The sequence below is a fragment of the Falco rusticolus genome, chromosome 3 (assembly GCF_015220075.1).
Source record: "Falco rusticolus isolate bFalRus1 chromosome 3, bFalRus1.pri, whole genome shotgun sequence".
NCBI lineage: Eukaryota > Metazoa > Chordata > Aves > Falconiformes > Falconidae > Falco > Falco rusticolus.
The window spans coordinates 76,720,345-76,790,057 of NC_051189.1; the positions used below are offsets into that span (position 1 = coordinate 76,720,345).

Below are 69,713 nucleotides of genomic sequence, written 5' to 3' on the forward strand. Positions count from 1 at the left end.
CCAAAATTGATCACTGAAAAGCTGATATGAAGCTTTCAAGTTCATATTATTTCACATACTTTAGCAGTAAATATTCCGCCTCTTCTTGCCATCTAAGTCACGAAGCATAAAACTGGAAGAATCAGCAATGATGCCACCTTCTCAGACATGAGACCAACTTTTGATACTATAAACAGGTATGAGAAGCCACTTTTTGACTGCAGCAGAGAGTACAGCCCTCAAACAGTTTAGTCCTCAGCTGACTCAATTTCTCCATAATAGCAATTCTGTTAGGCTATCTGAACATGATAGACAAAGCGTTTTATCCAAAAACACAAAACCCAACAACTGCAAAGAACTATTCCATGACACAGCTATTTATTGGAATTACCTGGTTTTTTATTCTCTCTGGTCCATTTCAAATAAAATAAAATAATAACTTAGTGGGGAAAAAGAATTATCTTAAAATAGTTGTGGGTTTTTTCCTCTCCCAGGTAATTTGGAGTCAGGAAGAATTCAAAATTACAGCAATAGTGTTGAAAATTACAGGGTAAGGTTGGAAACCTCTGGAGGTCATCTAGTCCAACCTCATGCTCAGACCAGTGCCACCTTAGAACAGGTTGCTCGGTATTAAAAGGAAAAGAAAATCATCTAAAACAAAAAAAATACAAGATTAAGACTTCCCCTATGCCCATTTGGCAACAGGAAAACAAAAAAAAAAAAAGGCAAGAAATGTTTTCCTGAAACATATAGCTCTTTTGTGTTGTTCATAAGCAAATATGATGAATGTGGAAAAAATCTACAGCTGCCTCCTTTGGTTGACCTAGTTCCCTTTCTTTCTTGATGCAGGTGACGTTTAGCACAGCATGTGGCAAACTCCGGCTCAGTTGCCAGCACTGCTTTGCCACACTCCAGGCCAAAGAAGCCTAGGAATGCTGCACGTTCAGCTCCGGTGACTGAGAAAATGTTCCGTATCATTCATTAGCAGTCCCTTCCAAGCGAAGGAGCCGACAGATGCTGAAAAGGGTTCCACCCCATCTTTCGGCTGTGAAAGCAAGGCCTCTAGGGCAGGGCCTGAACTATACAGCAAAGAACAGGGTGGGAGAACCTTAAGAGATCTGAGTGAAACCCAGATGACTCATCAGAAAGTAAAACGTTCCTTTTTTGGCAAGAGGTTTAAATATTGCTGTGCTGCAGCACAGCAATAAATGACGCTGAGCTCTTGGGACAAACTCCTGTGCACACTGATATATCTAGCAGTAGGGGCTATTTCACATCTCATTAAGCAAAGAGGTTTACATGACAATTAACACGTTAATTAGCAGTGTCTTTTTCACAGGTGGAGCTGGAGCTGCAGCTTGAGATTTAAACACTTTTAGACAACTGTTTCATAAGTGAAAATGAAGGAATAGTTTCTTGTGACTCAAAGTGACAAGGACTCATATCCAGAACTGGCATAGGAGTATTATTTGTCTTACGTATTGAAGGAAGGACACTGCAACCAGATGATGGCCTTTCCCGTAACTTCTGTGCAGGGAGGGCCTCTTTGTATATCTGCAGCCTGCCATTCAAAGCCTAGCCTATAGTGTGGGCAAGATGCCAGGCTGGCCACTTCATAAGCTGACCATAAAAAGCCCTAATGTACCACAAAGTCACAGAGGCAAAGCAAAGCCTGGACTTGAACAAGCAGTAGCTCCCATCTCTCAGCCACTGACCTGCATGGCTGCCCAGTACAAGAACCCCTTTGATTATACCTGTAGAGAGATGACCCATCTCATCATCATCACCAAGAGAGGAAACTCTTCAGCAAACACCAACAAGCAATCACGCTAATTTCACTGAAAATAGGTGTGGGCTATAAGAGAATGTTTATTGCCCTAGAGCTTCACATTTTAAATAAAGAACTAATAATTCCGACTACAGACTACTTAAAGAAGAGTTGGTACACAAGTACGTGTTTCCTTAAACTGCAAGTATGTTTCTCTCTGAGGCTTTTGTTCGATATCATCTTTAATTCATATTATCCTTTGAGAGAATGGATTTGCAGGAATACAAGAAGATCTAGTGCAGTGGAAATGGAATGAAAAGAAGAAAAAATTAGAGACTGGAACTTGTAGCTTTCAAGATCAGGGGGATTCCCTGTCAGATGGATGTTGGCAACTCATGGAAAATAGTGACATGCTTTATATATGTTATCTTTCACTTCACTCAGGTACATGCTGCAAGGAAGCTGTGTTCTAAACAGTTTATAACAGACAACTATAATATTAATCTTTTACATATTTTGGCACTCAAAGAACAGAAAAATCACTGTGCCGTAGCCTTACCTATCATACCACTTACAAAATAAATCCAGGGTCAGGAGGAATGCTAGATAAGTTTTCCTTTAATTAGCTTTTCAAAGCTGAATGCATTTTTAAATATAGGATTTATTCCTTTTATTTATCAGCTTGGCTTGTTTCAGATGGGTACTGTCTGACTGACCTCTAGATACCCTTGCACTTGCTCTGTGATATCCCCAGAATGTCAATGCTTCAGTTCTTCATCTTTCATTTCCCAAACGTTTCTTATTGGTCACTTCTGGTACCAGCTGAAGTGGAAGTTTATCCTCTGATAATCTGTACTGCTTTAATGGTTCCCAGCGTCCTGAGGATATTTTCCAAGTGTTATGGTGACACCAGCTGAGATCTTGGCAACAGAAAAGTGTTTCATATGCTTATTTCCTAACTTAGTCTCTTGTTTTAATTGTGCTTTCCCAACCCTCTGTCAGCCCCTTGATTTCTATGGCTTAACTCCTTTTGTTATTGCTGTATTCCTTCTTATCACTTCTCAGTATCTTTCTGATAATAAAGCCTTTGAAGAATCTGCGGGCATTCCCACTATGCATCCAAAATCTCTTAATATGTTTCCCCAAACCTGCAAGTCACATTTGTCCTAAAGCTTAGCAAAATCCCCTCTAAAAGGAACAATAGTCACATCTTCTTTATACATTTCTTTGTAAACTACAGTCTAGGAACTATAGCACACAAGCCTTGTGAAATAATGAGCATGTTTCAAGCAGTTCTAATATAAAATATTACACATAAAACAAGTTACCAGTTTTAGCATGTCTCCAAAATAACGTATGCTTGGAAACGCTTATCCTTGTAGCATCTCTATCTTTTTTTTTTTTCCCCACAACAAAATTAGTCTTGCACCAGCATGCCTGAAAAAGCAAAATTCTCATATAATTTCAATCACTCAGTTCGCTCACGACTTTTATACAGCTGACTGCACACCTATTATCTCACCTGAAAGAGAAACTCTGAGTTTGCTCACCTCAGTCACCTGCAGGATCTTTGAAATGCCTCCTCTTGCGTTCCTTCCAAAGAGTGCCTTTCTGCATCTCCCAGCCCATTCCCGAGTCCACTGAACATGCAGTCATCAGTAAGTTCTGGCTAAGTTATCCTATGCAACTCTGAAGAAAAAAGGAGAGACTCGCAGATGCTGCAGAAGGTCTTCTTTGCTCTCTTTGAAAATTTTGTTTTCTTGGTGGTCTGTCACAGTCAGGTCTCCAGTAGTAAACTGAACAACCTATCCTCCTGGCTCTTCTCGTCTTTTTCTTTTCTGTAAACACATAATCAGTGCTTCAAATCCTTTAGGTATCACAAACTGTATTTCTCGATTGCCCTCTACTGACTGCTAACTAACACTGCCTTCCTGGAGGATTGGCAAGCAACAGATAGACAGTACGCTTTCCTCCTCTGCCCTCCCTCAAATCAATAATGATACACGATGACCAGAAGTCAACACAAATCATTCTATTTTTTCCTTTGTTAAAAAACACCAGGCAAGATTTACAGTTTGTTGGCCAGCCATGGTAGCTACGAAACACTAAACAACAGAAGCAGGAAGCAGTTAGTAACATAGGTCCGCTAATGTGGGTGGGGTGGGGTTTTTTTGGGTGAACAAAATCCAGGAAAAAGTAGCGACAAATGCATTCTGCCTTGAAATGTGGGTGAGTTCACTCCACTGATGCCATAAATACCGTACCAGGGAGCTGGGGGTTATCTGGTTTTGACGATCTGGTCCTGTCAGTTCTGGATGCACAGAAATACTGACTTTTGATGGGAGTTCTGCAGTTAAGGGGGTGGTAGAGAACCGTGAACTAGAGGCCGTGATTTCTTGGTCATTTTCCCTGCCTCTAGAGCGTGACTTGTTTAGTACATGCAGCACCACACCTAACATGAGAAACATAGTTTCTGCCTCATGGGGGGATACTGGGACAAGACACGTGATACACTGTATATGAATGGCACTGGGAGGTGCTTTCCCCATTGCTGTTGGGACAAGGAGATCTGTAATGCAAAGAGAAACCAGTGAACTTAAAACTGTGAATGGCCCAATGCAGTTTCAGGAGTAGAAGAAAAAGAAAGTATAAGCATTTCAGACAAACTGGAAAAGACAGAAGGGAAAAAAAAGCAGGGGTAAGACGAGTGTAAGAGTAGGGTGGGGGGAAGGGAGAGAAGTAAAAATGAATCCTTTGCATTGTATTAATCACTGCTTAATTAGTACAGTACGCTGCTTGTTAACAAAATCACTCAGGCACTTGTTCTCACAAAGAAAAAATTATCCCGAGGTGTTAGTGCAAGGGCTCTGGCCCACCTGCACCGCTCCAGGGACAGGGAGGACTCAGGTCCCAGCTCCAGGCAGCAGACACCCCCCCACCCCCCAGCGTACCCCCCTTTTGCTAGGCAGAGCCTGGGAGAGAACATGGCACTATCCGGCCGCGCCATTCCTCCTCTGCCACCAGGTCCCCTCGGGGGTAAACATGGCTAAAAATCATAAAAACAGGCCCCCACACCCCCTCCCCCAAGAAGTGTTGGCATTATTTTTGCTTATTTGTGTTTAAAAAATACTTTTGGGGTTTTTCACTGCTACTAAAAAATGGGAATATCTCATTGCCAAAAATCTGTTGACTGATGGACACAGGCTGTGTTTTAAATAGGTATTATGTATCCACTCAGGAAAGGTAGAGTTCACACAAAAATTAATCATCAACAAAGCCAGCAACATGGCAACGAAAAATGTAACATTGGAAGGTCCACCGAAAAATTGATTTTTAATTCAAAAATAAAGTCAGCAGAGGCTCTAATTGTAGCTTTATGAACGTTTCATTAAAAAGCCCAGATTTATTGACTGCACTGTAAAGCTCTCCTATTAAAGGAAGCCTAGAAATTCAATTTTTCTCATGCTTTTCTACTTCTAAACCCCTCAGCTAGTCCATGTTAGAAAATAAGAAATAATTATATTTATTCAAATTCTGTGATAGAATATTGAAGCCTGCTCAGATGAATACCTCTCCTAAATGAACACCATTACCGACAGATCAAAGAAGAAGAATGTCTAGCAAATGAATGGGGCCGAGGGAATTAATAAAACACACATCAAACGTTGAAAAGCCGAGGGTTGGTGGTTTTTTTTTTTCCTTTTCCTTTTTAACAGCAGCACATTTGCAGGGTAATAAAGCAAACTGTCGTGGCCAAAATTCATTAAAAAGGCATCTAAATGGAGCGGGGGGGATCGCTGAAGTTCCGCGCTGGCGAACACCAAGCGGCATGCCGGAGCGCTGGTGGCATTTTCCAGGTGACAACTCGACCGAGAAATGTCATTTTCCCCGTAAGGTGGGAGCGTGCTGCTTTGCAGAACCACTCTTTTCGCACGGCGGCCGGTGCTCCGGGACACGGGGCCTCGGGGGCCGCCCCGAGGGGTCTGGCGGTCGGTGTCGGCGGACACGGGGCGCCGGGCGCCGGGCAGGGCCGCTGCTGCCGCCCCAACGGCGCCAGCCCCAGCGGACCCCAGGCCCGCGGAGGTCACAGCAAGGCCACCAGGCACGAGGGCTACGCCACCGGTTCCCTCCGCGCTCGCCGCCAGCGCCCTTCGCCGCGGGCCCGTCCGACCCCGGAACCATCGTGCTGCGACGGCGGGGAGCCGCCGGGCCTCGGCGAAACAGTGCACATCCTCCCTTCCCCTCCCCGCCCCCGGCCGCCGGACCTGGCTGGCAGCGGCTTCCGGCGGGGCGGGCGTTGAGGGCCATGGGGTGGCAGAGGCGGTTTCTGGAGGTGGCGGCGGAGGGGCTGCTGGGCGCCTGCCCGGGCCAGGCACGGTTCCTGCTGTAAGCGCCCCGCGGCGGGGCGGCGGCGGCCCTCGGGGCGGGGATGGGGATGGGGGCGGGGGGGGGAAGCGGAGCGGCGAGGATGGGGGGGGAGGGGAAGCGGAGCGGCGAGGGACGGCGCACGCTGGCTGGAGGAGGGGGGGGGGAAGGGAGCGAGGCGGTGACGCGCGTGGGTGGCCACGCCCCCTGCCCGCGCGCCGCCGCGTGGCCGGTGCGGGGTGTCGCGCCGTGACACCGTGCCGTGCCGCGCCGTGACACTGTGCCGTGCCACAGCCGCGCCGTGCCACCGCGCCGTGCCAGACACCGCGCCGTGACACCGTGCCGTGACACCGTGCCGTGCCACAGCCGCGCCGTGCCACTGTGCCGCGCCGAGCCGTGCCACCGCGCCGTGACACTGTGCCCTTCTCCCGCGCAGGTGGACGCTCCGCAACTCCCGAGGCGAGTGAGGGCCCGGGCGCTGCCCGCGGCAGGAGGCAGCGGCGGAGGAGGGGGCTGCCCCGCGGGGCTCCTGCGGCCGGGGAGCAGCGCGCAGCGGCGGCCTGGGCGGCTGCGGGGAGAACCCCAAGGACGCAGGCTTTCCCTTTTTCTCCATTTTCTCCAGCCCCCACAGAATAGTGCCAGGGTGGGCTTCGGGGGCTGCTGGCAGAGGTGACGCACTTGCTAAGCAGCAGCGTCCAGGTGTTTCCTCGGCGGGCTGAGATGCTCTAGCCCAGCTCTGGCTGCAGGAGGTGATAACGGCAGCTGCAGAGCATCCCTCTCTTATTAGGGCTGAAATTAAACTCAGAGCATTTCTTCATCCCATGCTGTCATTTTCTTGCACTTAAAATGGACAAAGAGCTTCACAAGGATTTGGTGTCACTGAGCTGGCACAAGAGTGTGCCTGCACGAAGCTCCTTGCAGAATTGTCGGCCTCCATCATTAAAGATTTTTAGGAAGGAATTGCATTCTTTAAGGAAAACCTACAATTGCATAGTGTGTGAATTTATGCTGTGCATAAACTTAACGTGAATTGTGCTCAGCTTCCTCTTGTGTTCTAGTTCTGTCTGAAACATGTACCTAGACGATGTTAAAATAGAAATGTATCTTTTTAATGTTTGCCTATAAAACATAATTATTTCATTTAAGTTTTACTCTTTTACCTTTATTAACCTGTAGATAAGGAATCTGGATTAGAAAGGATATGTCCTTACTGCTTCCAGTTCCTGGTTCCTGATAGCTGCCGGGTGCGTCTCAAACCAAAGATGAAAGTGACTCCACAGATAGAGAAGATTCTTAAACAGGAGGCGAAGAACCATAAACTTAGTATGAAACAGACAAAGCTTTTGAAAAAGTACAGAGAGTCAAGAAGTGTTCTGGTAAGGATGTTTGCTTGGAACTGCCAAATACCTGATAATTCCCTGAAACCTTTCAGTGGCATAAAAAAAGATACGGAAATCTTTCTTTTGGAAGAGGAGCTCACACCTACACATTTCATTTTTCATGAGCATATAGCTTTTCCTTTCTTCTGGAATAATTTCTGTTCATAACCAAAATTTTTAAATTTAAATTTAAAATCTATCCTAATCTGCTATGAGAGATCATAACTGCAATGACGAGAACGGTAAGCTTCCCCCAAAAAGAACAACGTAACGTGTCAGAGAAGCCACACAAACAGCACTGCCCTCCCTGTGATCTCTTTAGCAGCAGTCCGGGTAGACTCTGCAGATGTCTTAAGATCTTGCTGAAAATTAAATAAGTTCTTCCTGCCACAAAGCTCTGGCATTTCCGCCATCAGCTGCTGTATCATTTGCATAGCTTTGCAAAAAATGACAGGCATGATAGATTTTTGCCTGTTCCTTTTTTCCCTATGGATGTGGCTAAAGCCAGGCAACTACTCGATGCAGAGCCTTAATACAGCCAGGTAGATCCTAAAACGCATTAGAATCCTTGGAAATCCATTGCTACGAATACCGCAAAACATACCTAAGAAGCAAAACGTGGTGTTGGCTGAAGTCAGGCTGATTTTGCCAGTATGTGTAGCTTGACATTTAGTGCTCCTTTCAGCTCTGAAGAATAGCTTGAGTGATTGAGAGATTGTCAGGATTTTTCAGTTTTATCAGTTGTGTAAAAATATATTTGCTCAACTGAACAAGCTTTACTTCATTTCTCTCAGTAGACTGTCATGGCTACATCAGATTATTGTTACCTTCTGTATGAATTGGATTTTTTACATTTCTCTGAACATTACTGTTTATAGGAAGTCTTTCAAAACTAAACCACGTAGGTGATTTAAACAAGTTAATGTTGCTCTTGGGGCTTTGGTTGTTTTTCCTAAAATTACTGAGGAATGTAAGATTTAATTACTATATTTTATACTAATTACTGTTATTTGAAGAATATAGTATACATTTAATCTAGTGTTGCCAAGGCATGCATTACTATTAAAACAGGTTATGTGAATGGATGTTTTAATAAATGAGACTGCACCCTGTTGGGCCCAGCAGTTGCTAGCACACTTGGCATTTTCTCAGATGAGAGTCTGCTGCTTTGGGGAGTAAAATTTATGAAATCAAATATTAGAGTCCATAATACAAAGTTAACCTGAGGAAATACCACAGAGGTTCTCAGCTGTCAGGGCAAAATAAGGTGCTCCAGAAAGACGGCTTTGCTATTGCTCTTTCCAAACTGTACGTCATAGTTGAGCAGCAGAAAGGGCATCTGAGAAGCTGGAATCTTTGCTTTATTTTCCTGGGGTCACGAATGTTCAGTGTACAGTAAGAACTGTCTCTTGAGACAACTGAGGTACAGTGTCTTACAGAATTATGATGGTTCTTAGATTTATTGTGTAGCTGGATAGGTTTGTAGGATGCACTGTGCAGTCACGAGTAGTTTAAAAGTCAGTTTTAAATAGGTCCAGTTTAAACTCTGGGCAATATTCTAATCTTGAGATGTAATTTCAGTTTGCTGCACTTGTGTTCTGCTCAGTTCTGTTTGCATTTGTGCTGTGGATTATGATTTAAGTATTTCTGGTCTTAAGTATTTTAAGTACTGGCAGCTTTCAAAATTAACAATGTAGATCCCTGTAATCTAGTACCAGACACTTCTGAAAATGAAAATCTGAGGGTGGTTGAAAATTAAACCAAGGAACAATGTGACAGATTGTGCCTTTGATACCTTTCTTAGCAAGTAGAACTTGATTTGAGAATGCTTGTGCTATGAAGAGACATATAGGAACTATTTCAGGGCTTTTTTAAAATTTTTGGAGTTCCCTGCATGTGCAGTTCAGGGAATGGAAACTATCTGTGCAGTGCTATGATTAATCCACTAACTCCTGCATTGTGAGGCGTTCACCCCCATTTATATTCCGTGGAGTGCTAAATTGTCATGTGATGCTGTTTTTTTTTCCCCCATCTGAATTTAATTTACATAAACTAAAAATACATCAATACATGAGATGTATAAGTTAATGATCTTTCTCTTTTTTAGTTTGTTAGGCTGACAAAATAATGTCAAGAACCGTAAAAACAACTGAAAATATTTCATTTTGGCATTTCTAAATGTAATTACTTCTAAGCAATCTGAATTTAGGTAATTTTACACACTTTGAAATGAAGAATTATTTGGTATAATGTTTTCAAACCTGCTTAGACATTTTTGTGACATTCTTTGAGTATGTTTTTTTAACTTGAAACAGCATATAACTTGTGTTTTCCAGTCAGTGTAATTGTGTGCCTCAAAAAGTTGTCTCTTAATAAGCGTAGTTGCCATGGCAGTAGGGATATTAGGAATATCTGATGGTGTCTGTGACTGACGTTATTTGTTCTGATGCACCTCTGCAACTTACTGTGCTGCTGGAAGTTCCCTGCAGCCTTGAAGTAAACAGAAGAGAAAATGTGCTTTGTTTTGAACCTCCTTCATATTGTAGTGTTTTCGCACTAATGAAAGCCTTTTCTTTGTTCCCTAAGACTTGCTGTTATTAGTTATGGATGACTGTTTTTGAGAGCTTGGTGATTTAAATATTTTATTTCAAGGCTCCCTGGAAAGCGTGTAATATAACTTAATTGGGGGTAGAATATGCTAATGAATTTAGATGACACTGTATGTCATGGTTTTTAGCAAAATAGAAATACTGCTAACGTATACTCAAGAATATCATATATCCAGTTCAGGTGCTGTTTCATCTTTCTGTTTCGACAGGGTTGTTTTCTGTATTTCACTGTACAACGTTACTTTCAGTGTTACAGGTCTCCTGAAATTAGTTTCTAGGGGACTGGAGTAATTTCTAGAGAAACCCATAGGATGTGTTTGGCTTAAGAGGTCTGAGTGCAAATATTAGGTGTAAAGTATATGTTGCTTTTTAATATCTCGTATTTCTCTTCATCAAATATTTAATTTGTGTCATGGCACTTAGAGAATAATTTGGATAATTCTTATGGTGGCTTTATCACGTAAGGATGAAAAGAATGAAAGAATGGTCGGTATTTCCTTTCTTCTCTCCATAGCTGGTTACTTGCAACTCATGCAACAAAACAACAAGACATTATGGTGAAAACAGGAATTTTCTGGCTACAAAGACACGACATTTTGGCACTCCAAGTGTTAAATCTAGCCTGAGGACACCAGGTGTAAAAATTCAGTCTGCAAATAAAGTAACACCTGTAAGCTGCAGTAGGTGGGGATCGAAAGGGAACAGCCCTTCATCAATTCCCAGGTACCTGTTTCTGTCCTATTTAAAGAGGCATTTTGCTGAGTATATTATGTCTTGCTGGGCAAGGGCTTCAGGTACGGATTTCGGATCAGTCACTTAATAAACTTAAAATTGATAACTGGAGGTTTTTTCTTCAGTGGTCTGAAGGAGATCAGTGTTAACTTTGCCACCCTTAAAATCAAAAGATTCTAATGAAAAGCGACTGTGTGCAAAGAATGCCCAGTTATATTTTTGTCATTAATGTGAGATGGCTGGCTTAAAATTTGCATAACAAAGTTATACTTCTGACGGCTCACTTTCACCTGAAAATATACTGCTTTTAGAATTTTTCACTCAAATTACATTTATGTGCACTTTCATAGTTACGTCATGTTAATTCTATTCCTCACCTTTAAGACATTTGAGTCTTTTGTTTTTCAGAACACATGCATCTGGACAGGCGACAACCAACTCTGCTTCCAAGACTCCCCGAAACTCCAAATTTCACTTTTCTAAGCTAAAACGGATGCTTAACCTAGAAGAAAAAGAGAAAAGCCAGAAGGCAGATTTGAAAACCTTCTTGACTTTACTTTAGTTACACATTATTTCAAAGTAATAAAGATTGCAGCAATAAGTATTGCTTCAGTTTTAGTAAATCTACAAAGTGATTAAAGCTCAAGCTAACAGCATGTACTGTGTGAAAGCATAGACCATATTTTTTAGAAGGAATTTCTGTTTCTAAGGGGACCGACTGTCCGCAAGAGGGAGGTGAGAAAATAGCCAGTCTGATATGCTTGGGAATCGTGACATGTTTTGCAGTCTCTAGTGGCCCAAGAATTAAAAGACAGGTTCTGTCCTTTGAGGAGACTGGCAATACTGGATCCATCAGTGGGTCCCGCCGGACCCCTGAAAGCAGTTTGGGGGAGGGGAGGTTACAGTTTGTTCCATCTTACTCTCCCATATTTTTAAGGTAATGCATCACAGCAGAATTTAAAAGATTTCATCCCCACTTTGCATATTTGAGTAAAACAAAGACATTTCCACTAGCAGTTTCTGCAGGTATGGTATTTTCAAGGGTCTAATGTAGTGTCCTGTGGTGTTGCTGTCTTCTGATACGTGTGGTAATTTAAGCACAGCCTTTACAAAGATACCGAAGTAACTTTTGTACAAAGTAATAGTGCTCATGTACCAAGAGAGAGTAAACAGCGTATCACTGTTTAATCACAGATTAAGTTGCTTCATTTTCTTAAGAATGCTCTCTGTGATTTGGACTGCAGATGATACCGGTCCGAGGATAATGCAGAACCTTATACAACTGTACTCTGATGTGGGATGCCCTCAATATGGACTGACAGCTCCATGCCTGCCTGCTAATAGCACCCTGATTTGTTACTGCTATGAGTGGCAGGGTCGTAAATAGGGGATGGTTCATTTCCAGTTGCTCGGGTGCTACCAAAAGGGGTCACTTCTGTCTTGTTCAGAAATTACTAAGGAGAGAACCTCTTTATTAAATGTTTTGGTTTTATAAGGTTTCAGAGTTCCTTCCTTCCTGGACTTCAGTCTGGAAAACCAGGTTTACCCTGGACAGTAGTGAACTTGTTGCACCGATGTGTTTTGATGTGAACAGAAGATTGCAAAGGTTAAAGCAGTCTCCACTGTCAAATTTTATGTGTTCAATTCGGCACAGAGGTGAGAAAGAACAGTAGAAAGTCACCATTCAGGACTGAGTTGGTAGCCTGCCCTGCATATAGGCTGCAGTGAGTTCTGCAAATCATGCTTCAGATTTCCCCTCTGAAAAGAGAATCGGTTAAAAACATTTAAATTCTTGGATTTAAAGGTATTTCCCTTTTCTTCTGTATTCTAATGAATGGTTTCCTTTAAGTATATTCAGACTCTGAACACCGCTTAAGAAATAGAACCACCAAGTAAGCTGGCAGACTTTATAACAATCCAGGGCAGGGAAGAATAGCTTCTTGCAAATTCTACTTACAGTCTCAAAAGACTGGCATGTAACCTTTTTATATCTCCTGTACACTTGCACAATAACTTTGAAAGGTTCACTGCCATTTGTTTCTTACCTACGTGTAGGATCAAATTAACTGTCATTCTTTGATCAAAATACGGACCTCACCTTTTCCAGTACAGAACTTGGCATTACTTCAGCTGTTGTTGCTGTATTTATGATCAAGTCCTCTGGAAAAATACTTCCATCTTGTTGATGGAAGTTGTGCATTATACAGAAGTATTTGAAAAACAAGAAAAAGCAAGAAATCTTTGTATTTAAAGTACACACATTAGGTATTCACCTGCTGTGCTTCCTATGAAGCTTACATGAAACCAGCACAGGCGTCTGCTATGTTTTAAGGGGCACCAACATTAATGTGTTAGATCAAATCAAGGGTATGCTTCTGAAGCAGAGCTTCCAGCTGTCCCTGTTTACTGTGCTTCTTATGCAATGCTCGGTGAGCTCAGAGTACGAGTCACGTCCTTTTGGATAAAACTACAGCTAATGGATAAAAGACATGATCCAGGGCACAACCAGCGTGCTGCGACTGCTAATGGGCGTTCCATCCACTGGATCACAGGAGAGCGCACTGAAGTATGCATCTCCAAAAAGTATATAGGCAGGCATCGAGCTCCGGGCGTCCTGTGCTCCAGGTGTATTCCTGTTACAATGTGCAATTTGTTAAATGTAGACAGAGTCTTGTTGCGCTCCAAACAACATCTTTGTGACTACCAGAGCTGCTGGACATGTTCAGGTGTGTTGTTATAAGGGATCAGTATTGCAAGCTATCAGACTCTACTGTGGGAAGAAAGGGAAAAAATCATTCAAGTATGTGTCATTCTTTTCTTTTACAACTGTGCTTCCAAATGCTGGGCAGAAATACCGTTGGTGTCTTATATCTGAAGTGGTTTTACATTATTCTTAAGCCTCTAATACAATCTTTTTCTGTTACTGGACTTCCACAGAATCAGTATATTGAAAAACATATAGATAAACCCCCACAAGTATATACATATCTATATATAATTATGCATATAGCTATATAGGTACATATACACACAGCAGATCCATATATATATATATATGCACGTACATATATGCATGTGATGCACTCCTCCCTTCAGAATATATTACATTCCTGCACTCGATGGAACACGAACTATTGCTAAGCCTCCCTGCCAAACCTCTGCTGTGCAGCATTACTGGTTTGCGTTTGAAGAGCTGGAAGAACAACTGTACGGAGAAGAAACAGCCAGCTGATTTCAGCGAGGCCAGAATTTCACTCAGACTTCGTAAAGCCAGACCAAGAAGGTTCTCCGTTAAGCGTACACCCCTGCACACAGGCCTTGAACTACAGTGAGAGTCATTTCCCAGCTCATGCACATTCTGTTTATGCAATGGTATGTGCATCATTCACAGTAATAGCATCACACCACATACAAAGTATGTCTTAATATAACCAGCTCAACTAATGCACATTTTATTTTAAAATATCAGTTTGAGCCTGTTGTGAAATTACTCCGTTCCCCTTTAATGCAACAGAAACATTTTCCCATTTTTAAGTACTGGGAAGCTCAAGCTAGCATATTGCAACTCGTTCCCTCAGCCCTGGCCAGGCCTCTAAAGAAACGCAAACTTCGGCCAAAGCAGATGGTGTATGAACAATATTTCTTTTTAAGAAATTTACAATTCTATAGATATGACCTCAGACTTTTTAATGCACTGCTTCCTCACTTAAACTTTTCACACAAAATACAAATATGAAGAGTAATAAACTTCAAAATCAGTATTGACCGTTTCCCCAGCATTCACTATGAGATTTTGGAAGATACTGCTTCCTAAGTATAGGGAGCAGTTTACAATAAAGCCATTTCACACCACACGATTGCATAGGCAAGCAATACACAATGATTTCAAAGATGTTTTTACAACAACATTTTATTCTATTAAATATGAAAGAGCGTACATACAGGTGTTATTCTGAGGACATAAATTACACAAGGATTACACGTTCTGTCAGAAAAGCACAATAATGAAACATCTTTACATTTCAAACTTGTTAGCTTTTAATAAACGAGTCTATTTCTGTTGCAAACAAATAATGAGTGCTATTGAACTTTTGCAAATTCCCACAAAAACATCATGCTTAGTAGGATACTTTAAATATTGTAAAGATGAAATCAGATTTCTAAATAACAAGATGGAAGAGATTTACTACTTAATCAAGATAAATGACACACTGAAATAGGAGCCGAGGCAAAATTGGTCATTCATTAAAAAAAAAAATAAATTCCACTTCAGACACTATACTTAGGTCTGCTTTCTTTACTTGCAGAAATAGTCACTGTGATCATATGCATGAATGAGCAGAGCTCGCCCTAAATATTTATAAATGTAACCATCAAATTTTAGACGTGCTGGTTGTCTACTTCAGTAATTTTTCCACTGAAAACCCCCCACACTTGTGAATCTATTCGCTCACATTTGAAAAGGCTGAAATCCAGCTCTTCTCTAGAGGCCCAATCCAGCCTATCCATGTCTTCCACGGTCATCTGCACAGGGGGCTACTGCATCCTATGTATGTGTTTTGGGTCATTATTGAAGTACCAGACTGAGTAACCACTGACTTGTGAGAGCAGTATTAGTCTGTGGAAGTCCTAACACATTGTCTTTTTAAGTTTCAGGTAAACAGGAATGTAATTTTATCATAATGAAAGCTCTCAGTTTGACATTCAGACTACTCAGATAAAAATACATAATCATGTGGTTTGGGTTGTGTTACTGGGGATTAACGTGGGTAGTTTAATATATTAATACAAACATTAATGGAGTGAAACAGACAAGCTAATGTCACTGCAGGCTGTAGTTTATTTTTCAAAAGGAGTAATGAAACACAATTTCTAAGAATGGTAATTTTTGTAACTAAGGACTTCACATTTATTTTTAAGACCACAGAAGTGGGGTAATATTCCTGATATCTTTCAAAACATTCTGCAAAAACAGCCTGAGCCTGCAAATGCTAGAATATACAAGCAGTCCCAGTGACCTCCAAGGTAAGCATTCTCACATGGCAAATCTCTTTGCTTTTTTCAGAGAACGTTCAATAAAAGTGCAATATAGTGAAGCAAATAATCTAATTACTAGGCTTTTATTATGAGATAAAAAAGTTCAGATATTTTATAATTGTGCCTTTTGCAGAGTGAGTATTCTGGTTTGAGTAGAGTCAGACCACATTAGAAGAGACCAGCAGGGTACACCCACACATTTTCTTTCCCAGGGTGGTAATGCCCCAAAGCAGTTCTATTGTCTAATCCCACCTACAGCTAAAACATGGTGCTGCCCAGTTTCACACTGTTAACTTCTGTTTTGACAAAAGTTGACATTTGTTTTGCTTTTCATTTCCAGCCGGGGTTGTTCTCCTCCCTTCCAGCTCCTAGGCTCCCTTCCTACCCCCACCCAGCCCCTTTTCTTCCTGAGACATCAGAAGTACGTACGTTAAATTTTGGAACCTGAGGATTTGGAGGTATTTTTTGATACTACAGGGCTGCGTTTGTATCATACCATGTTATCTCCTGCTACACTATTACAGTTACAACATAAATCTTCTAACTAGTTGATACCTGATGCCTTTCCCATATAAATAAAAAACCAATGTACCATTGAGCCACTAATATATGACACTTGCCACAAGAGTGACCGCAAGTCCTCTTTTCTAAACAAAGTTGAGGGATCATTTCCAAAAACCCAGCTATGAAATATTCCTTGAAGTAAACAATTTCACAGTAAAATAAAGTAAAATATATCCAGAAAATAGCACTCTCTCAAAATTAAAACTTATATACATCCAGAAGAAGTTGAGATTTTTCCTCATTCTTTTATCAGTTCCACATTATCTGTAGATAAGCGACATTACCACAAAGAGTTATGTATAGAAAAACAAGTCTAGTGAAGTAAGTGTTGTGTCATTTTTGATACTCTTGAGAGATCAAGGAAATTCAGCATTCAACTTTGTTATTATAATCAATTCTAATTAAGGTAGCAAAAGACTGTTTAAGCTTAACTCCCTATGGTTCTGAGTATCCAAGACTTAGATCCTTCAATGCACTCTAAACAAGTCATGCTGCTGCACTTATAATCACCTCTGGGTACAAATTTAGTTTTCCATGGGTGGGATTCAACCATGAACTACTTATCCTTCTTGTTTTACAAATGGTTCTGTAATTCTTAATAGATTAAGCTGGTTTAATATTTATCACAAATTTGGTGCTATTCTTTAGCAAGACTGAGCTTTAACTGCAGCTGTAATGCACGTACATGTCTATAAGAATTCAGGAGCTGAATGTAACCTACTAGAACAGAAATATTTTACACATTAAAATTGTACCTGAAAATTCCTTTTCTTATCAAGAACCTACACTGAAAGGATGCCAATAAGTGTTACTGAATTTTGCATATTAGACTTTAAAGAAACACTCCTCTGGATTCATTATAGTTAGCTGTTTTTTCCTACAGAGTGGAAAATTGCCACTCAAAATGTACAAATTTTTGGACAGCTAGTGAGCTGTGATGAACTATGTTCAGCATTCCTATCTGTCAGAAATTTTTGATGAAATTAGCATTCTACATTGCATGCTATGGAACGTTATGTCAACAGCTTGTAGGGGATTTTCTCTACTTCACTGAGGTCTAATTCATGGCAACTTCCATGAAAAAAGGTAACTGGACTGAGGTGCTTATGTCCAAGTCTGTCCATTTTAATGAGAAAGGTTATTCTCCATTCACATCCAACAAGTATTCTAGTGATTAGCACTGTAGAAGTCAGTAGCTAGTGACAGATCACCATCCAACAATTTCACTCCAGAACTGTTTTGAATTGTGGTTTTTGAAAAGGAAGAACAGATTTTCCAAAAAAAAATGTGCTTTCATGTGAGGAGCATTAAACTTGTAAACTGTGTACTTAACTGATGTAAAAAAAAAACCCCAAAACTGACAAGTGCAAACCCAGGAGCAAAATGCAATCATTAAATACTCCGATGATATATCCGACTCAAACAATTGTAGCCCAGGTTTTTAAGGTCACCTAAATGCCAAAGGTACAGGTAGGTATCTTTTAAATCACTCAACAGTTACGTGCCTCATTCCAATTGACTGAAAAGCCTAAACTTCCTGGCAAACTGCTAGATGCCTGTATCTTTAAGTTTTTAGGTGAACTTAAAAGCTGGAGCATAATATGGTAAAAAGGACTTTTCTCAACTTCAGCTAGCGACCTGTAGACAAACACCACGTTTGTTCCATGCAAAGGACATTTTTATAAACAGACACTTGGCAATAATTTTCCACTGTTTGACTTATATGTAGGCCTGAACTGTCTCCTCCTGCTCTGTGAGAAAAAATGATCAAGATCTAGAAATGTTTGCCAGAGCAGGTCGAGGTGGGGGGCTGGAAGCCCATGCTCGCCTCTGGGGTTTCTCAGTGGAAGAGCATGTACAGCATGGCTGTATCATCCTGTTGCTGCATATATGGATGGTACATAGCATTGTCAAATTTTAATAAAGGGAATTTAACAATTGGGACAGTTTTGAGAATGACCTTTCAATTTAATTAAAGTTGTAAAATGGCTTCACATTTCTGGGATTAACCTTTTTAGATGGAGACAGAGGTTCCAGAAAGGGATTAGAGTACAAATGAATGGTCCCTCAATTTAGAAATTAAGCAGCTGTAACAAGAAAGTTAAATTTTTGAAACATAATTAAACTGGTCGACTGTATAGTTTCCTATGCTAACTTTTAAATGATACTGGAATATTGCAATGTTTTGAGTCATTAAAAGATCTGCTCAGTGTAACGTGGTTTATATCTTCCAATACAAAATTAATTACTAACATTTACTTCAAAAAAACCCACCTGACTTGTTTTGGGAGTGGGCAATTTAAATGTTAATGCGACAGGAAGATAATTTTTAATTTTGCATTAAATTGCATCAACCTTCTTGCAAGCATAAGCTTGTGATTTCCACATTTCACTCCCTCACTAGCAACTGAAATGTCTCGAGTTAGAAGTATGTGTTGAATATATGTTGATCTACATTTAATACAGGGTACATAAGAAAAATCTTAGCATGTTTTTTTACAGGGCACCCAACTAAAATCTTTACAAAAGATAAGATAATTATCCATTCTTCAATGTAATAGACACAGTGCCACTTTTATAAATGTACCCTTATCTTCACTCACCAATAAAATAGTAAACAAAGCAACTTTTTAAACCATTTTTTATAAATTATTAGAGTATTTTTACTGACAGTCTCCAACAATATACAAAAATAATACTACAAGAGTACCAATCAGTCTGACCTACCCCTCATTTCACAGAAAAGTAGAGGTTATGGAAGGATATTTTTGTAATCAATCATCGCTGTAGATGTCTCCTGCAAATGGTAGGTGTACGTGGCTGCCCGTGACATTGGGAAGTCGAGAGAGATCAGGCAGGTTCTGGATGCGTGACCTGAGTTCTTTCCGTACTTGGGACACTCTGGCTAGCTTGCGTTTGTACTCCTGTAATGCAGAAGAATTCAACATGAGGCTTTTTTGCTAATACCATCTCTACTACTTACTGCACTTGAGGTTTCCCAAAGAAAGTATTCCTTCTGCAAGTTAGATGACTAAACATCCTTTAACAGGTGAGAACGGGGTATTTTGGAGGCAGAGGCATCAGCTCTAGCATTTTCTCAGCATCTGGCTTCAGAAGCATACCTATGGGATTATTCTGTTTTGAATTGTATGTACATAAAAGCTAAACAAGGAAGACAATCCTAGTTAACACAGCTACACACATTTCTCCATGTGACTAGTAGAAAGGCATTATTCTTAGAAATTGAATTAAGGATAACTGATACACATACTCTGCTACCACTCACAAAGTATGGGACAATAAACTTACTGATGTCAAAGAAGATACTTTCAGCTCATGCTGATGAAAGAATAAAACCCAACCAAATACCACCTAACCAGAGCTGTTGATCAGTCCCACCAAGCTGATCAATTAAGTATTTAGCATTAACTTTTACAATAAAAAAATATTGCATCAGTACATTTATGGATCTCACCACGAATTTTCAGAAACTTTTTGAATTGCGGACTTACAATTTCACATTATATTGGAATAGAGCTCACATCTCTCATAATTCATATATTTGATGATTATGAGGCACTTTTCACATGAAACATTTTACAAAATGAAGTATTCAACACTGTAAACCAGTGCACTAGAATCTAGTTAGTGCTCACCTATTAAGAATACGAGACATAATAGAGAATACCAGCTTGTATAAAATGAAAAAAGTTACTCCAAAATGTAGGAAGATAAGGGTACAATTTACAGGAATATTAACATTTCAAAAACTTGGAAACACATTTCTTTGGAGAGCAGAAGAGACTAAGCGTTAGCAGGCAAAGCAGCACTTCATGAAATTACACTGTAATTGACATGTCAAATGCAGAGACTTTCTAGTGCAGCTGCAGGTTTTGCTGCAGCCTGGGAATGGCTGGAAATAATAAAACATAGTTAACCTACAGCTTGGATAATCAGCCCATGGATAACCAAGATCTCATGATTATAACCCTTCTAAATAATAGTGGGGAAAAAATCTACATCATCTTCTAAAAGTGCCAAATATAAACACTTGAAAGTTCCAGCGAGTATAAAACCACTGTGCAAATGTCTATAAAAGGTAACAGCTTTTTACAAGGTCTAAACATAATTTTAAACATTTTTCTGTACTGTTAATAGCAGGGAGTAAAAAGGAAGGCCAATGAAAAGAGCTTTTGGTAGTAGAACCCAACACAGAAGTACAAATGTTAAATACCTGGGGCGTGATCAAGATTATTGGACAAGGTCCAACACTCATAAAAGCAAAGTTCATGACTATTATCAGCAGCGTGGCCTTCTTCCCAAGGACGGTAAGAGAACCACAAGAAAACTTAAATTCTTAATTAGAAGGTAATCACAGAATGGTCAGCTTGGAAGGGACCTCCAGAGATCATCTAGTCCAAACCCTATTATGCATAGCTAAAAAAAGTAGTAATGAAATTTTTACATAAAAAAAGAGAAAAAAGTGTCCTTGAATTAGGATAATCAATTCCATGATATAATTTCTATTTTAAAATTAAATACTACATAAAGTTCAGAGTCTTATGAGATACTAAACACAATGAAAATACTACAGATGCCTAGTCAGCAGAACTGTAAATGCCTGGGGACAGCACACAGGGCAAAGCAGTGTTCCTTTTATGATACAGGTCACCAAAAAAGCCTTACGACTGCGGGTCCCTTGGTCCTAGGAAAACTGTCGCTTGCTCACACTTGCCCAAAATGTTCTCTCTGGTGTAAGTGACTTGAGAACATGGCTGTGGAAATGAAGGGCTGTATCCTGAATACTGTAGCCTTACAGTAAAGCCCAAAGGCCACAAATACTTTACAGCTTCATAATGAGTATTACAGCAGCATCCAGAGGCCTCAGTGAGTTGATTCTGTATGTATCATAGTCCTTTGTCAGCATGTAAAAACCCACTAAGAATACTTCTTCCCTTTTTCACTATCTATTTTAGTCTGGATTGCAGACATATACTCCTGACAATTGTTTTAGGGAACAGATTTTAATGTCAGAGGAAAAGATAGGTTTCATTGTTTAGTAAAATAAACAATTTGGCAATTAACCAGAATGACTATTCTCAGAAGCAGGATGGCTGGAGATTGAGCACTGGGCAATGAGGCCCTTGAGCAAGCTTGAAGCTGAAAGACCAGGCATCCGTCATGAAAGACGCACTGCTGGACAGAAGAGGATGAGCAGAACTGTGAGCAGAATCAAAACACTCATAAGGCCCAAAGTCAGTAAAAGAAATTAATGATAAAATCACTCCAGCAGTTAATTCTTGCAAATGGTGTTTGATTCAGCTGAATCGTGAGAAAATTCATTCTCTGTCAATGAAGAATGCGAAGCAGAAAATGGGTATCACTTTGTTAGCTCAAAGCGTGATGCTAGGCAAATGCGTGCAGATCACACTTGGCAGCTTTATTCTCTCAAGACTTTACTCCAAAACCTGAAATGTTGTCTTGCACTAGACTGCCAGTTGCTTGACTCCATTAAAATTCCCTTTAGCTGACAATAAAGCATTTCCATAATAACATCACATTTCTGACATACAGCATTTTCCATATAAATTTTGCCTGAGACTTGTTGCCTAGTGAATATCAGCTTGATCAATATTACTGACAGTAGGTTCCTTTTTCTCACTAAGGAAAATACTCTCATAAATTCAGTCTCCCATATGACACAGCCTTCTTCCTCTCACCAATACTTTAGGATAAAGCACACTCTCAGGGAGTCAACATTTGCTCCCTGCTTCTCAGAAAGGGAGACCTCTGAGAAAGTTTGCTTAAGGTTTTTACTATAGAACCAAATAAAAAATTACATAAAGTTTTATAGTTCATTATATTATTGATGCAGTAGAGGCTACAGAATGCCATTTAAATATGATTTTGGTAATCCAAAGCATATATGAGATCTGCAACTACAGGGTCAATATTCATTATAATCCTCCCCCACAAGTAGAAACATTATTCACCTATCCAGAGCACCTCATTTTCCATGACGCTCTCAAAATCATTCTAGAAATCGCTGAAAATATCTAGTTGTCATGACTGGTGAGCAAGTTCAAAAGAGGGCTGATTTTCAGGTACAGTGACTTAGCAGTTTTGAAGTACTTTCAAAGGGGCTGCTTTTCACAGTTTGGTTCTATTTAAAATCACTAGTCACTTCTGAAAGGGTTTGCTTATATATTTTTAAGTCTGCTAACACAGTCTTGGCATTACCTAAGTAGCCCTGGACTGCTGGAATACAAGTATCAAGTACTCTTTATCAACAATACTCGTATGTACACCCTTTATTATTTTAAAATAATAGCATGCACACGTACCTACAAAGTGTGACTTAAAGCCAAGAAGTGGGAATGGAGATATCTAGGTGTTATTTCTGATATTGTCACTCCATTAGAAATACTGTATATTATATAACCCAGTAACAATTTAACCATACAGTTGACACTTCTAGCTGCAGAAATCCTCATGGAGAATTTAAATTTCATTTTGTTGATTCTAACATATACTTGAAATTATCCCTGCGTAAATGAGACAAGATTCAAGCTATTTACTTCAAACAGTGAAGGACAGGCAGAAGTATCATGTTTTCTTTTGCTACACTGAGCATAATTTGCATTGCTTGCTGCCTATGGGGAACCTTACTCTTGGGATCTACAGGCAACCTGATGTATGGAATTAAAATCTCTTCAATTTCTTCAGCAGTCTAAGATAACACTACTTTCAAGCAATAATTTCTTGTAATTCCAGTCATAATAGTAGGTTTATGAGATAATTAGAAGAACTTATTTTGCGCATTAGAATCCCACTGATTACTACAGTTTCCATTACTTGACAGTGTAGAATATGGATATTTTGTGAAAAAAAAAATGCTAGTAATATATGGATTCCATGGATTCCACACCTAGATTAATAGTAATTCTCTATCAAATAAGTACCAGGCAAAAAAGCCAAATAATTTTTGATTAGACACTACGATCATAATGAATAACAAAAACGTGGGCAGGCCAAACTGGCTGTGCACTGCAGAGAATATTTTCCCTTCCAGCTGAAATAGGCTGAAATAATACAGAGTTTCTGCAATTACCCTAGAGTGGTGCTACAGCTGAAACAACTTGGTACTTCATGGATATGCTTTCCCTTTGCAATATGAATATGACTTTGAATCCTCATCTGATCACTAAGGCTATCGCATGCATCAAAATATTGATGGCTGAAAATGTATAGCCAAATGAAAGAAACAAAGTCTGATTCTGAAGCAAGAATAAAAGGTTTGCAGAAAACACAAACATTTAATCTGTACCCGTTAGCTACAGAAAGGAAGTTAAGGTGGAAATCAGTACTCTCAATACAGAAAAAACAAAACCCAAAAGGCTTAAAAGGCTTTTCAAGTGTTAAGGTCATGTGTGTACACCAACATCCATGGCCTCTATGTACATCATCGTATTTACAACTGAGATCTCTGACTTTCTAGGTCTGTGCCAACCTTCCAGTTTCAGGTGCAGATGTTCGAGCTGTGTCACAGAGCGAAGGCTTCTCATGTGCTCTGTCCAACAGCACAAGAAACCACCAGAAATCCCCAGAGGCTGAGATGAAGGTAAATAGCATGTGATACCCTGATATCTAGACTCTGAAGTTCAGAAACACCTTATTTGTTTACAGACTCCACCTTGCTGAAATCTCATGCCTCACCCAGTCTAGGTATTTTTCTGCAAGGAAGACTGACAACTAGACTTGAAGGAGTCAGATGAGCCTCACTATCACTCTGGAAAACAGGTAAGTAGGGTTAAATTTTTTACTGCCTTTAGAAATTTAGCATGGCTCATGTTCTTCACCAGTATGACTAAAGGCTCAACCTATTTACTGGTGTTAAGGATGAACAAAACCTTGAAATAACTTTTATTTAAGACACTGAACAGTCTGAACACATCTATATGCTTCACACAAGCCCACAAGGTTGAAAAATCAAGGACAGTTATGACAAGCTCAGGAAAGGACTGACTTGGCTAACATTCCATTATACCTTTTGGTTAACTAGAAACTAGATTTTTGGAAGAAAGCTTCAGCTTCTCGGTGTGTTAGAATCTATCAGTTTTCCATTAGGTCTTACGACATTTAGAGCAAAATAAATAGCACTGAAGCAATGAGCACCTACCTAGTGACTGCTTTGTTTATTCCGTATTGTTCTATGCATTGCACCGAGCATTACTTACTTTATGCATTACTCTGTACACAGATTACTAATCTTCTCATAGGTTTTCTAATGGCATACTTTACTGTTGCAAAATGCAGTTTATTCTTCAGAAAACTTCGAGCTGACAGATCAAAATGAAATGCATTCTCTTGAGTATCCCATTTTTCTTACTACTTAAAATTACCAAGAACTTAATGCTTCAAAGCAAATTTTCCAAATTAAGTTAAAAACTTAAGAGACTCCTCAGCTTGTCTGCAAATGAAGTAACAGGAACCAATGACTTCGGAAGTTTGAAATGCACAGACTAAATGAGTGATCACCTGAAAAAAGCTTGATTAAATGACTTTATCCACCACCACCTACTTTGCTGTTGCACAAACAAAAATACACTGTAGATCTTCAAATCAGCAGTAGTAAATAGGAACAAAGCATTTTACCAAGTCATTTCCCATCGGAAGGGTGATTATCAGAAATGTGAAGTCCTTCACAGTGGTCACATTTGTCCCATTCCTTGAAAACCCAATTCCTTGAAAACCCAGCTCCTTCCAGCCTAAACCTGGGTCTCAAATCCTGTTCACCCCAGTCTTGACTCCTGGTCTGCATCTTCATTCCTTGAACACTGTTCCTAGAACCCACCTTTGTCCAGCAAGGCTGTTCCATGCCTCTCAAGACTCCTGTCATGACTGCATTTGCATGTAATACAAACACTCACAACTGGTTTTTGCCTAACTGTTCAAATTTCCTTCCTTTCTGGCTCCATATGCGAATTCCTCCCTCTCTAATCCTTGTCTGCACTTACCACTTTCTCTATAGTTTTGGCTACATCTGGTTCCAGTTCCACCTATTTCTCCCTAGTCCTGTACTCAGTCTGTCCTTGTTCTCTGTCTATATAATATCTCCATCAGATCTACCACCTCATACCAGTTTTTGCTTCCATTCTTTTAGTCCAAAGGAATTCCAGTTCCTCCCATTTCAGTCCTACATGACATTATGCTTTTATGGCTGGTCACTCCCTTTCTTCTCAGCCACCTGATCTCCTATCCATTCTTCACTGTAATGTCTAGTCCTGGATCCCTTCTTAATCTCTGCAGCTTTTGGTGCCAAGTTCCAGTGGAACTTGTCCAAGTTTTGCATTCAAACCTATCAGCTTCCACCTCCCCATTAGTTAAGCCTCACTAGAGCCATGGACAACCCACCCATGGAAGTTCTCTGCTTTCATGTCAGGTGCTTGCCCCACGATGAGCTTAGAGAACAACTGCATACAGTTGCAATTGCAGAAGTTTTCTTCAGCCCATTCTGGTTATGTAATTTCAAAGAAAAGGTCATTTTTTAAGAGTGTTTTATTACAAACTTGTCCTTAGTTTTATTCTTGAAGATTTTGTGGGCAAAAAGTTGGTCAAAGCTTAGAGAAATTAAAGAAAACAGGGACTTACAAGCTTAATTACCAGGAGTATTACCAGGCTTACTTAGTTTATATTTACCTCCATTCAATCCTAAAAGGTACACAGTGATTAATATTAATTTATAAAATGAATTACTATTTAAAGACATTGATTTCATTAGAGAATCTCTCCAGGACAACGATTTAATTTAAAGCATTTCAGGATGGCAGATATTAGCAGCAGCTCCAATGAAAGATGCCTGCTTGAGGTTCCATTTGGTCTCCTTGTGTTTTATTATCTGATGCAGCATTTTTATCTGGTTGAAAATTTAGCCATTATAATAAACACACAGCTACACACTTCCAAGAGATGCTTAACTTACACTGAATGCTTAAGTTTCAAATCTTGGCTGACAGAATGAAGCTTTTGAGAGCTTCTGATGACAAGCAATCAGGCACTTCAGAACAATTCTGAGAAATTGTGCTCAAACATTCAAGTTAAGACAGACTTACAAGCAATAAAGTAGAACAATTTTGAAAATAAGACAATTAAAAAAGAAATGGCTGCAGGCTTAGGGATAGCTTCTTAAAAGTTTCACCTATTCACAAATGATCTGAAGGAAATCCAAATTAAAGCATATCAGGGTCTAATTTTAAAGGAATCTATGAATGAAAAAAATTTGATGATCTATTAGAAGTAACATGCCTTAAGCAATGCATTGAAGAACAGTTGTCTTCAGGTTCAAATATTTACTATACCTAACAGATGAACTGTAAAAATTGTTTTATTCTGACGCACATCCCTCATTTCATGCAACCCTTGCCTGCAGGTCTACAACAGTCTCAGTTCCAATTTCAGATTCCACATGTGCAACTCATCTTTCTAAAGCTAATGCTGTGGGTGTCGAACCACAAAAACATGGACTTTGATGTTCATTATTTAACAGAGACAAACAGATATCTGAGAGTATAAAAATTCTATAAACTCAAGACTACACATAACTATTTTGAAGATGAAAAGTGAATCTGAGAATGAAAGAAACACTGCAGGTAACTAGGTAGGGGATTTATTTATAGCTAGCCAAGAGACAATTGTTTCAGATCCCTTTCTTTTGTCAAAGACAGATCTAAATAAAGTAGAAACCTGAGACCCAGCTTTATTATAGCAAGGCTAAGTACTAGTGGCAGTCAAATCCAAGAAGGAGAGAGCTTAAAGCAGGCTAATGTGTATAGCTTTTGCAACCGCAGTGTAGAGCCACTGCCGTGTTCACCTGTGAGCACAAAGAAAATCAGTGAGAGGTGTTTGAATAAAATAGTGTTTTATTGACCTAAGGTTGAGTATTAGCTATATTTCAAGTGAAATAAAAGATCTCAACTTTCTGCTACAGGCTGTTGACCTTGTTAATTTAAGTAATATTTCTGTCTTTTATTTTTTCAGTTCATAAATGACTCCTATCCAACCTGAAGAAACAGCTGTGAAGGACAATCATCTTACAATTACAGAATAGTCTTACCTGAAGAGCATGTGACTATTTCTTAAAGAGATTTCTAAAGAATGGTTCTCAAATAACCCAAGAAATGCCAGGGGGTCATCCAATGTGTGTACAGTCTAATACATTTTATCAGCTAGACAGTTTCATATTACACTTGTCAACTCATTCTCACAATTTCATTAAGTAGGTTGAAATATCCATTTTAGAGACACCGATTCTAAAGAACAGGATTTAGTTACAGCTCAAAGAATAACCACTCACAAGCCTGATTTGCTTTAATCGTAGATGAAAGTGCTCAGCATCACTCGAGAATTGTAACTATAGTTTATGTGACCAATGAGAATAACTATCTGTGCAAGACAAACTGTTGATATGCTGCATGGTAATTTTGTTTTTCTCTCCTTTCATGACTGTGAAATAGAAACTTCAAATGCACTGTTCAGCGGTGGGGATGGGAGCATGAGACTGGTAAAGCTGGGAGAATTACATAGCAGTAGTAGATATTCTGACTTCGTTCTTGAAACTGCTCCTCATATGTCCTCTGGGAATATCTCCAATGAAAATACTACCATGCATGAAGCAAACAAGCAACCATACCACTTCTACAGCCAAGAAGAAAGGAGCAGAATCTTAATTTCCTAACAATGTGCATAGATAGAAGTTCTATCATTGAAAAAACATTGCTTAGCCTAAAGCTTTAGCATTAAAATATTATGATGAGGAAGCTTTGCAAAAGGGAAACAATACCAATACAGAGCACAGAGCAACTACAGAAAAATTCACAATGTGAAAGTCTTTTATCAAACAACCAATTTCAGGCAGGAGATTTGGCACACACACACATTTTTGGCATTATTTACCCAATTCTGAATTGCTCAAATAGCTAGTTTTATTTTATAATAAAAAGAGGTTGTCAGGGCAGAAATCATAAGCAACTAGAGAAGAAAAAGTCTAGAGAGAAAGCAGAACATAGAACAAGTAAACAAGATTAAAAAGAACAAGGAAAGACATTTACAGTGTTTTTCCTGAAGTTTTCATTCCCATTATGAACTATTTTCCTCCCAAAAGCCTACAGTTTGCAATAACCCCACTAATGCACATCTTTCTGTGATCTATTGATAAAAGAAAACATGTACCAGAGGTTAGTAATCATTTCTATTTATAATGTCTTAGCTTGTTAAAGCATCTTTCATCCATGCAGTCCACCTGTATTTCATTAAAAAAGGTCTTTAAAATCATTATATTGATTTATATAGAAGCTCTAAGAGCACCTGTGGGGTCTTCTGTTTTGTAGGTCTGTATTTCTATCCAGTTGTGGATGAAGTGACCTTGGAAGATCAGGTCATCAGGAAAGCATAGTAAGATAAATGTTGTTAAAGTAATTTATCGCTAAGATATTTACAAATTAAATCATGACTAACGTGGTAGATATATTACAGAGGAAAAATGCAAATAATGTAAAAAATTATTTCAATTTTCACCCAATTTTTAATAAATGTGTAATTTTGGAATGAGGGGAACACAGGGAAGAATCATTGCAAAGTACAGCATTTCAGATATTCCCAATAAAGATTCTGAGATTTCTGACTATTCAATAGGGAGTAATAAAACACCTAAACACAGTTCTTCATCCATTCTAAACTCTTCTTCATTAGTTCCTTTACCGTATTTCCTAAACTAGTTATTTGGGTTTCCAGTGTTGAAAAGAAAAGAAATTACACAAAGTAGTAAATCACTTAAATTCCCTGTTTTGCCACAGGCTTCTTGTATGTCAGTATGCAAGGCACTTAGGTACCTGTTGACCAGGTACATTACCCTTGGTTTTGTTGTATGACAGACATTCCGAATTTCTCTCTTATTTGTACAAAATCCAGTCTCACAAACTTGAGACTGTTTTAAATTTGTATCAAAGGTTCCAGGGAAAAACTCAGGCTCTACTTCCATTTATACAGGCTAAAATAGGAACCTGAGATCTTCTGAAGTGGTGTTTTTCCTTACACCACCTCAGGAAAATAGGGAAATATGTGGGGTTTTTTTCAGATTTCATGTCCAAACGGCAAAATAATTACATGTCTCATTTTGATGGTGAGCTGCTTCAAACTCCCTGAGAAAACAAGACCTGAAGTAGACATGGAGACTCTACCCTTGCTGCAGAAAAGGGCTTACCATTGTGGCAAATATTAACGGAATACAAATTTAATATATATGGCTTGTATGGTGATTTAAGAACTTTTTAGATACCTGTCCATCTCTTCCCTACTTGTTCAGTAAACCGTTAAGACTGGTCTGTCCATAAGCTCATGCTTCCAGATCTCTTGCAAACATGAAGTTTGAAAGAAAAAATAAACCAAATCTACACCTAGCATTTGACGACTGGGACTGCATTAAAGCAAAACAAAACCAGCAGGTCTGAGCCTGCAGCTGAAGGTCAGGCAAGAGCTGAATCGACTGGCTGACACAGCAAAACCAGCCTGCCAGCACGTGTGTTAAGATTTCTGGTCTGCTGGACATGATCATGTGCAGGGTAAAGAAAGTGTTTATGAAGAACAACATAAATGCCCTCTGGGTATATGTTTCCAGCCTGCTATGAGGGCTCGGCTATGCCACTTTGCTTTCACTCTGCAGTGGAACCATCATGCAAAAGGGCAACATTTCCCCCACCTAAGAGGGGAACAGCACCAAACCCAAGGTACACTTATGGTAAACGATTTATGATTTAATCGTGACTTATAATAAAACATAAAGACTTGCCAACTTCAGAGACCATCTTAAAGAGTAACTGTAGAAGTCACCATGCATTCAAATGTTTTGTTTTGTTTTTTTTATAAGGCTCACCCTGTAAAGCAAAAGGTAATTTCTCTATTGGTACCCTGTAAACCCACCTGGAGTGAAAAAAATCAAGCTAGCAAGGCACTGCAAGTTGAAGGGGCTTAGCAGCCCAAAGGAGTCCCTCAGCGACTCCCAGCCAGCTCTCGCACATCCTTGATGTTGCAACAACACGGCAAGAGAAGCCTCCACCGAGAGAGAGCAAGCACCCAATGGTGCTGAAAGAGCACAACTGTCCCCCCTTTCACAGCCGAAAACAACAAACTGCAAAACCAAGCTTTTCCCCCGTTCAGCGTAAGTGACGCTCACAGCTACATTTTCAAGAATCAAGAGAAAGGGGCCAAGTAAAAGCAGCAATAAAACCCCTCCTCACAGTCATTCATACGTAGGTTGAAACCTGCAGCTGTGCAGGGTGCATGTTTCCAGACCAACTGAAGTTTGGAGAAAGTTCACTATGCAACATGGCAAAAGCTGTATGGCATAGCATAAAAACATGCTAGGTACTCAAACACTGGAAGAAAAAGTATTGTTAAACATACATGTGCTGTCAAAAAGTGGCAACATGCTTTAACAAAAAAGTCTGTATATAGCAGAATAAGAGAAAGCTTTTCTGCCATTAAGCATTTTGCAGGCTGAATAGAACACGTCTACTGCTGAAATTGTTTTAATGCAAGTTTGGACCTCACAGAACTGTCAGATTTGTGGAGTATCGCTCCCTCCCATGACAGCACAGCAAGCCTGCCTGCTGTTCCTCACAACAGTTCATCTCTAGTTACATTTTTCACTGATAGTGTTGTTTTTACTGGAGCTCTAATGAAATTCAGTATTTTTCAGCAACTTTCTCCTACTGAAACTTGGGCACTGGCTCACATGCAGAAAATAAATTTGCTCTAAATCTTAAATCATGTAATACAATTGATTTCTTAAATTAACAAACACATATTTAAATGCTAAGCCTTTATCAATTGCATTGAAAGATGCAAACCTGGAGTTTGTGCTCAGCATTTTATAACTGAGGATAGCTAAAACCTACATTATACATCTCAGTCTTTTTTACTTCTGGTATTTTTAAAAGTAGCTTCTGCAAACTCTCTTGCTCTTTTAGTTATTACTTAACTGGATGTTAGCTATTCAGACAACAGAAGACAATGAATACTTACAGGTAACTCCAAAACTGAAGTTCAAGTAATCAAGATTATTCCACAGCCCACATATGGAATTAGCCTCAGAAGCCCAGGAATTATTGCTTACTGTTTAACAGAAGTATAAATTTAAAACTTACAGCTGCTACTGAGTTTGTACAAGTTTTCTGATCATGCTGCATGAAAAGAACATTAATTTTCCACTGACTACAGTGGCTGTTATCCAGCATGGCTTCAAGGATCTGGGGCTAGGATATTTGCCAAGTTGTGCATGAGGACACGAATGGAATAAATGAGATGTTTCCAGTCAGCACTGACAGGAAGCTTCTCTATCTTGAACCGTGAGATCTGAAAAAACCCCATGCTAGTAATCATTTTACGTTTTGCATATATATCAAAACAACAATTTTCCACTAGCTGGTTTGAAAGCAGCTGCATGATCCTTTGGAGTCCAATCTTAGTAAAACCGATTAGCCCAACAATAAAGCAGCACTCCTCTAGGACTCAAGGATTAGCACTAAGTGTAACAGCTCTCCTGGAATGTGGATTGGGAATAAAGGAAGATCTTGGTGTTCTACAAAACTGGCTTGGATTCTTCTCTCCACACAAGGCCAAAGACACCCATCAGCCAGGAGGTAAAAAAATAAAGTTTCAAGGTGCTTCTGTCTAGAAATGCTGAGAACATGAGTACAAAGCAGCTGCAGAAGAAAGAGCCTATGACATTTTTAATGGTATTAGGATAACTTTTGCTTACAGGCATTGCAGCAAGAGAGCGCGTTGACAATCCATATAAATTACAGGTGAGAAGCTAACCAGGAAACCAAAGTGGTTTAAAGACTACTTTCTGGAGGATAGCCTAGTCACATAAAATTTCTTGCTGCTGCCTGTGTTGTAAGACAGCACTATTGCACAGGAAGAAATCCAGAAATTAGGATTTATTAGTTCTTGAGAAGAATGTGTTGTCTGAAAGAGTTCACGCAGGTTCCCTAGAACCAAGCCAGCATGCAGCGACTGTACTTTCTGCTTTAGGTTTGTACCTGCATTTCTGTTTGCACTTTATTCCACCAACTTTCAGCCTTAAGATACAAAGGCTTTGAGATAACATTGCTCAACAAGAATATCTGATTTCTTCTGTAGATAAAAAAATTGTAAGTAGGGACTTTCCATTCCTGCATCTTCGGATAATACCATAGCTAAGCATGGTAATTGTGTTATGGCCAAGAGAGCAAATTAATAGGTGTACACACAGACAGAATTTAATTTTCTCTACAGAGGCTACATCTAATATCACCCTATGCCAAATAATGGGTTTCTATACTGGAAATGGCACTCAATTCACTACATGACCTGTGACAGCAAACACAAGAAATGCCTGGCTTTCAAGGTGGCACGCTAAATTATTTTGCTAAACAGTCAGTGTACATACAATACTCGTTACAGTGGTACAGCTTCTAGATCTAAGCAGTTTAAAACTAAAGGTTGTTTAATGTACCACTGATTTAAAAAATAGCAGCAGCAACAAAAATCACCACCACAAAAAAATTTTCTTAGGGCAGAAGGCAGAAAATGGAGAAAGATGAACTCAGGATTTACTGCCAGCCATGCGGTCTCTGTCGCTTCCATTGGTTATTACGGAATCACAGACGAGTGAAAGACCGAAGATATGGCTGGAAGCTACCCATCAAATAACTAAACAATTTTTCTGAATGCCAAATAATTATCAGTATCTGGGAGGCCAGATACTCCAGAATAAAAGTTGCTACAATGATGGCACACCTCGTTCCGTTTATCTATCAAATATGCTGACCTTACAAATGAGCCATCACTTTTTGACCACAGTTCAATATGGCTGATAGATGTAAATTATCTGCATCAGAAAATAAGTAACTTAAAATGGGAGATTTTACGATGTTTCCAGAATACATCTAGAGTTTGACCAGGTTTCACCTTGATACTCTGAACTTAGGCAACAAATTGCGCCAGATTCAGCTTCACCGTTAAGCCTTGATGTGTAGGATAGCAAAGATGAGGTAGAGGGGAGGAAAAGGAGATTCTATACAGTGTTTTCTTAAGGACCGCATTTTGAGGAGAAAGCAAAGTGATAACGCAGAAAGAATAAAGCAATGGGCCAGATTACCAATAGTGACTCGGGACGTGATGCAGGAAACAAGTGATTTCCTATCTACTGCCCTTGCAGAATCATTCCTCCTACTCTGGTAGTTACTAGCAACCTAGAAATAAATTACATTAAAACTCTGTGTGTTTGAAACATTGCCAAAAATAACAGTTGGGGGAGTTATACCGTCTGCTCAGTCTTCTGCCTTCTACCATCTTCATGATCAAAGGGCTCACATTTATTGAGATCAGGATAGCTATGAGGCTTGTTTTTAAAGAAGTTTTAAGGAGCTCAGCACTCCACATAAAATCCAAGAACTTGTTTACAGGCACAACTCTGGAACAAATGAATTACATTGTCCCTTTACCTCCTTTGCTGTCTGATGAATGAAGTATGTGAGCTAGAGTAAAATGAACCTTATGCGAATGCTATTGACTGAAGAGAAACAAAGGACAGAAAGAAATACATAAGTAGGAATGGAAAGGGATAATGATAACCTAACACTTGAGGAACTAGAGCAAAGTAAGTATCTACTTGACTTTTAGGACCAGTCAGATCTAAATCTTGTTTCTCAGCCTTCTTCACGGTGTTTTATTGCTATTTTTGACATGTTATTAATGTGCCATTTTCAGAAGTGACTTCACAAAAGTCTTTTGAATGGTGGAAGTCAAAGATTAAATGCTCCAACTTTCCATTCTGTGTCTTTCAAAACCTGACCCTCATCCTCTTGCAATGTAATAACTAACAAAGCAGCCACTACACATTTCCTATCCCCAAACTCTGCATGCAGCACAGCTTTAAAACGTTTCCTGTGCTGACTGCAAAACTTAATTTCCACATCTGGTTTACAGGGCCTCAAAGATGGAGCATGATACAAAAATCTGGTTTGGATGCATAGGGAAGAGAGGGAAAAAAAAACCCCCAAACATAACCCAAAACACAGAGGGAAATGTTTAACTTGCAGGAAGATCAAAGGCTTCATTTTACAGTGATTTGTATTAGTTAACACCGGCTTACACTTAAGTAATCAGACTTGCAGAATACCTTCAAATACTTCAGGACTTGTGCTAAATCACGAAATACTGATTAACATTACAGCCCTCTAGTGCGTATCTACTATAACTTCTGCAATTATTTTAGAAAGCACGTGGCATTCTTCCTACTTCATAGCACCCTCCCTCCCCCCCACTTAGAAATGACATGTATGCTATGGCAAACCAGCCCAGCTATGGAGAGAGAACTGATGTTGTTTGCACCGAGAACCAGCCTGATTCAGGGAGAGGCAGCTTGGGCCAGATAATGCCATTACCACTGATTTATCTCCTCAGAGTCCTTATTTTGTCCACTAATAACCATGTAAAATATATTTGTGCCTTACATTCACTGATTTTCTGCCTAAAGTCACAGTACATTCCTTTCCCACCTATGCACCTCAAATATACCACTCTCATTGGCCTAAAAAAACGCTAGTTTTTTTTTTTATTATTATTTTTAATTTGGTAGTGTCCAAGTGTGGAAAAACAAGGAACTAAAATTCCTTTTTGACAGTTAGGCAAGTGTTTCAAATATTCCCATTTAAATATATACTGTCCCATTTCAAATCCTGAAGCTCTTCTTCAATTTGAAGACAGCTGATTTTTTATTTTTTTTTTAATTTTCTTAGTGGAGCAGTGTACTTTATTTGGTAAGAATGCAAAAGGGTGTTTTTTGGTTTTTTGGGTTTTTTTTACATCAATTTGAATTCATAATATGCTTCTAAATTACCAAACCACTGTGAATTTAGAACCTGCTGTGAGGTCAATTTCACAGATGATGAAAATTGAACAGAAAGGTGCTTTTGTGAAAAGTAAGCATTTAAAGGTGAATCAGGCAAGAAAATAAAACAGTTGGAGAAAGCAGCTCAAAACACTGGCTCTTCAGACTAATACCTTCAGAGAAATAGTTTCAATCCTATTATCACACGGACGTATTTTACGCCCTCAATGCTACTATTTCTTCAAGATGAGGTAGCACAGTGGTACAAGGATGTTCAGTGAATGGTGATGCTATTTGATCTCTGTGAAGAAATGGCCAAACATCCCAACTCCACCCATCAGCCCAATTCTCCAGCCCACAGCAAATCCATCCAGTGTGCCCCCTCCAAGTCTCCCCATCACAGTATCCCCTGACGTCTTCTACATTGCACAGCTATTGTGGCAAAGAGCAGCGGAGGTTATGGCTGGTTCCACAGCTGACTGGATAGCAGGCTGAGGGGAGAAGAGCTACCGCAGCATCACTTTGGGCCTCCCTTCTATCCACATATTCAGAAAACTAATTTTATCAAACTTTTAAGGAACTGAATTATATTAAGAGTGTTTCCCTGTCAAATGAAAGAAGAATTGATAGACTGGCATCATGACTGCAACAGTTAAAGTCTCTCAGGAAATCAGACTAGCACCATACCTATAAGCCTTCTCTAACAGCAATTCACTCTTTCCTCTTCCACTGATCACTGCCAGCAGTAGCTGAGAAGTGTTAGAAAAATGTGTTGAAAAATGTGTTGCCCTCTCTAATCAAGTCAGCTTAATACACTTTTTATCTGATACATCTTACTATATTAGTAGAATGAAATTCCAAGGCAACAGAGTTCATTTACAGGATCTATATCACACCAAGTTGTTCCCCTGCATTCTATTTCTCCTTATTTCCATCATTTTTAGTCCAAGCATTCCAGATTTTGGTAGTAGAAAAACTTTACCAAAAATTCCAAAGCAGAGTAATCCGGTATTCTTTTAGTTTTGGCAGAACTGCACAATATCTCAATTGTTTCAGCCTGAAAGCAGAACTAAATGTAATTTGGCCATTCCTTTACTCTCAAACTAATTTTTAAGGCAAGGCTAAGGACCACTTCACACCCTTACCAGATGATGGTGAGCACTCCCGTGACAAAACTCTTTCCGTTTCTCCCCAGCAAAGAGATTAATTCTCAGCAAGCACAACACATGTGGAATACATTCTTTCCTCACTGCTGCCCAAACAGCTCTCCCAATTGCTCTCTTACAGTTCCATTACCCCACCCACAATAACTAATACACACAGCTTCAAGAGACAAGTCAATGAGACTTGGTGTTTTCACACGGTTGAGTACAATGTTTTAATTCATAGCTTCCAAGTTGTTCTTCCCCTCTGCAGAGACCTGTATCATACCACACTCAGAGAAATCTAGGTATGAAGAAAATAATAAGATGCTGGGGGTGTGTGGTGGTGGTGAGCAACAGTTCATATATACACGCGTGTGTGTAAGCATATACACAATAATAAATCTAAATTTCTAATTCCAATCAGCACAAGCATAAACGCTTCTACCAGGTAGCTGTAGCATCACATGAAAGCCCTGCAGCTCTCTCCCTTTTCTCCCTCAGCATCTGGATTCAAGAGTACACACATTGTGCGTGTGTTTCAGTATGGAGATCAGCCTTCCAGATTGGATTCTCCAGGGAACAAGGCTACTGTTATTCTTGGAGATTAATTTTCAGAATCAGGCCAGTATTAGCTAAACTACAGTTGCTACTAGCTGAAAGGAAATGTTAATTCACATCTATTTCACCTGCCTGCTTTAATAACTGTCTTTATCCTTCTGTTACAGACTAGATTTTTCACCAACAGCCCAGCTAACAGAAACATTATTTTCCTTAAGTTTTCATCCTTTCTCAGCTGGGGCTCCTGGAGCTTTTTTTAAGAACCAGGAGTACCCAATTTTATAAAATGTATGGGTTCCTTTTTTTTTTTTTAAAAAAAATTATATGTAAAACTCCCCAGGTTTACTACACTGACTTAGACATTGCTGTGATGTTTTTGATCTATAAAACTCAGTTTCACTTTAAGGCCTACTAAACAGTATTTCTTCTCTCTGCATTTAACTGAAGCTGAAAAGATAATGAAGTTACTAACTTCCATGATCTGCTTATTTGTAGAACTACTGGTCAAGTAAAAAGACCTCACTAACATGATGTGTTAAAATTCTACCTGTGGCTAACGTTTGTCTACTTACTTGTACCTTTATTAAGAACTGCAAATGGAGAATTTGTAATTAATAGAAAAGTTGAAGGTGTGTTTCAGATCATCAGTAGCTACGTGAAAGGAGCACAGAGACCACAGAAGATGTATGAAATGGTCACAGTAAATGTTGTGACTACTTTAGTAGTACCACTACATAATATCATCATGAATTTAAAGTAGGGAAACAAAATAGTTTTGGTGCCTGATTGAAGAAGCACAACCATGAACTTACTCAATTTTGATTCATATGAACTCACATCATTCTGATTCAATAGAATAATTATTAAAACTAAAAATGATCCTTATCTCAGTCATGCAAGATTTGTATGAATTCTTCAATGTTCTTATTTCCAGTGATGTTTTACCCACAACTGATGGACCTTGTAATAGATGAATTTCTGTTCAAACGGGGATTAAAAACCCAAAACAACAAAAAAACAAACCAACCACCATGGAAATTGCACCGTCCTTACAAACCACAAAATGTTGATGTGTTCTAAAAATATTTCATCAATACTTTTTTTTAAATGTAAACAGGTTTTCATATCACCTATACTTATTAGTTTGCACAAGTTAACATTTCTTCCAGCAAAACCTTTATTTTCCCCTATGCTGACATTAAAATACAACTAATAACAAAGGGTAATAAATTACTTCATTATGGGCTCTGAAAATATTTGCTGCCTCAGACTATAACGGAAGCTGAAGAATTATTTTCCTATGTGTATGTGAGGACATAGGTAAATATGAGCACTCTGTCCAAGATCTACAGTAACTACACTGGATGCAAATTTTCTTTAAATGCAGTCTCAAACAACTAGTTGTTGCCAGTTGGTAGACTTTTAACTTGCTGTGCATATTCAAATTCTTCAGAAAGGTATCAGCCCTGTCCACAAATCATCAGATTTTATGCCACTGTGTTACACTACACTGGTTTTAAGTAGAAACACTGAAAATTCATAAATGAGATAGAATGAAATTTGCTTTGTTTTGTTTCAGCAAGGCTGAGAGTAAAAGCAAGCTGATGTTCTAGCCATTTATCTTCTTTCTTCTGTCAGATTCTCGCCAGCCTTTCCAACCAACCAGCCAAATTATCATCAAAAATGCAACAAAAGTATTTAACTACCAGTATATGTCAAAGTAAAGAATAACTTGAGTGTGGTGTGACCTTCTGACTTCATATAGAAGCTTGGTGGACCAAAAATTTTATTAAGATTTCTAGACCTTAACGGTGGCAAAAAAAAAAATTCCAAGTACATTTTGAGTATCAGCCTAACAACACAGGCTGTAGTTAGGACAATTTAAAGAGAACACTAAAGAGCACAGCATTTGAGCTGAACACAATTATCTTTGAATCCACATGGGCTTATTTTCCTGTTAAATGAAACTACCAGAAGACATTAGCTAAACCAACAGATTTCTATTTGGTTTATACAATTAATCTCAAATTGTGCCACAGAGCTGATAGCTTCCTTTCCCTTCTCAAAAAAGAAACTGAACATTGCATGGAAGAGAAACTAGATTACAAATGTTTCTTTTGTAACTCTCAGAGTGAGAAAGCCCAATGTTTTAGTCTGTGTAGTTACTACCTGTCATTCCAGCGTAGCCTTACATTTCTATTTAGAATTTACAGTTGCTTCAAGAAATAATTCCAAAAGCAAGTTTCCAGTTGCAGGAGGGATACAAGCAACGTTTACAGTTCTGCTGACTTTGTATTCACAATACAGATTAAAAAAAAAAAGTTCTTAAAATTTAATAAGACTAGCAACACAAGCATCAGGATTTTAAGAAGTCTGACAGCAACAAATTTACTCTTGGAAATTAAAGGCTGTAGAAAAGGGATAGTCTTAACTTGAAAAACTACATTGCTACTACTGGCATAAATAGGCCCTACAGTTTCAGTATTTCTTACATCCAGTTCTTACATCAATTTCTTATATCCAGTTGTTTGGGGTGTTGGTTTTTTTTCTTTCAACAAACATCTGATCAAAGCAAAGGGAACATCTGCTGCAGAAAGTGTCTGATGAAGTCAACTGCCAATCTAGAGCTGTCCAAAAGCTTAAGACGTTCTAGACAGACACCTATTATTCTGCTTCCAATTTCCCACCATCTCAGATGTTTGTTTGCACAAAACCCAAATCCATTACATACCTGCAAAACTCGTTCTTCCGGGATGACACAAATAGGTCCATTTGTTTTGGTTAACAGTATGAAGTTTTTGGCTTGCAACAAGACAGAAAAATTCTGTCTAAAAGTCTCACAAACAACAGAAATCCTACCTAAACAAGACCAGTATCTTCTCTCAGTATTTTTAGAACTAGGAATTCAAAAAGGTACCCTCAAGGCTATTGGATTAAAGTACCCAGTATCTTGTTGGGTGGTTTTTTATTTCCTCTTTTCAAATAAAATGTAATGGGTAAGTTGCAGAGTGAAGGTTAAAAACCCCCACCCTTCACAGAGCAGGGTAAAAATGATAAAAAATGTATAAATACAAAAGTTGTAACATTTTTATTACCCTGTTTCAAAACCAAAGCATTTTCAGTGTGACAAATAATGCTTTAAAACATGATGAACTGAAGCAAAAGGTTATCCTTATTTTACAAGGATGAGCAAAATACAACCTACAACGTGCCCAATCTATTAGAAAAGCCAGGATTTATACTGAAATATCCAGTAATTCAATTTAGAAAGCAGTATTCAAGTGTTTCTGTTGCTCTGAATGACAACAAGAGCTCTGAAGTCTAATACTCCCAGATACAAGCTGAGAAACTGTATTGTATCTGAAGCTGCAGTTGTTAAGTCACAATATAAAAAAGGGGTATTTATTGCTCAAATAAAAAGAGCTTTTAAGCTTGTTAAAAGAAATGGGGCAAATAAGCATTATTCTCATATAAAACTGGTACGGCACAAAGGAACAAAATGCGCTGACCATCTGACTTTGCTGTCTTTGACATAAGGTCTGCTGTTCTCCACTAATTCAGCAAATGACTTCTACAAAACCTAACCTTTACAACTGTATCTCCTGTCACTGACAAAAATACTCATAGAAACAAAAGAACAACCACATTTTAAAAGATGGGTTAGCAACCTGTAAGCATGCTTAGCAAGACTACTTTATTGCAGATAAGAGAAGCAACCTGCGTCTCATTTTAAACACCCCTCCCACATTCTCTAACTTCTACCTTAATAAACCTTAAGGAAAGAGGAGTACTGCAGTGATTGCTTAATTCTCTCCAGTCCTCTTCAGGTAGATAATGCAAACTACTGAGCTTACTGAAGTTCAGTTCATTTGGCGTTTTTTTGGGGGTGGGGGCTGGTTTTGTTTGGGTTTTATTTTTTAAAAACACAAACCCGCCAGTAACTATTCACTAAAGGACTTGCACCGTGCAACTCAACCTTCAGATGAAAAGTGTATTTACACTACACAATGCATCTCAAATGGTCATTCAAAGCCAACCTATGAGCAAGAGCTTTGAACCTATGTAAAGAAATCTCTACGCTTGACAGCCCGTTTCTGAATTATATTCCATTTCGTACAGGGTAGGATGGGGAGAACTACAATGAAGAAAAATCGTTCATTAGAGATCCTTAGCCTACATTTCCCTCCCAACACTTAAAACCTAAATACATTTTTCTCAAAAACAGTGAAAGTTACTTGAAACTGGCCCACAAAAGAAAAAAAAAAATCTGGCAAAGGCTCTCCCCTCCCTTTTGAAAAGACGTACAGTCATTATTCTTTCAGCTCAAGAATATCTGGATCAATTCAAACACCTCTTTGACTAGAAGTCATATAGTCCCTGAAATGGAAGCACCATCAACCCAGCTTGAATTTCTGAAGCTGTAATCCTGAACAGAAATGAATGTGGTGGTTCATAATGTCGAGGCTGCACAACAGGGTCTGTTTGGCATCACTGCTTACAGGGAGTCTTTTGCTGCAAAGCACCTATCAGACGATCTTAAATACTTAACAGTCTTCATGAGTACAGATGAAGCTTATTGCATACTTCCTGATATTTCCCAGCTACTGGTTCTGTAATCATTACACTGTTAGTAGCAGGCAGCACAGTTCTAAGTCAAGATTAACTTGAGTTAATGTGGGGCTGCCCCATTTAGGGAGTTGTAGATAACCTACAATGCTGCAAACTCCACCCAGAACAAAAAGCAGCATAGGATTCACGCTACAAATCAACCTTCCTCAACTTCAACCAAAGCTCAGTAAAACATTTCAGCTGCTCAGCTGTAAGGTTATGAAGAAATTAATCCCAATTATTTTAAATGGACTTGAAGAAAAGTATGAGGCATGACTAAATGTATTACCTTAAGTTCATCTGGCACTGAAAGAAGCTGGCATACAAAGGTGCTAGGTAAGTATAAGGCATCTAAAGAAAAGAGAAAACCAGCAAGGAAAGCACTACACCCTGTGATAACACAAAGGGCATAGTGGAGGGAAACAGCAGACAATAGTATCAATGCAGTCTTGCATTAAGAAACAAAACCTAAACACAAGAGGCCTGTTATACCACTGTCATCCTTAAATTCTCTGCTTGACATTTTTGCCTGCATTTGAAAACATGTAAGCTGTAACTTGGAGGGGGAGGGGGGGCCCGAAGCCTTTGACTCCAGAGCCATAGACCAGGATAACTAACTGCTCGCTGTTTACCCATAAAATCCCATGACAAAACAAAACCCTTTAGGAGGACAAGTCAAGCTATATTGAGCTATAAAGCTCAATAACAAAATAAAAGTACACTGAACATACAATACTCTCGCAACATGCTAAGAAACCACAAGCAATTATAACCAGATGTCTGAGTGTAAGGATATGAATACTGTTCATAAAACTGTAGAAAATAAGGAATACAACACAGCAACATCAATAAAAGTGTCTTAATTAAATGAAAGCTGCTAAAACACAGCACACCTCCCAGAGTAACATTTCCTTCATAAAAATTTGGATTTAGTGACAAGATGTTCCCCAATCTACAGCGGTAAGTTGACAGAAACACTACGTAAGAAACTAGGCCATCTAAGTGTAGCAATGCTGTTTTTCCCTAGCATCAAAATGAAGGTGAGGAGGCCATCTTGCTTTTCTGGAAGAAGGTCATGTTCCCCTGCCCACACTCGTTAATAAGTCCTTAAGATTTCAAACTATCAAAGCTTTTATTTGAGATTCAGTAAGAGTCTGTTTACTCTGTAGTCAATGAAACTGCAGAACAGGCAAAAGCAAAGCAATATAAAAAAAAAAAACAGTAAATGAAGTATTTCTCTTGTTCATGTCATCCTTATACTTTTAAGGCCATGTTAGTTCTAGAACGTCTACAGGACAGTCTTTATCAAAAGGAGATAAGCGCAGCTGAATATAAATTTATGTATACCTGATTCTCTGTTCCTGCATAACAAAAAGCTCTTTTTATAAGCCGTCAGCGAGATCAACATTTCTGTTCCAAAACTAGGGGATGGGCAGGATGGTAGGAGGTGGACACAATGAGGAAGCAGGGAGGGAAAAGTCAGCCAAAGTAGCAGAAAACAGGAAATTATATTAGTCCTCAAAGTTCTGAGAAAAAAGGATTCCTACAATAATCTTTCTGCAAAAATTTGCATTTTCTCTACAGATAGAATAATATCTGCCTATAAAACCTATACAAGTTTCCAGATACAGCTACAGTACACTGAACCTTAACTATTTATACTACTTTAAAACTTACAAAGATTAAGGGAAAAAATTCTTTGGGATGACCCTAAATTTGAGGGGGGGCTTTAAAGGGGCATATGAGCAATTATAAGATACATTCGCTCTGTTACCTACGTAAAATGTAAAATAGATGTATATTTATTAATAAAGTTCTTTATTGTGCTTGTGAAGGACAAGTTCTACATCCATCACTTCTCATTTCTGATGTTCATGTAAACCCAATAGCTAGAGTGTAAGTTAAAAAGCAAAGTCTGTAAGTCTTGTTTGCACAGCTCTTTCCTTTTGGTAATGGCAGCTTCAATGCAAGTGACACCCAAACTTCTGCATTTGGAATTTCAAATGATTTAACCAAAAGGACTTGTGAGTTTTAGGAACAATCTTGTGAAATTTTTAATCTTCACGAAAAAGGAATGACACTGGATAAATACTTATGCATCTCAGGCATAAACTCAGTAACATTTGTGAGAATATAGATGAAAATAGCAGAGGTTTGGTATGAGTAGTTACAGAATTCCTCTTCAGTTTTCAAAAACAACAGACAATACAAGATTTTGATTCTTAAATTTATTTTTAGCAGGATGTGTGTACTAATGGATGGTGACATCATTAGAAGATAGGTCCATGTCCACCACCTGCAACAGAAGCTAGACAGATGTTAAAGAAAACAATTTAAGAGTTAAAGATGACACTACTTACCCAGAGCAGACTTATGAAAGCCACCTAATAAACAATACGTTAGCTTTTGGTGCAGACATGATAGCTCATATTTTTCTGTTGACAAAATTGTCAAGATTTAATGCGTACATTACCTTGATTTTGATGGGAATCATGCACTTCTGTTTAGAAATAACTATTAGAGAAACTCTTACTCTTAAAAACCTACTCATGGAAAGATTGGTTATTCAAAGTTACTTACCTGTAAATTTTCCTCAGAAGATAAATGATCTGCACATTTTGGTCTAAAGCTCCCATCTAAAGTTTAAAGTTAGCAAGAATTATCTGAGAATTCAAATACTAATACTATTAAACCAGGTCAACAGCAGGTAACTTTTCCAGATTCCACTAAGACTACAACTTGCTTCTTACTATATCTGGGTGTTTGACAGATCATTAATGTAGGATCTCAGCAATATACTCAGATTGATGATGCTAATTCGAGAAGAAATGAAGACTCTGTATGTTACAACACAGAGACCATGTTATACTCAAAAATGTGGATAGCCAGAAGTCTAACAAAGGCAACAAGCTTGTCTCAAACAAATTTCACCAGAAATTAAGCTTGAGCAGCAAAACCTAGGGACAGACAGTTTAGGAAATACAATCTCAAAGAACTGGGTGACAAGCTCTTTCCCAGTGCTGTTTCAAATGAGAAGTCAAGAAGCAAGGCTCAACTTGAGGTATGCTATTCCCTAAGACTGTCCCAACGGAGGATTAGCAGAGTCCTTGCTTCAGAAAAAAAATGCATCCGGCTACAGGTATTTGATATTTACATTAGAAGACAGCTGTTTGTTAAAAACAGCCAACCAACCTACCTACCTAAGTCAGCTGACCCTACAAGTATCATGAAAATGTCCTCAACTTACATGTCAAAATTTCAGAATGTTTATCAGCCTAGACCTCCCAAACCAAAAGGCACTACTGGTAGTAAGCATAAAGTCACTTCACTCATCTTAATACAACTTCAGAAACTTGGATTTAAGGTTCTTGTTCTTTACAACCTCTTGACTCATAGAACTTTTAGTACCCTGGGTTGACACCATCTTGGCTTGTAATTTCCTTTACTAGTAACCTGCATTTATACCCATACTGATCAGCCTAAAAACATTCCTAAAACCAGCATACCTCAACATCCTAGGACTTCATCTGTTTAAAACACTGCTACAGACACTGTAGACCACCTCCTGCTTTCTAAAGACCAGCCTCTGAAACTAGTCTGAAACTGGAAGCGTGCTGTATTAGAATGATATTCTTTAACAGTTTAAATAATTCAGCCAAGAAATCCAGTTTTAAGAATCATGACAGCCTGGGAATAAGCAATGCTTTCTCTTGCAGTCATGAACTCTTAAACCTAGTAATATTAGGAAATCAAAATGATTTGTATTTGTTGAAAGCAATCAACAAAGGTAGAACCTGTTCACAGATGCACTTCATTTGTAGTTTCTGAAAATTTTAGCTCTCTTGTTTGTACATAAGTATAAATCTGTCTTAAGGACTAAGTCACTGGCTTCCGAGCAACCCACTATCCCAGTGGTCTACTACACTTAAACAGGGTCTAATTGCTGGTAATGCTCAACATAAAGAAGTGTCTCAATCAGTCCTACAGTGGTAGGGAATTGTCCTTCAAACACATTACACACACACACAGAGGGAAGGTAGGACAGGTGACAAAAAGCTTAAGGCTTCCTGTTCTTTAATCTTCCAGGTTCCATTGTGCAGTTGGATCAGTTGCTACTGCACTCAGCACTACCATGCATACCATCTATCTTAATGAAGATGGCTGATATTCTTTCCACAGGATAAACACAGTGAAGCTGATAGGAAGAACCTTCATCAAATATTTTTCTGTGAGGCATAGGGCAAAAGAAGGAAGTCAGGAAATATTGCACAACTGATTTGAGTGATCACCTCAGATACATTGTGAACAGCATTTTCCAGAACAAAGACCACAAAATCTGTAACTGAAGTTACAGAAGGGTAAAGAAACAACTGAATGAAGACAATATTCTTGATAGGCCTACATGGTGAAAACCTGAAAAGCAATTAATTTATGCACCCTGTATGCATATGCTGCAGTTACAGGGCATTGCAACTGCTCAGCTATCAGTCCTTGCAAAAGGATGCAGCTTCAGTTCTATTACTGTAATACCCAAGTTATTGCTGGCACCTCTGTCTCAAAGCTGAGACAAGGGATTTGGGAAGCAATGTACATGAAATTATGGACCTATTTAGAATATATGGGATGTTCAACAGGAGACTTGACAGTATTACATGGCAGGAAGGGAAAACAGATTACTGGTAATAGCAAAGAACAGAATAACTTAGGGGATCATTTGCTCACAATGAGCTGTTTGCTCCACATCCTTCTTTTATTAATCATTTGTCCTGTCCTAATGGTGCCTGTACTGCTAACCAGCTGCGTTAAGAGGCTGTAGAAGCTAAAACTACATTGTACTGGGTTTAATGAATGCTTGATTCAGGTTAAAAACTTGTACTGAAACCAGTAATGAAATTCTTATCCTTTAAATGGCTTCACAAACCTATGAATTCCAGAAAGATCATCCTATTCACTAACAGGATTATTACTAAACCATGTAATAGGTAGCTAAGACTTACAACAATGAATGAACGAGAAAAAAAAAAAAATCACCCCATGAAGAATTAAGTTTGTACCATTCAAGGTAAGACTTGCTACCTGCACTACTAAAACTAAGTCTGTACATATAATGAAGACTGAATAGGCTAAAAACCAGAAAGACACACACTGAAGTGATTACAGTTCCGACATTACCTAATGTTGAGCTGGTTTAATAGATTTAGAGCACTAGAACCAAAAGAAATTTTGTTAATAGCGTGCTGGAAGCAAAGACTTAACAGTGGCAATTAAATATTTACCTTTGGAGAGAAAAGTTGTTTAGGCAAACTAAAAACATATGCAAGAACAAGCTTTAGTGAAGAATGGACTAAAACAAAAAATTACGCACTTCCAGCTTATGTTCTTTCTCTGCAAGGAATTCTTTTTGACAACGGAGAAAGTCTGACAACATTCGAGTTAGCTGTTTTCTATCATCTATTTCAGCTGCCAACCTGCCATTGTAATCCGCCAGCAACATACATGCATCATCTACCATTTTGGAAAGTTGCTCTCCAGATTCCTTATCTAAAAAAGCAAGCAGAGAAAAACAAGTAAAGCATGATTTCATTATATATTGTTAATTTCTCAGAACAGCATTTCAGTTACTGGGTCCCCAACCCTCACCTGTTATTCTGTCTAACAGGGACACATCTTGGACCTCTATAGGCAAAGAAGCTATTCTCTGATGAACTGCTGCATCCCCAGAGGCAGCGTTTTCTAGTTCTTGTAATGCTCTAATGAGATCTGTGGTCTGAAAAAAGCATGCAAGATTGAGAACTAGTTTAATTCTAGTACAAAACAGTATTTCACAATAAGCTTATGGAAACAATTTGATGGTAACTTTAACATAATTTATGCTATCAGCATTATAGCAACATTCTACCCCTCTCAGACTGAAAGCAAAAGAAAACCAAGCCATTAATTCTCAGAACAACATTGCAGCGTTCCCAGTTTTAAAGGTCACCTTCCTAAAATAGATTTTTCATTTAATTTCTTGATATAGGACTACTTATAAATCTTTTATTTTTGACAGTAGTGAATATTTTACAGTACCTTTCATTTTACTATACATTTTTGAAATTATTTTACTTGTAGTTTTGCTTCACTATTGCATCAGACTAGATCACTGCACTTCTTTTGGAAGTAGGGCTGACGTTCATAGAAGCCCAGATGTCTGTTACAGAGAAACATACTAAATTATGATTATTTGAGGACAGTCATCCCTTGCCATAATAAAAAGCCTTTTGAGATGGGGCAATACCATAACAAAACCCCCACAAGAATTATAAAAGCCATAACAACGCAAAGTAGTAAGAACTTTTCCCAACCACCAGGATTGCAATACTGAGAAATATTTTACTGATAAATTGATAACAATCTTATTCTAATACATGTGTTATTTGTTACCACCCTGGAAACAAATGAGAACCTAAAACATAGAAACTAATGCTGAAAGTCTGATGTGGACAAAGCTGGATATATAGTTCATACAGTGTCAAACAAAGTTACAACATGTTCCATTTGTAACCTAAAGTGCTGCGAGAAAGGTTTCGGGTTTCATCCTTGCTCAGAAACAGTACCTCATTAAAAAGAAAAACAGGGAACATTCAAAACCAAGAGTAACTGAAAATTTCTATATCAAAACATATGCAAATACAGAATTTTATAAACTGCTTCTACCTGTGGAGGGTCAGTGGGAGAACTTCGAGGTGAACAGTTATTTTCATCAACTTTTATCTGTTCATATGTGCGCTTCCTCACCTTCCTCTCTCCATCTAAATGAAAACAGAGGAGTCAGGGAAATAGTATTTCAAACAAGAGACTGAATCTTCATACACACACAAAATACTTACACAACGCTTGCCTAAGTTGTTCTAATACATCATTTTCATAAACAGACCTTTCTTCCCAGATAGAGAGCACTCGGCCAAGGTGTTTCTTACAACTCTCATCAGACTCACTGTTACAAGGAAAAAAGCAAAAAATCAGCAGTAGGTAGAAGTACAGCACAGCCATATGGTTATCTTTTGTGGAAGAACCTCGGCATACCTTAGCGATATCAAAGTATCCAGAAGTCCAATAATCTCATAAAATAACAAAATCATCATGTTTTAAGAAAAGAAAGCAAAGGCCAGTTCAAGATGAGTTAGCAAGCACATAAAAAGAAAAAAAGGCCAACAACCAATTCTTTTTTTCTGTTTGCTTGCTCAACCTGTAAATCTGTAGGTCTGTAACCCTGTTATGCAAACACTGCAAATAGGTTTGTGTTGCTTCAACACCTGCATCCCATGTAAAAATAAGGATCTAATGGCTGCTGGGGAAAAGCAGATCATGCAACACCAGTAATGAAACATATTAACCTGTTATAGCATATAAACACAGACTAAAAGCAAATCTTAATTTAAGGTATAGCTAAGTTTTCTAAGGCAACAGGGACTGCATGCAGATGAGTTTACTATTTAACTTCGTCAAACAGCATTAAGAATACCCAAGATCAAAGGAACACTGAATTAAATTAAATTAACAAGACCTGAAGTACAGAAATAGCATACAAGGACTGTCTGGGTCAGAAGAGATGAACTAAGGACTTCTCTAAACACCCCTTGAATACAGTATGATGAAGGACACTGCACATAAGTTTACTGTACCTTGAAACATGCTTAAAAGCCTCCACTATTACTGGAGCAAAGTCTTTTGTAAATTCTGGTCCTTTCCTTTTGCTGTTCTGTATGACATCATTGGCCAAGTACAGGAATGTCAGCTTCCTATTTGGTTTTGCTAATAAAAAGAGTGATACACAAGAATAATTAGAAAATTTAGTTCCTCCATCTAACACTTATTTATGCACATTTACACTAAACACAAAACCTCAAATAAAATATGTTTTTCCTATTCTCATTACTGCTTACAACTTTTCACTCAAATTTTCTATTTAAAAACATGAACAGACTCCAGTCACCTACTGGCTTTCTCTCCTTTCTGCTGTAACTTTGCTTAGATTCTTCCTCCTTCATAATATGACACTAGTTTCCTCTAGCACACTCTCAAAAAATAAAACAGAGAAAACCATGATATTCCAAAATATTCCTCAGCCCCAGCTATTTTCAGGTGTCTTCCTGAGCCTTATGTGATCTACGGGTTTGGTAGCCTTCAACGATTTCTTCCAAGTGCTTCAGCTTCCCTTTGAGCCTGCACAAATTTCTTACACCCATGAAGTTCTCCGAGACAAGGAGCTTCACAGATCCACAATCACTCACGTGAAGAACCTCCTCCTTTTGGTTTGAATTTCACTCAGTCATATAACCACCCTTCATTCTCATATGTGAGCAAAATGAGCAGTCAATCCCCAGTCAATCTTCCTATATCATGGTGACAGTCCCCTGCTTTATCTCCTAAAAATTAAATCATTCATGTGCCTGCAGCCGTAATATCAAGAAAACATTTCAAAAAAACACTTTCAGGCTGCTGTGATATCTCTCTTCTCCAAGCATCTTACACATTCTGCACCATTCCCACTAACATACAATAGATTACAAGCTTTCAATTTACAAGATGTTTTTAAAAATCTATTTCATGTTTTCTAAGTGTTCCTACTCAGGTATTTTCATTTAACATCACATTTCATCTAATCTTCATTAGTCTACAGGTTTTTTAGAGCTGCAACTCTTGTAACACTTCTAACCCTGTGTTAACACCAGGAAAAACTTTCAATATCAGTTACAACCACACAACCTCAGTATGTATGCTCTGACTTTAAAAAGAGGTTTCTCTTGAAAGACAGGATTTAAATGTTTTCTGCCCTCTCAAGGACAGCAACACTGTGGTAAAGCCAACCTAAGATTTCTTAAAACTTGTGCTTAGTTGCCAATATGATTTAGCTTTGTTAATATCTACTCCAAGCTCTCAAACATGCAGAACCACCACCCTCACATACATACAGAATATTAAATGTTGATATACTTCCATTCAAAGCAAATGTTTTTGAGAATAAAATGTGCGCTACAGAAAAGACTCCTCTGAAGGATTTTCCCCTTCAAGTATTGAATTTTTCCCATCCTCTCGGACAGATATATCCAACAAGTTGAGAGTTCTGGATTAAGCAGGGGGAAAAAAAAGAAACAAGACACTGCATTAAAAGTAAAAATGCACCTATCTCTTAGAGTCAAAGCAAACTAAAAAGTGGCAAAAAAGAATTAGTTTGCAAGTGCTGGACACAAGATGGATCTATTAAAAGTCTGCTCCAAACAGTGAAGTCATTACATGCAAACACCCAGGAAATTCATCTATTTGGGTCAAAATCTGGCTAGACTAAAACGTAGATTTTATAAACTTATCCTACTTTATTTCTATATTAAAAACTGACTGACAATATAGCAACACATCCACTCATGTTTCAAGTAAATCATAGTTCTGACACATAGAAAGCTTTGATTTAAAGAGACAATCTCAGAAAACACACCTTGTCTCATATGTGCATGAAAATTACTTAGTATTTACCAAAGATGACTCTGTTCCCCTCTCCCATTTCCTAAATGAGCCCAGAATTAGGATTCAAAAATCTAATGAGCAGGCTGTTCCCCATACTACACCCCCTGAACTGCATGCAGGATAGATCCTTGTCCATCCACCTCACAGAAAAAGCGCCATGTTTTAATCCTCAGCGTTGTAACTCATTTATGACATACCTCAACTTCTGTACTTCCAACAAGTAACCAAATCAGCAGAACAAGTAACCAAATCAGCAGAGCTGGTAAAGACAGGAGATGTATGCAGCGTCATGAAGTCACATGATATTGACTCTCACAAAGGCTAGACTTTATATATTCACTACAGTTAACAGATCAATATACCATGTTTGGAAAAAGCATGCTAAAACCCAGAAAATCACTTTCAAGCTTATTTCCTCTAGTATTACCTTTTCAGCTTCCTACTACAGTTCAACAGAAACAATGCTGCATATAACGAAAAAAAAATCCTCAAAATACTATTAAGCTATCTGTTGGCTTTAGTTAAAAATTCAACTCATATTCTGCCCTTATGTTCACAAAGAATACTGTGAAGTAGCATTTCACTCCTCTTGCTGCAATCAGGCTCTATAAAATCCCAAAGCTAAAAATTATGCCTAGCCTGAAGAAGTGTTCCCTTTCACTTCACAAATCTTCAGGAGTTACATGCTGGCCTACTACTGCCTGCCTTACACATCAGACTAAAGTGCAACGTAACCTTTAGCAACCGAGGTTGACAACTCAGCTACAAAAACCCTCAGTGTTTTATTGCTACTACGGCTGTAAATTAACTATTGAAGCCTAAAATACAAAATTAAATTTTAGAACAGATAGATCTATTCTGAAAAAACTTACTTGTTTACAGTATCTCTTTTCAGTATCGGTGACATTAAATTTCAGCCCTGGACTTTGATATATCTTAGAGCACCAAAATGGATCAAAGAACAGTTTAACTATTTAAAACATCTCCTCAACATATGCCAAGGCTATTAGTAAAAGCACTCAAAGTCAGAAAAAAAATGAAAGAAAAAAAATGTAAGATCTTAAGTTAAAGCAGGATCTGAAAGGCACATGCTGCCAGAGTATATAGTGTTAGAAGCAGCTAACCCACAGCATCTCTGGCACACTAACAATACAGTCTACAAACAAAAAACTGCTAAGAAAGCATCCATGTTGGACCGAGTCATCTTTTCAGAAGCTCTGTGCAGCATTCACATAACTCTTCTGCTTGTTACAGTTAGATTTACCATTTACCCACCACAGCAGTCACCAAAGCAGCTCCCTGAAGTGCTGGATTCTGAAATATTTTAACAGGTCAACAATGCTGCTTGGTATAAGGTAAGCAGGTTACTCTTAAAGCATCCACAATGTGGGGTTTTTTTCTGACGAGACTAACTGGGATTGGCATCTTGCAACAGAAACTAAGTCTGTCCCAAAAATGTATCTGACATATTTAAATACCAGTGAATACACTGCAGATATTCATGGAATTTCACCCTCTCTCAGGCATACAGGAAGAAAGCAGAGAAACATATATTTCTTACATCCCACTCTAAGATTACAGACTATTGACCCATCTGAAAACATGTATCAGCCTTTAATCTTCTACAGGCCTGCTCTGCTACACTAGCTGACCTTGAATGAGAATATAATTTAACAGATTTCGAGAAAATGGTTATCAGTAGGTTAAAATCCTACAACAGTTATTAGCACTGAACAGTTCCTTTTTTACTGAAGCTCTCTAATATGGATTCAAATAAAGATTTGGCTCAATTGCGTTCAAATTACGTTAGTTTACCTACATGCAGCAGAATGTCGACACTTCTCCCACAATCCCTGGGACACTTCCTGTGTGATAGCATGCTTCGTGTCTTTGCAAGAGAAGTTACAGGACAACTTTGTAAACACCTGACAAGATTTCAAGCTCCTTATTACAAGACACAACTCATCTTTTTTAAGTCAAGCAGCACTGAAACTTGACTGCAAGATCACTGATCCTTCACACTGAGAGGCAACCTCAATTTTTATGCAAGCTGATTAAGTGCAGCATCTTTGCTAACATAACTGAAAGGGTATCTGTAAAAAGTTACTTGAGAGGCTACCACCAGAAAGGACAATTCAAAGATAATATAATCCATAAAAGGCATGTTGTACAACAAGCAATTAAGAATCTTAACATTTATTAACCTCCTATTATGAAAAAGTTAAGCTAAGCGTTCAACATTGCTGTCAACTGATTCTCCTGGGGAATTTTACCAAGGTTTGAGAACTGATGTTATTTCCTTTTCAAAGAGGAGAATAAGATTACCTATAGCATGTTTGAGGGTCCAAGTATCTTGACTTTGAGTTTGGAGGCTAGTAGACAAAGGGAACACAGCACACAGCCACTGCTGGGAAAGAGGCCATCAGTATTAAATTGCCATCGGGATGCAAGAAAGTTGGTCACAAACCAAGGAAACCATTCCAACACAATTACTCTGCAGAAGCTTCCCACTGCACTTAGCGTATCTTGAATTACGTTAACAGAAAAAAACAATTTCTTTCACTGCCTCACCTGGCTGGTACAATGCCAAAATAGATACGAGTTGACAACAACAACAGTTTCACAATAGAAAAGACACTAAAGTATTCAAAAACAGAATGGTGAAAGACACACAGGTACTGGTAAGATACCAGGACACGAGTAGTACAGCAATAAATGAATAAGGATTTGTACACACTGCATTCTTTCAAGACTAGTATTAGAGAGTCAACTAGTCAGGCTAGATTATGCAGCCCAAATGTGACTATTTTAAGTGAAAGATTCTTGTATTGCTAATATGTTGCTCCTGACTGCAGGTCAAATCATGTATGTAGCAAATACATTTCTCTAACTTGAGTCAACTTCAAAACTGAAGTTTTGCCTGCTGTTGGCTGATCTCCAAATGTTTTTGCACAAATGAGAAGATTCATGGGCATAAGCAGGAAGGTATCCACAATCACATCTGTCTTAAGTATCTTACTGGCCTCCTCAAGAACACCTACTAACCAGTAAGCCATAGTTTTGTTTCTTTTAAATAAAATAGAGCATTTATTCTCTCAAGTATTATCACACTGGCCAATGACACTATACCACGTAAGTAAAATAATCTTACAACTACCAGTAGAGAAAGGCTCCTTCTCTTGGCAAAAAAATTATACTACATCGTACAGAAAATAATTGCTTTAAATCAGGGACTAGTTTCCTGAAATTCACTTCACATCTGCAGGGCAATGTATTTCTACCACTTTTGGCTGCGGTTCTGCTCCAAAACAGCTGAGTGAGTATCAGAGTAATTCACATGTAGTACTGCTTTCAAATTTGGTTTCAACATTGCTAGGCCTTCTCAATTTGCCTACTAAGATATATTCCAATTTGCAGCAGCATTGAGCAACTGCCACCACAAGCACTAGCTTCAGAAAACTGTATTGCATCAACGCCAACAGCTATGAGGACTCAAACACTAGCATATGACCCAGCAGTAGAAGCTGTAGATAGACAGCCATAAATAAGCAAAAATATTCACTTCTTGTGTGGCTGAATGACTTCAACACACCAAAATAAACAAAAAAGTTCACACACAATAAACTGGAACAGCAGGTAAACTGGCAGAGTTGTGCTACAAATATGTCACTCTGTAGCAGCCCAGATGTACTTACACAATTGCAGCTGTCTAAAAGACAATATACAATGGTTCTGCTAACTTGTATAAACTTTGCAGTGATGACACTCATCAGTGCAACATGGGTGGGGTGACAGATGAGAGTCGAACCAAGAGGTCAAGTGATTAAGGGGGGTGGAGTGTGTGTTCAGCATCAGTTTCTAGGACTGACTATCTATGAGATGCCATGTCAGGCCCTGAGGAAACAGATACCTGAATTTGAAATTAGGTTTCAAGATACAACACAACAACTACTAAAACATCACTGGGATGTAAATACCTAACAAGTGCCCGAGCAGACCTGGAAAAGCTAGCAGAAAATGAGCTGACAGGAAAAGAAGGTATTACAGACAACTAACTGGAGCTTAAATTAAGAAGTCCCATATTACCAAACTCAAATATTTAGCAATTTCACTTTATTTTAAGTCAGTACAGCAAGAATCACATGGAGCCTACTGAACAAGCACTTACTATTCATTCTAGATGGCTGGCTGATGCTTTGAATTACAGAACTGAAGTTTTTCATTTCTAAACAGCACACACAAACAACAAACCCCTAGAGCTGCAAAGAATCCTGCAACTAGGGAGCAAGAGATGTATGCGAGAGAACATAACCAATTTGCAAACAAAATTAAGTCAACAGCCTCCATCTCAGAAGACCCTCTTCAAGTAGGTTCCTTGGTTCCTTCAAAGGTTTCTCTTACACAGGCTTACACAACAAAACTGCATGTATAATGCCACTACTTAATTTAAAAAAACACTCACCTGTAAGGCAATCCCTTTATGGACAGACAAAATTAAATAGTTTTAATGGGCCCACCAGCTGCATTTTGGGAATGACTGATATATTCCCATTAATGAATTAGTTGTACTAAACTACTTAAATACTGAGTAAGCTTATGACTGCTAAGTAATTAAATATTTAGCTTTGAGTGTTACATTTCATACATCCAAAATCTAGCCGAAGCAGTATCATTTCCCTCTGCGCACACTTTTCAAGGCTTTACAAAATTCTCCCTAATTCGAAAGGTCTCTGTAAAATACTTACGTGATGTGGCAACATTATCGCAAAAGTTAATGCACACAAGTTACTTTGAAGCAATTATGAAACTGCCACAAGTACCACAGTAAAAAAGCCACACTTTTCTAGAATAAAAATCCAACCTGTGCTAAGTTTTTCACGTAAGACATTTACCACAAATGAAGTACTGAAAGAGTATCCCCCCAATTATTTATTCCATAAATCAACTATGAAATTAAAAAAATGCAGACTCATGATCAGCATCAGCCAATGCTAACACAGGCTGTGGCCTAAAGGGGTGATGATACTATTGTCAGTCTCCTTTGTACCAGCACCAGCTTTCCATCAGGGAACTCATATATTTCAAAACTAACTATTGGTTTTGCTGATTTTCAGCAGCAGCACAGCACAAGATACTGCCAGCAAAAAAACATCAAAAATATTTAAAGACATATTTAACCAACAACAGAGTGGAAAAGAAACTGTTCTGTTGTCATTGTAGACCTCTGCTTATCTGTCAAAACACAAGTCTTTTGTTATTTCATTGCAGTTGTCACTTAAGTTAAAGGTATTCTATTAATCTTTTCTCATCGTTTTACTTATCAATGAACAAAAGATCAGTGAACTACAGAATCTGTTCTCCAATAATCATAACAATAGATAGTAAAAAAAAAACCACTACAGACACTGAAATGTGAAGTACCTTGAGTGACACCTAAGTGGTTTGGCACAACTGCAGCATCAGGAATACTTAACACCCCAGGCAGAGACACCTCAGCACCGATCACCCCACCCCAGCAGCATAATTCATCCATACACTTGCTATTAGCACATATTTGAGGTCAGTCATTAAACAGCCTGTCTCCACACTGAGTCTTTTGAAGCATGTAATATACAACTCCTTATCGGAATTTCATCAAACTACTGGTTGTATAAGACAACATCCTTTCCTTTGAGTATTTGTGACAGTTACTAAGTCACAAATGTTACTAAGTGTCTGGACAATTATCAGTATCAGTACTTTCACAATACAGTAAATTCTAGAATACATCATACAAGCTTTCTTCCAATTTTTTATTATTTCTAAGAATGACCCGATTAATTCTACATGCCAGTACTCTAAGAACTATGTATAAAAGTTATGGTAGTACTAGGAAAAAAAATACACATGAATATTCCTTCAGGAATCAGTTCCATCAACTGACTTGATGTAATTTTAGCTAAACACGAGTTCAGCAAGACAAATCCAATGTTACGTAACTGCTCCAAGTATGACAAAGACATGCAAGTTTTGCCTGTGCTCCAAGTTTATATTAAGTACAAGAATTCATCAAGGGAATTAATGAAAGTTCAACCACAGAAAACCTGTAGATGAAGGTGCATAAAACTGATGATTTGTAGAGATGCCCTAATACGGGACCTGAACACTACCCCAGTAAACCAAGTAAACAGAAAGGGACTAAAATCTTATGTTGCCTAAATTATATGCACATTTGAAAAGCTGCCTTTTCACCTCTACTCCAACAGGATATAAGACAATGACTATTTTAAAAATAAAAACAATCTGAACCAAACATTAATGAACAAAAGAGCTGTGATCCTAGTACTTGTTTTCATGAATAACTAAAGACTGATCTGACACAAGACACAAGGGATCTTTTACCAAAACAAAGCATCCAGAAAAAAAATATAGTATCACACTGTACTGTGTTCAACTCTGTTATACAATGTTCTATGGGCCTGAGAGAAACTAGGCTGGAAGGAAGGTCTGGAAACCGGGTTGACAATAGAAAAAGGGTACAATGAACAGAAGCTAAACTGAGAAAGGCTAGGTTCACTTCTCAGTCCCAGGACACTACTGGCTAGCAACAGAGGCAGACCATGCCAATAATTTTTGTGCCCATATTCGCCAAATAGAGATCATTTTCCTCTCGGGTAGGAGGAAAATCATATTTCTATGGTTTGGATGGCAGGCAAGTCAGGAGCCTTAAACTTACACTATTTATGGACTCATTGCCAGCATTCTGCTTTGTGATGTTTTATGCAAGTCACTTCACCGCAGCATACCGGTTTTTCTTCTCATCTGCTCCATGCTGTCTGCTTAAGACCACTATACCTTTGGGGATCAGAGACCATCTTATAATTCTGTGCTGCAATTAGCAAAAAGTTAGTACTAAGGCAAATGTAAGCTGATCTATGAAGCTCAAGTACTACTATCAGAGGTGGAAAATTAAAATACATCCTGTGTATATTAACTATGCCTGCTTCAATGAAGTGGTTGAGGAACAAAGGAAAGAAGCAGCACTTAACACAAGGCCTAAAAGCCCAGAAGAAAAGGTGCAGGACCTTGAAAGCAACTAAGCTACTCCTACCACAGACAGACTACCACATGCTTTCCACAGACCCTTGAAGGTTTGCTTCCAAAAAGAAGTCACCAGAAATATCTTCTTTGAAGCAGTAAAAGCTGGACGAATTTAACAAACTGAAGATAAACCCAATTATAGCAGGTATACTCATCTGAAGCTCAAAACAGGCTTAAAAGTGGAAGCCAGACACAGAAAGCATATCCATGAGTTCTTAAGATCATTATCCTGAACTCTCAATGCCATCTTCAAACACGTAGCCTGTGTTTCGAACACAGGAAAATTACGCTAATACTAAAACTCTGGCTCTGTGTCAATTAGTTTAAAGATACTTTTCTGATACCATTCAGAATACCAAACATTTAAGTTGGTTGCTTAGAAGGCGCAGATAACATGAAGTGTTTCAGATGCTGATGGAAGATCCACCCATTTGTTCTCGGAACAGGAAAGAAAGCTTGCAAACATATAGTGAAAATGTTTTGCTCATGAGATGAAATATGCAACCAAATAAGTCTTTCTTTAGGCAACATAAAAAAGAATTTAACTCATCTTTTAAGAGTTAAAAAATAAAACTGCACACAAAAGGCGTATTTTAAACAAAAACACAGTAGCCATGTGAAAACCTACAGAGTTTAATTTCCATACTATACTGTAAAGTTCAGCACTACTTCATACTCAAGATTTTTATTTTAATGATAGTTTGGTCCATTTGCTATGAAGTTATACCCCCTAGCCAAGATGTAGTTATGATCCAGCCACGCACTCTTTGTATTCCATTACACGTAATTTCTGCAAGTTGACTGTTCCTCTTTGTTGTGTGAAACTAAGGGAGTGTCTCCTCTTTTGTGAAATCAGAATTACTTAGGCTAGAAAAGACCTTTAAGATCAAGTCTAACTGTTAATCTGCCATAAATCATGTTTAACTGCCATAAATCATGTAATGGTTTAGTGCTATTCTTCCTCTCCACCTGAAAATCTAGCCTTCTACTTTTCCCACTAAAGATCTACATATTAATGGGGCTCCAAAGGAAGCCACTGGAAGACAGCAACATTTCCTAGAGCAAAGCAGAATTCTAGCAAGTGATTCTGCTTTTACTTAAATGAGTTCACTTAAGATCAAATTACTTTCCAGTCAGCTCAAACAAACTTTTATATGCCATTTCCTCCTTTCAGTCCCTGAACCACTCACTGCCTATAGATGCAAGTTCTTTCCTGTTAAAAGGTAAGCCAAGTAAGTCTGCACACTCAACATCAAATTACTCAATACATTTAAAGAAAAACACATTTTTATTATGCTGACATCGGCATTCGCCACCTGACAAAAACAGAAAGTGAAAATCACTTTGGACACACTACATTGCTCTTCCCCCAGAATATTCCCATCCTCAGCTGCCCTACAACAATAATTGCTGGTATGAGTGGGCAAAGCCACCGTGTCCTCAAACTCAAACAATATTACAGCTAACTAGCCATCATTGTAGATGACGACAGGCAATGCCTAAAAGGGGTCGTCTTGGAAAAGCCTTAACTACCAGTATTAAAACAAAAAGCACTGAACCCAGTGCTCTCTGCCTTCCTTCCATTTTCCCACCTTCCTCTCTCCTTCCACAAAAAAGGGAAGATAAAACACAACAAGCCTACTCAGAGATCTTACTGAGGGGGGATAGTGGGATGGGATGACGACAAGAGAGCAAAGAGAAAAAAAAAAAAAAAGAGGAGAAGCATCTCCCAAGCCACAGTCATCAAAAAACTGAGACCCGGGGTGTAACACTTGCCCCAATAGCTCTATTCTCCGCAGGCGCTAGGCCAGGGCAGGCCAGGCCGCCCGCCCTCTCTTCTTCTCTTCCTCCTTGCCCGGCCCGGCCGGCCGGGGAGCCCCACCATCCTCCCCTCAGCAGCCACGCACCCGACGGCGGCCCCCTCCCACCGCGGCCACGCCGGCCGCCGCCTCCCCCACGCCCGCCGCCCCCGAGCAAGGCCCCACCCGGCACCGAGTGCGGCGCAAGGCCCGGCGGCGGCCGTGCCTGCCTCACCTTTTCGCAGCTCCCGCTCCCACACGCTGACGATGAGCGCCGAGTGTTTGCGGTGGTGGATGAGCCACAGGCTCAGGGTCTGCACGCTCTGCTGCGAGTTGCTCAGCTCCGACAGCTTCCGCTCCAGCGCCGCCTCCGAGAACGCCGACATTGCTGGGCCGCGCTCGGCCCCGCCGCCAGCCCTGCTCGGCCGCGCTCAGTCCCCGCCTCTCCGCCCCAGCGGGGGAGGAGCCGGCTGAGCCCTGTCCCTTCCCGCCTCGCCGGCCGCCACTTCCGCGCGCCCCGGCAGCCCGGCGCTAACAAAATGGCGGCGGCCGAGCCTCCCGGAGAGTCGCCCGGCCCCGCCCCCCTTCTCCTCCCTTCCTCACTTCCGGCAGCGGCCCGCCGCGGGGGGGTACGGGAGCCGCTCGTGCCCCAGGAGCGCGCGCGCCGGCCTCGCGTCTCTCCCAGCAGCCTGCGCGCGGCCCCCGGGCGCCACCGTCAGGGCGGGCGGGACGGACCCGGCCCGGGTGGCGGGAGGCTTGGCAGCGCGCGCCAGCCGTGCCTTACCCGGTGACTGCGGAGAGTTCCTGGCGGGCTCCGGGAGGCTGAGGGATGTGGCGCGCCGGAGCAGCTGGGGCCGTAACTAGAAAAGGAGGGGTACGTCAGCGTTTTGCCCTGGGAAATAACGAAAAACCAGACACGAGTAAGGGCCCAGGGCAGCCCAGGCCTGCCCGCGGCCTACCCCTAGCCTGTGAAGGAGCTGCCTGTCACACAGGGTGTGTGGCATTTCACACTTGCAGGTGGACACTTGCTCCGCAAATATGGCTGAGCCTCATTTTTAAAAGCTGCCCCGTTTTAATTTTCACCCCCCTCTTTTTTTCTTTTTTTCCCCAATTTATGGCATTGACAGTATTGTGTAACAGACTTCCACTGTTCAATGGCAATATGAAGCCAAAAGCATTGCCTTTATTGTTGCAAACCTCTCCCTAAAGCTTTATTGAATTCTTGCTAATTCCGCTGTTTTCAAAATGGTGAATAAACATGATTCTCTGCTCACCTTTGCATTCTCTCATATATTTTTATATGGTTTCATCAGTTACTTTTCAAGCTGAAAGATCTAAGTCAGTGCTTACATGGAAGGTGCCCTACGCTGCTGAACATGATGTGAGCATTTCTAGCCTTCCTACTGCTCTTTTAAAAAACACCTGACATCACTTCTTATTTTAAACATTGCCAACTAACACATTTTCAGAAAACTATCTACCTTAACTCCTGTGGGTCTGTCCTGAATCCTGTTTCTGTACCTAATAATTATGACTGCAGTTCATGTCTTTCTCAGATATGTTAGTATTTCTATAAAATTGTCTGTATTAATTAGAAAAATATGTGTATTTGTTACTCTTGGGACAGCCTGGCAATGGTTAAGTATTCACCCTTAAAATGGAGTATTCTTATAATATTTCACACATCCAGTTTGTCCAAACAACAGAAAGCTAGTTATGAAAAAAAGTTCTTTACAGAATTTTTTAAACTTTAGAAAGTTTTCTCCCTGATTTATGTCTGACATTGAGATGTCCCAGAGGCTTCTTTTCAGGCCATTTTTCCTGATGTTGATTCTTAGTGAAATCTGCCCTTTAAACATAAAACATTGGAAAGGGTGAGAGGGGAGTGTTCGGTTTTCATGTGAATTCTATTTACAAAATAATCTGTAGCATGAATGATTTTTGGGGAAATAGAAAGGATTTTGCAAAAATGCTTTTGACAGAAATTTAAGTGAGGAGCTGCACAGATCGCTACAGAGTCTCTTTTTCTATCATTTCACTGCATTTTGATGATCATGAGTGAAAGAACCTGTAACATATTGCTGTTTTTGCTACGTACAACAGAGGACACTCTGGCATTAAGTAGACTGGCCAGTGAAGTAAAATTAAGACATAGCTAGCTAACATGGATGCAAGCATTAGAAAAATGAAGTATGAATGGTAATCTAGTAACTAAAATTCAAATACCGTTTTCTGGAGGCATATCTTCTGATGTTAGGAGAAGCTTTTGGGCAATTATGGAAAAAGAAACATATCTCTCACATACAAGACTAGATTAAAAAATATGTAGCAACAAAAAGTGATATTTAGATGTTAAAGCAAAAAAGGAAAAAAGAGCAGGAAATCAGTAGAGAATTTTAGTAACGATTGTAGAAATGTTTATTACTGCTTCCTCTGCGTGAGTCATCAAGGATTATCAGAACATTTTACAAACAGAATAAAACCTCTCAGTTAGGTATTTGTTCTGTAAATAAATATATTTAAATTCCGAGTGATTTATCATCTTTGCGTAATATAATATATAGTAAAATTGAGATTTTACTTCGCCGATAAATCTTTATATTGCATTTTAAATTTGTAGTCATAAATGTTTGCATCAGTAATCTAATTCTAAAATCTCTGCTTATCAAGTCAGTGAATGGAAATTTCCCACTTTACTTAAAGTGAAGGGACTCTCAGGAAGTATGCACAATGGCGGGTTTGTTTGCTGTGGAGCTTTGAAAACCTCAGCTTTCATTCAGAAACAATTCATACATTATTCACCTGCCTTTAGAAAATTCGCCCACAGCCACAGGGGCGCAGTTGCCAACAAATGGCAAGTTTTCTTCCACCCATTCCTCTGTTCAAACTGCAGTAACATCTTTCCTCTGATAGCCTAAGAACAAAATTCTGCAGTGCTTCCCTTCTGTCTGATCACCGTGGGTTAATGGTAGTCACCTGTATTCACCCACTCCTGGAGAAATGAGCCCCATGAAATGTACAACAATGACTGTGAATAAATTCCTCGGTTGATGTTTTTGTAGAATATGGGACTGGGAAGCTCTAGGTAATTCAAAGATGCAATTACATTTCAGACTGCAGTCACCAAGAGGCCATACGGCATCCTTTCACTTCATGTGCTGGTCGCAGATTTTTTGCTTCTCTTTTCCCCACACCCAAGGACATCCACATAAAACCTTTTGTAAGAGGGGAATGTAACCCTTGTAACAATTGGAAGTTTTATGTTCTGTTACCTTGAGGGAATCCTAGGAAGTGTTTAAGCACTAGAAGGCTTGATCCTGTGTCTAAAATAGCAATGCTTATAGTGCCTTGTGGGAAAGGTAAAAAACCCAGAACACATCAGTCCACATCTTTGCTTTTTTTTTCTTCTTTTTTTTCTTACACCACCCCCACTCCCCAAATATCTGAGCTTATCTATTATCCAGTCTTAATTCAAAGAGAAGGCTTGCTGCTACTGAAGTGGTGGGGCACACATCTTTACTATAGGGCTCTCTCAAAAGCAACTACCCCAAGGCACAAACCTATATGCACGCTCTTTCTCTGCCTGAACCGCTCCAGCTAATCATCACAACACTGAACTGAGTTTCTTGGACTGCCCTTCAGCAAATACATCTGGGCTTAGCTCCTGGTTCTCCTGGAGGCATGATCAAAAGGAAACTGCCACGAGACAAGAGCATTTTTTTTAATCACTAAGCATTTTAAAGGTAAGATAAAAAAAGATAACAGAGGTTAGGTATTTTCTCTGAAACTGGCAAGAAAAGGCAAAATTTAAAATGACATCAGCATTAAGAAAGATAAGGCAGATTGTCTATACTGTGTATCTCTTGTATCTCTCATCTTTCAGATGGGGCCAAAGGGATGGCAAAGGTGGCAGTCTGTGTTGGTTGACAGAGCGTCCAGAGACCCAAAACGGGCAAAGCCCCAGTGAAACTGGCCGTTGTCTGTGCTCCAGTGATCATCTAGTTTAGTGCCAATTGGCTGCTACTGCTCTACAGAACAGCATTCTACCTGCCAGATCCCAGAGGTACAGACAATGTTAAAAATACGCACCACCGGACTCCTTTGCTGTTCACTGAGCCTATGTATCTCGTTGCATGATTTGTTGATATGAACATGTCTTAGTCTCAGAGTCAATTTTAACTTTAATTGTTTCTTCCAGGGCACTCCCCTCAAACAGCTGTCATCTTTAGAAATCGTTCTCTTTTGAAGCCCAGAGATGTAACTAGATGATTTATTTACCCTTAGTAATGTTGCATGCTTTACTGGAATTGCTTAGGAACCCTTACTCTATACCACTACATAGAGCAGCAGAACAATCTATGTATATACTGGTTTACTAAACATTGCTCATCAGCCATGTGGGATTTGAGCTCAAACCAGCTTTTGCACCAGAACAGACCAGATCTTTCTCTGTATGAGGCTGGCCTTTTGTAATGTTTACCTTTCTTTTGTAACTCGTTCTTAAATAGTCCCACCCAGGAGATGCGATAATATTAAAAGACAAATGAGGTTTCTCTAGTCTTGTTTCCTGTTTAAGAATTTGTGTTAATCGGCATACCATTTGCTGCCTGGATCTCAAAAATGCAGCACTGGCTTATCAGTTCTTTTTTATTATTACAAGTGTGTGGTCTATCCGGTATAACAGTTTCTGAAGTGTCATACTTAAAAATATTTTTCCATCTTTCACAGTACGCTTGTGCATCTCACAATCCAGTTCTGTGTAAGTGATCCTACTTCCATATCCCAGTAAGGGCATGAAAAATGCAGAAACACAAAAAGATGACCCTCAAATATAGCTGTAAAGTGATTCCTGACTGAGAGATGGTAATTCGTCTAGGTAATTTCTTCAGAAAGATTAAACCCCATTTGTTACAGGGCATATCCCTGGCAGAAATTACAAATGAATAAATAAACCCCTAAATAAATAAAAATTGAGTTGAATTACTGTGAAGTCCTACGGGCAGAGAACAAAAGAAAGCTTAAATGGAAGGAAGAAGCCCACTGAAGTAATTTACAGGAGCTGCCTACTGGAGCCAAAAACCTTGGGATGAATAATTGTTCTTTTACATGAGTTTTTGCCACTAAGCACTTCACTTTTTAATGTAATTCATTAAAAGCAGAAATTATTTGCTACTTAGAAGATTAAAAAACCCCACTTACCGAGATATATAAATATGATCCAACAAGGCATTCCCATATTTTATGGAGAAAGATAGACTATACAATCTAAAAAAATATCTCTAGGATTTCTGTGATTTCTTTGGCCCTCTGTGGAGATGTAAAGATGTTTGTAGAAAACCTTCCCTTTTTTTCGAAGTCAGGCATTTAGCCAAACAGCTATGTACATCCGGCTTCTTCATCATTATGCTATTAAGTGAAGTCATACTATGTAAACACACACTGTGATTAATATATGGATGCAATCAAGTTCCAGTTTTCCTTAGCAGAGACAGTGTTGTAACTATGCAAGAAAGCACTCTAGGGTATGTACTAACTCAGGTGTGTAGAAAAGCATGAAACATTAGGCTAAGTAATTTTAAACATCTGAGCAATATATTAATGGATCATTAATATGTGCCCTAGAGTGTATATAGCTCATAGTCACAGCATAAAAGTAATAAAGCACATTCTTAACAATAAATAATGTTATCTTTGCAAGGAAAAGGAAAACTCTGCAATGTATTGATACACTGTGTGAAGAACCTTCTTGAAATTTCTGAAAATGAAAATTTAAATTTTGCTTTAAATCAAAGGAAATGGGGTGATTCACCTTTGTGATCCAATAGAGGACATGGTGCCCCAGAAACCATTCAGCTGTAGAAAGCAGATACTGTTTTTGTTACGGTGTACTCAACTCATGGTTTTGGAGATGGTGGCTGCCAGCATACTGTAGTGTACTATCACAAGCATACCCAGAGGGCTGAGGCTTCGAAGCGCTTACTTACCTTTACTCAGCACTCATTAAACCACATCTGGAATAGTGCGCTCAGGTTTGGTCTCCCCTAGCATATGAAAAATATTTATAAGCTTAAATAAGTCCAGCAGAAGGCCACCAAGATGGTCAGATGTTTGGAGCATGGAACCCAGAAGAGTCAGAGGAAACAGGGCTTGTTTAACCTGGAGAAGTGAAGGCTTTGGGGCAACATAATGGCAGCTTTCCAGTACCTACGAGGAGGTTACTGAGAAAATGGAACAATTCATGGACATGCATGATGACAGGCTGACAAACAGTGGTGGTAAACTGAAATGGAAGGTTCCAACCAGATATAAAGAACAAGGGTTTGTGGTTTGGTTTGTTTTTTTTTTTTTTTTCACAAGGACAGTCAGATGATGGAACAGGTTACCCAGAAAGGTTTTGCAGTCTCCATCCTTGAAGATTTTCAAGACTTGGCTGGATAAAGCCCTGACCACCCTGGTCTGACCTCATATGTGACGCAGCTTTGAGCAGGAGGATGGTGGGGTAATGCTCTAAACTATGCCTATATACTATAATATTCACATTTGCTCAGTGATGTACTTGTACAACTTGGTTTGTGCTTGTGCAAGCTCAGGTACAAATCCACACTGTGGGGCTTGGCTTGCTAGGCTTGTGTCAGTTGGCTCCTTGTAGCACAATAGGTTGTCCAGCTACACAACACTACTCTCCTATCATGCAGAGTGATTCAGATTAACTTGCATGTCAGCATGATCCTTCAGGACAGAGGATATTTGTTGTCTTCTGGAGTGTGTGCACCCCTCAATTCCTACAGATCAGTGATTAGGCAGAGTGACATGGGTAAGTCTGCTATTAAGAATTGTTACTACTCAGCCATCAGCCATATCTTCTGCGTGATAGCCGTCAGTTAAGTTGTCAAAAACATAAATTACTTCATTAGCCACAGTTCCCCCAAATGTAGGGGGGGAGTGTCCATGAATAAAATCCAGGTGGTTTTTGATGCATACTAGCTCTTCCCTCTTCCTTACACTGAAAACACACCTGAGAATTGCCAGAGTGGTAGGTGGCTATTCCCAAGGGATGTTTATTTGTTCACCCCAGAACTATTTTTGAGCCCGCTTTTTGATGAAAGAACAATAAATGAGGAGAGGTTATGTAGCAAGGAAGATTGTGCAGACAATAGGGGTTCTTAATTTGCTCTTGCAACATCTTGAGGAACATGGTTCAAGCACAGTGACTTTGCCAGTATTTGTTAGTGACATAGTCTTCTGCTGTACTTGTTTTCTGTGCCATTGTTTTGTCATATTCATTGCAAAACATAGCCAAGAGTTGGTGATGGATAAGCAGTTGTGTGCAGGAGTCAGCTGTGAATGCAATGGAAAGTCCATGTTTCTTCAGACATCTGTGTTTTATGAAGTGGTGATCAGACATGCTGTCATTGTCTGGTAGTGGTCCAGACCACTATATGCTTTATTGCTACGTGACTCTCCTGTCCTGTAACATCTGGGCACAGCCACTGCCCAGGTGGAGTAAAAGCCCCTCATTTCTATGGAAGTGGGATTCTTATTTCTCTTGGGAAGTGATGAGCAGGGGACAGAAAAGTTTGGAAGGAAGGTAAGGATGAGAGTGCTGTAGCAATGCTGGCAGACTTCTGGCGGTCAGAACCTGTACGCTGTGTCACATACTTCTGACCTTCTGTCCCTAACAAACAGAATTTCCAAACCAACATGCTTGTCAGAGATTTGCTCTTGTCCCAAAAAGGAGATTATGACCTTTTCCTGGACAGTCCTCCAGGTCCCAAAGTGGCCATTTGCTTTGCTTTTGTCTTAACTTGAACTGGGGCCACTGTGAGGGAATGGAGGCTCACAGCCTTCCCAGTACTCTAGTGTCTTCTGAGCACTGTAAGCAGAGCAGCTAAAGTCAGGTCCGGCTGAACTGCATCTCTGTGGTCTGTGAAAATAGAACTTGCACAGGAATAAGCAGCTTCCACTTCAGGATTTCCTACCTGAGGAGCCAGGCCGTAGCACCCCCAAAGGTTGTCTCAGTGCACATCAATATGTGCAGTGTGTGGATAACCAGTGAGTCAGTACTTAATGAGAAATGAGTGATTTAGCCTGACAGCAGACACAGACATGGAAATGTCTCTGATACGTCACAGCCTTCTACTGAGAGACCACACTTGCAAACCCTGTGTCCCTTATTGGAACCAAGATTTAATGCACATATTTTTATTATCAAGGTCTATTAGTTTGAGGTTATGCTATCCAGAACCTTCAAATTACTGAACCTGTAGCATCATAAATGCAATCTGATGCCTTTTTCCAAGTTGCAGAGCTGATGTAGCTACTGCTATTGTTCTTGGAAACTAGGTGTCACTGGTGGTTTAGAAATAGCAGAAACAGTTTCACTATCTTCTTTTTTCCTGCAACTCATTTATACCCTCTCAGTCTCTCCCTGTGTGCCTCCAAAAAAGCGTGGAGCTGCCTTCTCTGTAACTGAAGGCTGAAGTTGGATCCTTCTGTAGCCTTCTTTTCATCAAACCAAATAAACTCAGGTCCCTTGAATGTTTGTATGTCATCTTAACTGTTCTGGTGTCCCTTTGTGAGACGTTCCCAGTTTTTTTGCTTTTCTCTCCGTACTGAGGAACCCAAAGCCAGACATGGTTGTCCAGGCATGGTCTTGCTAAGCAGGGCGCAAGAACCCCTTCCCTTGACCTGGCGATGGTGCAATAACACTGCCCAGTACAGCATGATCCTCCATCATCACACGGGCTTACTATTCATGCCTGTTCCACTTTTTACCAGTAGGACCTGAAAATCCTTTCCTGCAGAGCTTCTCCTCAGCCAGCTTAGCCCCAGACCCAGAACTCTGCAGCACCCAGGACTCTGCACTTTTCTCTCTAGAGCTTCATGATGTTTCTGGCAGCCTGCTGAGGCTCATCCTAACGGCTGCCCTGCCCTCCAGTGCATTGACTGCCTTCCCCCATGTCTCCACCAGCCCACCAACGTGCTGTTAGCTGCAAACTTGCTGAGGCTACGTGCTGTCTCCTTGCCTAGGTCAATTAGCAATGAGGATTAGTAGGCAATCACCAGTATTGATACCAATACCGACCTCAGGTCCCTCCTGTGGGACACACCTTGTGACTGCCCATCAGTTGGACTTTGTACCACTGATCAGAAGCCTTGGAGCTTGGTGATCCAGTCATTGCTCACCACCTAGTAGTCCACTTTTCTCATCTATGTCTCACTGAGTTCCTAGAAAGATACTGTCGGATACTGTGTGGCAGACTTTCATGTGCCTGGATGTGGTTTCCAGGAGGATTTGATCCATATTTTCCTGGAGACTGAGGTTAGGCTGACTAGAAGGTAGCCCCTGGATTCCCCCTTCTTGCCGCTTTTGAAGGCATCTTAAGCTCTGTCCTTTTTCATGGTAATCACAGCCAAGACTGTTTTTGAGTATCACATCTTCAACCACTATTTCCTTATCCATGAGCAGGGAGTCCATCAGAGGCACCTCCAGTGCTTGACCCATCTAGCATCTGTATTAAAGAATTGTATCTAAACTCCAGAAATTTCCTGGATTCTTGCACCCTGCTGTGTTGCCCTTTTAGTGCATACCCAGTAATAACAGTACTGTACAGTGCTGAAAATAAAAAATGTTATATAAAGCATTCTTATTTTC

The 69,713-nt window shown here is 39.3% G+C and overlaps 2 protein-coding genes across 5 annotated transcripts; one reads left to right on the forward strand and one right to left on the reverse strand.

Moving 5' to 3' along the window:
- The first annotated feature begins 5,137 nt into the window (after positions 1–5,137).
- On the forward strand, positions 5,138–11,450 carry C3H18orf21 (chromosome 3 C18orf21 homolog). 2 transcript variants are annotated; one of them, XM_037382323.1, is made up of 5 exons: positions 5,479–6,133; positions 6,549–6,571; positions 7,289–7,488; positions 10,615–10,823; positions 11,241–11,450. In XM_037382323.1, exons 1-5 carry the CDS (start codon positions 5,577–5,579, stop codon positions 11,392–11,394), a joined length of 1,143 nt encoding a protein of 380 aa, XP_037238220.1. In that variant the 5' UTR covers positions 5,479–5,576; the 3' UTR covers positions 11,395–11,450. The 2 variants fall into 2 exon arrangements, 1 of the variants encoding a protein (XP_037238220.1); XR_005103475.1 differs by lacking the exons at positions 10,615–10,823; positions 11,241–11,450 and having other exon boundaries at positions 5,138–6,119; positions 6,549–6,861; positions 7,289–7,385.
- A 3,274-nt stretch (positions 11,451–14,724) lies between these two features.
- Positions 14,725–60,630, reverse strand: RPRD1A (regulation of nuclear pre-mRNA domain containing 1A). 3 transcript variants are annotated; one of them, XM_037382325.1, is made up of 7 exons: positions 60,294–60,630; positions 49,340–49,469; positions 48,545–48,651; positions 48,372–48,466; positions 47,316–47,442; positions 47,041–47,216; positions 14,725–19,357 (listed from the first exon to the last, which is right to left on the reverse strand). In XM_037382325.1, exons 1-7 carry the CDS (start codon positions 60,442–60,444, stop codon positions 19,208–19,210), a joined length of 936 nt encoding a protein of 311 aa, XP_037238222.1. In that variant the 5' UTR covers positions 60,445–60,630; the 3' UTR covers positions 14,725–19,207. The 3 variants fall into 3 exon arrangements, with proteins under 3 accessions (XP_037238222.1, XP_037238224.1, XP_037238223.1); XM_037382327.1 differs by lacking the exon at positions 14,725–19,357 and adding an exon at positions 39,161–43,971; XM_037382326.1 differs by lacking the exon at positions 14,725–19,357 and adding an exon at positions 43,889–43,983.
- Between the last annotated feature and the right edge of the window lie 9,083 nt (positions 60,631–69,713).

Bases quoted from the DNA above. Each gene is read 5' to 3' on its own strand.
- C3H18orf21 (XM_037382323.1), top strand. From the start codon at position 5,577: ATGCCGGAGCGCTGGTGGCATTTTCCAGGTGACAACTCGACCGAGAAA. The intron at 6,572-7,288 runs GCGAGTGAGGGC...ATTAACCTGTAG, and splicing joins GACGCTCCGCAACTCCCGAG to ATAAGGAATCTGGATTAGAA. The intron at 10,824-11,240 runs GTACCTGTTTCT...TTTGTTTTTCAG, and splicing joins AGCCCTTCATCAATTCCCAG to AACACATGCATCTGGACAGG.
- RPRD1A (XM_037382325.1), bottom strand. From the start codon at position 60,444: ATGTCGGCGTTCTCGGAGGCGGCGCTGGAGCGGAAGCTGTCGGAGCTG. The intron at 48,467-48,544 runs GTAAGTATTTTG...GTTTTCATTTAG, and splicing joins ACAACTTAGGCAAGCGTTGT to ATGGAGAGAGGAAGGTGAGG. The intron at 19,358-47,040 runs GTGCGTAATTTT...TCTGCATTACAG, and splicing joins AGAAAGAACATAAGCTGGAA to GAGTACAAACGCAAGCTAGC.